This window comes from Protopterus annectens, chromosome 3.part0 (genome assembly GCF_019279795.1).
Source record: "Protopterus annectens isolate FY-2018-M chromosome 3.part0, PAN1.0, whole genome shotgun sequence".
NCBI classification, from domain to species: domain Eukaryota; kingdom Metazoa; phylum Chordata; order Ceratodontiformes; family Protopteridae; genus Protopterus; species Protopterus annectens.
The window spans coordinates 330,841,134-330,913,222 of record NC_056731.1 but is presented as its reverse complement, the minus strand read 5'-3'; positions in this window follow the sequence as shown (position 1 = coordinate 330,913,222).

The window sequence follows — 72,089 nt, the reverse complement described above, 5'->3', positions numbered from 1 at the left end:
CACTAGTTCTGTACATTTCATTAGGACGGGTTACCTTCATACCTCTCACCTGTACACATTATGGGTATACGCCCTGTGGTTTGACCTATGATTCTGTTACATTTGTCATGATAATGTGCCTTTCTGGTAGATTGCTGGCAAGCCATGACGGACTGTGCAGTTAGGTAATCATGACAGACATTTTTATTTCATGATTACTAACTCTCATAACATTCGTATTCCTGACTACACAATTATTCTATCAACGGTCTGACTTTGTCTGAGGTATATTTAATATAGTCCCTATTTGTCTGTCATGTACTATGCCTTAGTCCAGCTGTCTTATTCTGACATTCTGGCAGGTATGGTTACCATCTTGGTCGTACGCGTGTCCATCCATGATAATCACCTACATGACACTGATATAGGTCCCTATGTCTTCCCCCAATGGTTTACACAATATTCAATAGATGGGTTGCACCTTTTTGGAGAATGTAGGCGTGTGCTATACCCACATAGGTATATTGATCACTCCCATGGGGCGTACCTAATAGATCTGTGCCAACCAACACCTTGGCCCAATTCTGCATACCCATGATTTCCATACCTGACACACCTCCACAGTACCCATTAGAAATGTTTAATGTGAGCGATAATAAAGTGTGAGGACACTTCCGAGCACTCCCCACTCTGCGGATATCAGCTCGTACGTCATACATTCAATCGACCCATGTGTTATTACCCTTGCACCTGCTACTGTTGCAAGTACACCTATATCGTAGTTGCAGGTGTGAATTCTTTTGCATCAATGACGGTTCGCACTTCATACAGGATCAATTTTTGGGGTCCTGCAAAGGACACCTATATTCATGTTTAACGTGTAGAACTTGCAGGCCCTGTCACACTGGCACTTTCCGGGCAATGGTTTGGAAACCATCGGTGTATTCTCCTTTCATGCATGTCTGTCTGTCTATCCATATTAGCTATACCGTGACCTATTTATGTACATGTGTTATATGTACAGGGACATATGTTTATTGTGTATATATCTATTCATGTATCGTGTGTGTATAGATATATATATGTACATATATACATATGTCTGTACATTCCTCATCTCGTAATTTGCTTTGGATTATGTCTGTGGATATATGTGTATATATATCTCCATATCATACCTTTCAACTGTACAGATTTCCACTGCATGTACAGCTGTTTGCCTCTTATCTTTGGTCCATTTTTCATAACCTTGTGTCTATCTGGCAAGTTAGTGGCATATCATTAAACACTGACGTTGGTAAATAATGACAAACATTTCAGGTTACGACTTCATACCCTTCAGAGAATCCATGCTAGTGACACACCTGTTATTCTATCCACTTTCTATGTTTGTTAGGGCAATATCTGGGGATTGTCCCTATTTGTACCAGTTGTTGTCATGGCTTTGTCCGGTTTTGTACTTTACGGGTTTAACAGGTATGAGCCATGTACATAGAACGTGGGGAAAACACCATTCATTTTCTATTCTGTGAGCGGATTACACACGCGCAGGTGCACTTGCATATCCTTATTGTGGGTTACATATGTTTCATAGATAATTATGCTTCCGTGAACTTTCATAATTCTGACCGTAACAGTTACATATCTGTATTCCAGTTTACAGACTACTGCGATACACACATTCACCTTTACATATTTAAATGCGTGTACTGCACAAACACTTTCATTACACTTTCAAGTTATATGTGCAGTGGTCGTAGGTCAACCGGGACTGGATTCACATTGGCCGGATACCGGAACCAATATTCTATTGGTGTTCTCCCTCATTGATATGCATACCCATAGTACTTAGCTACATCAACATATGCCTCACCGCTTCACCTACGACACAGGCATCCATTCTCCTGCTGGGAAAAAGGTGGTACTACATATTACACATTTCCTATTGCCTACTGCTGTGGACTCCGGCTGCAATCTTAATCACTCCGAGGATATGCAGAACACCAAGGCATATAGTCCAGCCACATACAGGTCTTTGTTTGTCAGGGTGTTCATGTAGTGATGTGGGTTTAGGCTTGTCCACCTGGTGAACGGAACTTCCCTGGCCGAGGTCAAATGTCAGATGAAGCATATGGACAGGGATTATCTCCCTATTTTGAAGTTTTACCTGTTTATAGACACAGGTGTTTGAGCACCTGTTAGCAGCTTATTCTGTTGGCATTACATATTATCGGTGGGGTTGTTACAGTCCATACTCCACGGTGAAGGGTGTTCCCATTCACATTTGACTATTACTTGTATACAGTCATATGCGGATTATTATTTTTTGGCCATGAAGTGACTACAGGTATGCAGTTGTACATTACACAAGTGTGAAGGGCTGTTCCTGTAAATATGTATGAACCATACCTCTCAACCTCTTAGAGCACCGGACCTGCGCAAAACCTACACAATGGGGGGACAATTATTATTTTTTGGCCATGAAGTGACTACAGGTATGCAGTTGTACATTACACAAGTGTGAAGGGCTGTTCCTGTAAATATGTATGGACTATACCTCTCAACCTCTTAGAGCACCGGACCTGCGCAAAACCTACACGATGGGGGGACAATTAGGGACACATTTTAATGGTTGCTCTTACAAGCTTAGAACATTGATAGAATGCTAGGTTTTGCATTAACATGACTTTTCTGCAGGTTGTGGAGTCTTATACTCAGGATATTTCTCATTATTTAGTGATGTCAATCCTCAGCAATTTACCACACTGGTGCAGATTGTCAGAGGCACACACCAACACTATGGGACCTCCACTGCACGTTATGACTTGTGTCCAGATATCTACTGGATTGGACATCATGTCGTCATACCCATTCTACTATTTACACAAGTTGGTCATCCTGAGATTTTAGGACAAACATATTTCTTATATTTTATGTGATAGTTGCATTAAACAGTTAATTCTGTATCTGAAATACCTGACTGTTATGAGAAACAGAATAAGCAACTAAAATGCTACAGGAATATGCTTTCTGTAGGCAAAACAGTTATCTTCTGTCCTTTGTACTGGCCGTGGGTATATGTCAGCCTGTACAGTCTGATGTCTGTACCAAACATGTCCCACTTTGGCCATTTGTAAGGGTGACAAACCTACTGTGACAGTTGCGGTGAACACAGCATATTTTACAGGCTGACACATAGCCACGGTCAGTTCGGCAGATAGACCTTAAAATTCTTGTCTATATCTAAGCTTATTCTTGTAGCATTTCGGTATCTTATTCTGTTTGTTATGACATTTATGTATTATACGTCCAGTGAAATATGTTTAATGCAACTATTGCATGATGTCTACGGAGGAATTATGTCCTATATTCTCTGGACATTTGCCAGTTTTACATATTTGTGTCAGGACACATCTGCCCACAGAGGGACTGTCGCTCGCAATTGGGACAGGTGGTAATATTGGTCGATGGTACGGATCATACTGTTCCTTTCGGCCTACATGTGTCCGTGTTGTTATGGCTCATTTATATGCTCCTTCTGTTTCGTTTACATGTGTATGCTATTTCCTATCACATTTGGTATGTGAAATACGGACATACCTTTTGTATGTGATTATTACATGGCTTGTGGGATATGACTCAGACATACGGTCACTACCTATATATACATTTCTCCTCGTGTATTTTGTTATGGACACAGCTGCACAGCTATGTTCCCTCCCTCAAATTATGGGTCAGCTGGTGACCCTCTCTGTTGGACTGGACGTACCTACTGGCGGCGTGCTAACATCTGATACGTTTCACTTCCACATGGTATAGCTATCAACACTACGTTGGACTACAGGCACACGGTTTTCCTGTCATTTGTTCATGGGTAGGGACCCATTATTCCCTACCGTGCATTTGTGTTTGAGTCTTCATTTTCTGTTCGCAGGGACTCTGCTTTGCATACATTTCAGTCTCCATGGACACTGATAGGTATGATTACTATTGCTGGCGGAATATAATATTCAGCAGTTTAGGTTGCTCCTCGAAAGCCGACATTGACACGCCTCCCTGCGCAACTTCGATACGCCCCTTCCACTCGCGCATGTTTCCTATGCACGTGGCTGTGGCGGCTGCGCACCTTCATTAATATGCATATGGTGCGACTACTCCACATCTACGCCTCACGGCCGGTGCAAGCCTTATGCCGGCCTTGCGCCGAGCTTCATGAATTTGGGGGAAACTGTACTTTTTAGCAGAGGTGTAGCTAGCAATTTTTGTGCCCGTTGCCATTCCCTGATCTGGTGTCCCAACCCAGCTTTAAGTGGAGGCGGCTGATGCTTGACAAGTTTGTGGCAAACATCTGCTACAGTTAATGCCACACATGGAGAAGTAAAGTGATCCACTTTTAAGCCCAGCTGCAATACCATCATTTATTTCTAAGTGCCAGTATGAACTGAAGACCAATCTGCCAATCACAGCCCCCTAACATTTTGCACCGAAGGTGGTTACCTCCTACTCTCTACCCTAGATTCACCTCTGTCTTTAATCAAACTGCTTTATCTCCTTTTTTTTTCAAAACTGTTGCAATTAAAATGTTAAACTAAATATAGGCTGATAACATCAGTAATTGTCAGTAATTTTGCTCAATGCGTGTAACATAAGAATAATAAGATTTCACGAAGACCACTTCTGCATTTTCCGGCTGATCTCAGCTGATTGCTCAAGCTTCTGACTCAGCTAAGTCATCGTATCCATATCCCTGAGATAAGATGACCTCGAGGTGATTATATTTACATTATGGATGCAGAGCTCTCACCTCACATCAGGGATGTAACAGGAAGCTGCCACATAAAAAAGCCTAAAATATGACTGCACAAGTCCACAGGACTAGGTTTCCATATAATCCGACTCACACCACTGCACTTTGACGAGATGGTCTACCCAAAGCCAACCAATATTTATTAATTTATTTATTATTTACCAATTGATTGATTTATTTATATGTGTATTTCTTTATGTTTGTTTGCTTACTGGGGTAGTATACTGATCAATGAAAGCTGACTATTTTCACTCATTGATTGGGTGAGTATAAGGTTGATGACAAGAGAGAATAAAGCCAACCATTTTGAAAATCAGAGTGAGTTTGCTTGTGGTTATATATAGATTATTTACAATGAAGACCATATGCAAAAAAGCAGGTGTGCTTCAGTATCCTAGTAGAGGGCATCATAATCAATACCTGGTAGACAGTAATAAAGATAAGAATTTTATAAGTAAGAGGTAGGTGGGTTAACGTAAAAGAAAGAAGGCATAAAGACTGTGTAATAAATAAAAAATAACTGTAAGGCAGAGAATACTGTAAAATGACATATTTATTGCTCAGAAAACACCAGTAAGCATGTTCACCTCACAGAAACGTCATCAGACTGGTGAAACAGTGAGACTCATTCCTTAAAAAGTTAAAGACATGACAAAAATAACTAATTACATTAGTGTTTAACTTCCTTTTTCTTTAACTTTAAAATTAATATGATCACTGACTCCTGGGAAAACTGTAGCATTTTATAAAACCTGCCACTAGTACTCCTGGGAATTAATCTCAGCTTCCAAACTGAATGATTCATTATCAGAGTGAACATCTTCTAAAACATAAACATTTACTTTAAAAAAATTTGCAACTAACTGAGTGTTTAAGACATGAATTTTTCTTATTCAAAACAGAGATGGCATAATAGTGTTCATAAACATGTTTAAAGAGAGTCCTCTTCGTACACCCAATACAAAAAGCTTCACATGAATGCCAGGATCCACAGGGACAACATGAGTAATAACCTGATTTACAAACCAGCAATGGTCCTCAAAGATTTTGTCTTATGCCATGTTTTTAAAACTTTATAGTTGCGTATTGCATGGTTCAATATTTACCTATTGAATGGTACTACAGCGTGTTTTTTGGGATGACAGCACTTCTAGACAGAATGAAGTTTTCAATATAACAACCGACTTTCACCAAAACCAGCAAAATCCTAAAAGGATTCTCTTTTTGTCATAATGTGCAGTAGCACTGAGGTTTTTTTATAAAAGAAAAATCTAAGAGTGGTGGGGAAAAAAGCCGTCATGTAGGAAATGTGAGGCTTTGTTTGCCATACCAGAAGGTCCTTTAGGCTTTTGTAGATGTTAGAAAAAGCAAATCACAATGTTCTTCACCTCATTTTATTTAAACGGATATATTTATTAAAAGTAAACTCTGTGTTACACTTAAAGAATGGAGATTCAATACAACATATTTACATCTCATTTTACAAGAATCTGCTTTTTTCTTGAAAGTACTCTGATTTTATGTCAGCAGTAAAAACAATGACTGACAAGGACCGAGTAGTGAGATGCAGTGATTATATACCCTGCCTGTGAAACTGGCTTGGATAGCCAATATGCTGTTTTCTTTCATAAAGGTAATTATATATACAAATGACTATTCAGCTGCCAGCATTTAATGTTGTCAGGCTGCCTTGAATACCACTATTGCGATAAAGACTTTTGCTAGGCCTTCTTGCACATCATGAACTTTTAACCCTTGTTTCAAGACTGCTGAGACTTGCTTATACAATGAATCAAATTAATTAGTTTGTAGCAAAACAACTTGCTCTGGAGTCAAAAAGACTAAATCCCCTGCTTCCTGACTGATTAAAGTAACCATTATTCTTTCTAGTACCTTTCACAAAATAAATGTTAAACTTACAAGTCTGAAGGCTGGTAGGTCTAATTCAGGTCCATTATAAAGGACATGAGCTATTAACAATTATTTACAAAGATTATGCTTCACTACTGAACGATAATGGGGTATCTAACTTTGTTTAACAATTATTATATACTTTAATAGGGCCCCTATAGCATTCTTACTGCCCTGAACATTGCATTATGAGTCATTCGTGTGATAATGGTCTATCTAACTTTGTTTACAGGTATTATGTACTTAAGTATTATGTACTTAAGCTGGAGATTCTCTGTTCTCTAACTCCGTAGGCAAACACTGGAACAAACTTCCCTCTGAACTCCTAGCTCTAACCTCCACAAGACTCTTTAAACTAAGAATAAAACAATTTCTCAGTTCTCACTGGCTTTGCCCTTGTACTAACCCTGACTAAATATCTTCTCTGCTCCTAGCAAGAATATATTCCACCACTCTACATACTCTTGCTGCCTCTTAGATACCTTTATCTCACTATATCATATGATACATTTCTATAATTTACTATCAGTATATACTTTCTGTTATCCTGTTTTCAAATGAAAACTACTAATTTGTTCCTATTCCTATTGCAATGTATATCACCTCAGCATAACCTTGGTATCCTTGTAATGTCAACTGTACCTAATCAGTATGTCTGTATTCTGATTAATTATTATTATAGTTCTTTTAATTTTAAACAATTGATTACAGTCATATATTGCGTATGTAAATGGCTGTAACTGTTTAGAGCTATTTTACTACTGTTATTCTGCTTTGAACTTATTATTTTTTACTGTAAAAGTTTGCTGTGCTGGAGCTTTTCTCCCCGGGCCTCTACTGAAAATGGATCTTATTCCAGTTAGACTAGCCCGGTTAAGAAATGTAAAATAAAAAAATAAAATAAAAAAAATAAAAGTAGGGCCCCTATAGCATTCTTACTACCCTGAACATTTCATTATAAGTCATGCATGTGATAATGGTGTACCTAACTTTGTTTACAGGTATTATGTACTTTAGTAGGGCCCCTATAGCATTCTTACTGCCCTGAACATTTCATTATGAGTCATTCATGAAATGCAAGCGGAAATTATGTGAAAATCTCAAGTACATAATCTAACTTGTTTGGATAAATACTGCATCCATTTTTACTACAATAGCTATAAAACAATGGCTTATGGTTATCACAGCCACCTTAGTCACAAAGTTTAAATGTAGAATCATTTGTTTTTGCATACTGTTTATTAATGTCATTTTTCTTGTAAGTATTTTAATTTTTGAGATTACTTGTGTAGTTTTATAAGTTAAATAGCATCCTTTTTTGTTTTAGATAGTGATCCCAGAACACTTGGGTAAATCTGAAGTAATGCTGTTTATTACCCATTTCAGAGTGGTTAGTTTTTTCACATGATGACTGTCTTTATTATGAAACCAATCAAATCACACTACTCCCTTCATTCACATATTTAAGCATGTCACTGGTACCTTCAATCTCTGTGACCACTCATCTTCATCAAGTGAAGTACAAAATTAAACCATCACTTTGGATGCTGGAAATTAGCTGGATCACTCACCCTAGAAGCCAAGTTATCTGTCAGGAATCTCATTTCCACAGCAGCTTCCTACTAATTACCTAGGTTTCTTTTAAAACTGACATTCCCTTCAGATTCTTCCTAACAGGACTGCCAGCTTCGTTCTTCTTATTCACAAAGGGGAGAAGCGTTGTGTCATTATGCAAAGGTCCAACGGGATTCCAATCAAAAAGAACTTTGGCCTTCTATTTCCAACCCTTTTATTTAAAGTACTGAGACTTACTCATTCTCCTGACCTCACCTGTATATCGAGAAGCAAGTACATCCCCAAATGTCTCAGATCCCACTCAAATGGAGCACTAGTTCTTCACAAACAGCTCACCATGTTAAATGCTACTGACTACACCTTCTCTGTGCTTGATTCAAAAATGGTGGAGCTTTTCACATCCATCCAGAAGTTATGAACTACTCCAAAGCAAAACACTTCATATCTAAATGGCTCTCCAACTCACACAAAGTACAGTAGAACAATACTTTCTCAGTTTCCCATTACCTTAACTTTTGTAACTGAACAAATGTGATGATTATCACCAGTTGCTGTACGAAGAATCCTAATATTGTTTGACTGGTATAGTTACCAACTGCTGTAATAAATGTACATATTTTGTATTGGTTTATACAATTCCCATTATTATTATTATTATTCTCCCTTCCATCTTGTTTTGCTGTACTCCTCTAGGCAGTAACTGAATTGAGTTTGTGTGGATCAATCCATTGCCATAACTAACAAACAAGCAAACAATAAATAATTATATGACAGTTCATTGCCATTCAAAAATGTTCACACTGATTGGAGAGCCCAACCAACATGTCCACTGCAAATTTAGCATCTACCAAAAGAAAACAGTCTGGCCACTAAAGTACCATTGAGTGGCCAATTTTTTAAATTGGTATATGCTGTGGGGAGCAGAGCAAAATACAAGAAAAATTAAGTAAATTCTGCAAAAGTAAAGAAAGTATACTGTTCCTCCTCAAATCTCGGCAGAGTCTTGTATGTCTCAACTGTCTGGATCTTCACAGAATGTCCAATTTTTTGCATCATAGATTTGGTGTTTTCCTGCCAAAAAAGATTTTAGACAAGCCACTGAGGATGGAAGTCATTAAATAATGGCAGACAATTGTGATTTAAACTTCATATCCTTCAGAAAATGCACTCTAACAAACTCTCGATCCAATAATTTTCTAAGTTACTAAGAGCAATGTAATCTGCCCCTACTCTGGGACTTTTGTCTTCCATCCCCCAAATTATGTTTGCTTTGTCCAAAATTATTGCATTAAAAAACAGCAATGGAGATTCTCTCTTCTCCACTGTTTTTCTTGAACAGCACTGATGTACTGTGCAAGTGTGGGAAGATAAGTCCAATTAAATATGCATGTACAGTACATCAGAAAAATGCAGAAGAACACAGAGGAACACTGCATTGACCTTATACAAACACATTATTTAAGAAAGGTAAGCAATTTCTTCCTTAAATCGTGTCACTGTATATTAGCAATAACCCACTTGGGATTTACCCATCGTTGGCTTTGTTTAATTATGATGGCTTCACCCTTCTGATCAAACCTCACCAACCTTGGATAAATCCTGATATACCCACACCCACTCGTGGGTAATTTCTTAAATAAAGTAGCTTTGTTTTCCTCTTGTTCCACCACCCTTGTTTATATTTTTGCCATTTCATATTTATAAAAAAATCATGGACTGAAACAAAATGTCAAAAATACATTGTTGTATCCTTTGGGAAGTCATCTACCCTAGGGAACTACCACATTGACAATACGCACTAAGAGTTGACCCACTTGTTCTGGATTTGGGAACTTATGTGGACAGTGACCTAACTTTTGACCAACATGTGTCTATTGTTGTGAGATATTTCTTCTATATTGCACAGCTTGTAAGCAAAAGGGCTGTGTCTAGGATGTCATTGCCCACCTTTACTCAGCCCACATTAGGCCAGTCATTGAATATAATGCCTCATTTGGCATGTATCTTTCCAGACACATGCAACAATTGGAATGCATACAGAGATACCTTTCTAAAAGGATACAAGGCCTAAGCAACATGTCCTATATGGACCGACTCAAAGCCCTGTCACTATACTCAGTATCCCACAGACTAAGAGGTGATCTGTGTCTGGCATACAAGGCATCCTCTGACCTATTATTGATGGATTTACTGCACATCAGCAGGATCTAAACCTCTTCTACCACATCAACAGAACAATTTGGAGGGACAGGTACATCTCGCAGAAGATACTGCTGCTGTGGAAAAGACTCCCCATCCAAAGTAAACAAAGCTCATCCTTATCCATATTCAAGCACAACTTAGAAACATGGAAGAGAAACTGAAAATTTACTGCATGACTACGCCCTGTACAGCTAATGGGCACAGGCAGCTCCTAAATGCTTTATCCTATGCATGGGTTCCCTCAAATTATCTGAGGTACAATCCCTGTTATTCTCATTAGGGATAATTTATAATTATTGAAAATGGACAGGTAAGACTAGTCTATAACCAAATGTGACAAGTTATTTTGAATACAAAAAGGGAAATTGGCTTAGCTTAAAGTGGCCCACAAGAGCAGCTAGTTTAGTACTTACCTATGAACCTAAGAACCTATGATGATATACCATATACTTCACTTCAGGATTTGTACTATGATTAAATTTATTTCAGAATCTTGACTCTGGTTGATCCAATGTTTGCCAATATTCCGAACATGGTAAGCTGGACCTGGAAGAATGTGTAATGCTGTCATCATGAATTACTATGTACATCTGTACAGATATGGCAGGGGTGGAAAAAAGTCACAAAAATATTCCCATCACTACATACATAGGATTCTGGATGACAATACGCCTGCCAGTGTTGCAAGCTCGGCTCAAGGAGTTAACACCCAAAAGTGGGGAGTAATATATCTGGCTGCAGGTGAACCCAATGAAATCAGTGAACTATTTCTTCCATAACCTACAATCAAAACTATTCAAAGTCTGTTTTCTTTACTTCAGGTGTTGATTATTGGTGTATTGGGCACCTGTCTGTGTCATGAATTTAAAAGTAAGTCGCGTTCATGGGATTATAGTGCATGCTGCAACATTTTTTTCACATATGTTTTTGATTACCTCCTCCCCACCCCCCACCATCTGCTATGACCAGGTGTCCTTCTCAGTGTTCACAAAAGGGTAGGAATGACACTAGAGCCCCCTACTGTAGCCATACCCTGATAGTACAGAAGGCTTTTCTCTCTTTGACCTAACCATAATCCATTCCCTCCTTGCATAGCATACAATGACATCAAGGCAAATCACATGCACATGGTACCATGTGCACAGTTCTGATACAGATGGTCTCCTTGCAGTTTGTACTTTTTTAAAACTTATATATAGCCTTTAGCCTCTGCAGGAAACAAGTCTGAATCATCCCTCTCAGGAGAAGAAATGTTGGTTGAGTGGCCGAATCCTTTTCCTTCTCAATAACCATCTGGTACTTGGCTAGCTAATCAAACGCAGGTCACCTCTGTCACGACAGAAACTCTATATCTGCTTCTACTGCTAGGGGTATGTTTCAATGAAAGGACTGTTTGTTTACCACCTTTATTAAATCACACTTTCAACAACGAAACAGGTGTATGTACATTAAAAGAAAAGAAAACAAACCACAGCAACATGTTGTTATTATTTTCTTGCAGTATACAAATGTTTTCTTTTTAACAATTATAATTCATTCCATTACATGAACTGTTCAATTCCTACCTTTCCTTAAATCTTACTCCTCCTCCTTCTGAATATTATTCTGCATGTATTCTTCCCACGAAATCCATTTAATTCTACATACTTTATTCCTTTCCTTTTCTAAAGATCCTACCTCCAGTTCTTTTATCACTTCTAAATATTCAGTACTTCAATTAAAGTTGATTTAGATTTAGATTGCCATTTTCCACTAATTGCTTTTTTGGTAGTCAATACCTTTAAACTTAATAAAACTGCGGTGGTGGTGCTGCGGTAGCGTTGTCGCCTCACAGTAAGATGCTGTCCTGTTTGATTCTCAGCTAAAGCACCTTCTGTGTGGCGTACCTTTGTTGAAGGTTGTGCATCAGGGCTGGCAACTCGGCACATAAAAATCTACTGCCAATCATTAGCGGACCGGAATTCCGCTGTGGCGACCCCTAACCAGGAAAAGCCGAAAGACACAACAACAACAACCTTTAAACTTAGTAAGTCCTTATTATCTCTAGGCAATTCAGATCTTATGTTCCAACACAAAGGAATAATTTCCTTAATTAAGATCTCTCCCCCAATATTTCTGGCAAAATATTTTGCATGGCTTTTTAAAATCTGTGAGCTCATTACATTCCAAAAACATATTCTCATCTGTATATAAATCAAAAGGGACTAAAACACTTTCACTGCTTGCATCTTATTATGTATAGCTTCACGTTTCTCAACTTTTGTATTGTCGTTTGTTTATTTTTAAGATTAAATGCCATACCTACAAAATTAATGGCTATTAGAAATGCTTTGAACAAGCAAAAAAAAAAAAATAAAATATAAGTGTATGCTTACATTTTGGTCTTTAAATGTACCTCTCAATTACTTTGTTCAAGAAATCTGGACAAAGCCAAGAATAATGTGGGGTACAAAAGCTAGAAATTAGAAGCAATTTTTAAATAGTATTTAATTCACTTGGAATGTTATTGTAACAGAAGGTGTTGTATCAACATGCATTTTCAGAACAATGTTGTTGTTATTTGTCTTTCGGCTTTTTCCCGGTAAGGGGTCGCCACAGCGGAATTCCGGTCTGCTAATGATTGGCAGTAGATTTTTTACGAAACACCGAGGTGCCAGCTCGATGCCCAACCTTCAACGAAGGCATGCCCATAAGAGGTATTAAACTCTATTACTTGGCATCATTGTCTGTTTGCAAGCCTAAATCAAAAATCTTGTAAAGGACAGGGCAAAATATGATGCAAAAGTAGGGACTTTGTGTATAATATGAGACAGGTGAGAGATATGGTAGCTAGGAATCAGTCAGAAAAAAATTAATTTAATGACCATTGAATTTCCTTCCATAACAGTACTCATTCAGAAATCAGATTTTGTTCCATGAAATTTGAAAGTTAGTCATCAACATATGCATGGCTTATTGCATGATATAAACCCATTTATAAAAAGCTGAGTATAAAGGATAAGTCCAGATAAAATCACTTTAACTAGCAGATCTAGGAGACTCTTTTTCTGATATCCTCCCTATGGGAGGAATAAAGATACCGTGTTGAATTTTCCAGTAGTTTATTCAGTTAAGTAGGTAAATGGCCGACACTATGAGGCAATACCCAGAAACATTTCTAATAAAATCACTACAAATTTGTAAACATTTGATTCAAACATTGCAATATAATGAAATCTATGGGTTTACTCCAAAAATGGAAAAAAAGACTAGCTTGTTAAGCACCTTTCTGACCACAGAAAGGTACTTTACAAGCGTTTTTAAAGCAGCCCTATGTTCTGTTATGATTAAGCCTCATGTTAAGGATTATCAGGAGACAGTGTCACCAAAAAGAACAGCAGCAGAATGTGAAACCGCCTTTAAAATCTGTTAAAACTTCACTCTAACACACAAGTGTGATGGAACTAAATGTATAAAAGCTTTTTTAAGATATTGATTCTATAAAGGGGCACTTTGTCTCTGCCTGTTGTCTTTCTGACAGTGGTAAGTGATTTACTGCTTTTAACGGCTTAAAAGCTGGTAAAATACGTTGTGCTTCTACACTTTTTTTTCTGTAAATGGTAGTACATGAGGCAGATAATATACCATGAATCACAAACAGTTATTACTGATTCACCTGTCATACACCTTTATTACGTTTTCAACGTGGATGACAAGATTCACCTTTGAGTTTTGCTCCTAAGGTTAGTTTATTGGCATTCAAGTCTTGAACATATAAATGTCTGGCTATGATTTCAGAACCGATCATAATCGTCTATATTATATATTAATAACCCTTGCAAAGTAGGTACTCATAATAAAGATTTATCATTGGACAAAGCTGTGATGCCCATGCCCTGGCCCAGCAATCAAGGAGCCTCAATCCTCACCACTAACACCAGTGATGGGGCGTCTCATATATGAGGAAAGGATAACAAATACACACAGGAAACTGCAATTTCCCTTAAGAGCACACAGAGGTCACAGTCAGTCCAGGGCTGGTTGCTCCCTTGCTCTCCAGGTCCCCAGTAAGACTCCCCACTGGCACAGCTATAGGGTCCCAATTTCAGCCTAGTGGGCAAGCTAAAACCTACAGCACCCTCTCTGTCCAACCAGTGCCTCATGTCCCTGCCCAAGTAGCTGACACACACACACACACACACACACACACACACACACACACACACACACACACACACACACACACGCACTTTGAGAAGAGTTTATATAACCACACAGACACTCCTGGGGAAGGCTGGCACAGATTCTCCAGCTGTGCCCCTTTTCCCAGACTATACGGTAGTACCAGCTGCCACTACTAACTAATATTTATCAGCTACTGAAAGGCTCTTAAAAGGGTGTCTAATTATTATTGTGCAATATTATTATCCAATTGGTAGTATAGCCCAGGGCTAAAGCTATTGAATTGCTTTGTACAATTTTACCAAAGGCATGCAAGTACTCTAAAGAGCTTAAATTATCTCTACAAAAACAGTCACAGTTGGAAGGGTTTAAAAATATTTAATAACAAATAGTCAAAACACAAGACAATACTTTTTACTACACAGTGCTAGTCAAGAGTTTAGAGATCACAGAGAAATACTTAAAATAATTCAGTAGTACAGTTCTGACATCACAGAAAAACACTTAGTCTAATCGTTCTAGTTTCTAGCTATTTCTAAGAGAAGAACACAAGTCTACGATAAACTTACATATAGAGCAAGGCAGTGCCGATGAGTTGGATGGTCAAGACAAAAATGCTTAATGCTCTCTGATTCTCTCTGTTTTTAAAATCACATTACTGGTTCACATTACATCATTCTTCACACTTTACTGGGGTTCCCAGGGTAATAGGCTACATTCTTTAGTAAGCTCACACCAGGTCAGGAAGCAAAGTCATTAAGGACATTTATCATGCAAATTCTGGCCATTAACTCTGGCCTTAAAACAATAGCAAGAATTCCTTCATCTAGACCGTCCGGAGCCTTGTTTACATCAAAGGGTCACAACATGCTTCACTTGGTCAGCAGAGTGCACTGTTGTTACATTTTTTCCAGTTCCACGTGTAACACTATTTTTACCATTTAAGACAATAAGCCTGTGGTTTACATTAATATGTACAGATGACAGAATTATCTCCAAAATTCTATCTGGCTAGTCTGGCAGCTTTCATCTATCTTCACCCAGTCTTCACAAAAGCATATAACGTGTCTTTGCTATAAGCCATAATACAGGTTTAGGCACTTTGGTCACAGGTAACTTCACAAAATAAGCAGCCACATTTATAGTCCATAATTTTATTTGTATTATTATGTTAGACATCATAATAACAAATCTAGGTTCTTTGTCCTCTTCACCCATCCTTACGCACTTGTAATTAATACAGATCATGATACTGCTATCTATAGCCTAACAGTAAAATGTATTTATTGATTTATTGATTTATTTGACATTTGTTAACTGGGAAAAGTCCAACTGGGCAGAAGCCCATTTTCAGTGGAGGCCCGGGGAGAAAAGCTCCAAAAATCAGACTTACTCATAAATAAATCATCCTTCTGAGATTTTATCAATGAAAAGTATGGTGCAATAAAAACATACTTATGAAAACAAACTGGATACTGTGCTCAGTGACCCAAATAAATCTGCTCAGGATGCTGAGTTCTATGATATTGTTAACTTCTGCATTAAAAAACACATACCAAGATGGCACAAATACGCAGGTAAATTAAATAAAAAAAAACTTCTGGTGGAATCACAATATTAATAAGATATCTAAAAGAAAAATAGGTACAACTTGGCATTTAAAATTTACCTCTGTCATAAGAAAAGTTCAAAAAATACATTTCTTTCTAAAAACTCAGTGTCACCTCAAAGACTGAAAGCACTAATAAGATATTATTTAATTATATGTGAAAACTGAAAGGGAAACATTGATAACATAACATGTTATCAATAGACAATCAAATGATCACTCAGCCACATGACATATTAAATGTGCTTACAGAAAAAAAATGTTTTCCAATCACAACAAAATACAGAGTATTATAGAAACAAGGGGAAACATCCATTGTATTTGCAGGCATTATAAATGGTGCCACAAAAGAAAAAACTAAGAAACTAAGTTTCCATGAGACTATGCAACTTATCTGTTGGTTACCTACGTAGAATCAAGGAAAACCTGACTTAACCCCTATCAGTCATGTTAGCATGTGGACATGCACCTAACTAATAGTGACAGGCTACAATGATTCTAATTCAAAAAGAAATGGGGTTGCATCAGATGCTAATAATTCTAGATGCATCAGCCTGACCAGTGTTCTCTGTCAAGGACAAAATGATCTTCTTCTTCTTTTGGCTTTTCCCGGTTAAGGGTCACCACAGCTAATGATTGGCAGTACATTTTTACGGTGCCGCGGTGACAGCCCGCCGCCCAACCTTCAACAAAGGCATGCCCATTCACACATGTATTTTGAATGCCACTCGACCACGGGGAGGACATGCAGACTCCACACAGAAGGCACTCCAGCCAAGAATCGAACGGGAGAACCTCTTGCTGTGAGGCGACAATGCTACCACTGCACCACCGCAGCTGATAATGGAACTTATTCCAAATGACACTTGATTTTGCCAGCTACAGCTAAAGGGAGATCTTGCCTTTGGAATTGTAGCACTATTTTAAGGGGTACTAACAGCACATGATGAAGGGCTGACAATGCGTGCTGCTTATCATTAACATGTTGAGGCATTCAACACCATCCTACATAAGGGAATAATTCACTCATTAATAGCATTAAATGTCAATTCATACATAATGCTATGAGTAAAACACAACAAATCAAGATGGGGGTTTGTCTGTCTGTCCTAATACTTGGTACCAGTGGTTTCCACAGAGATCTGCATAATGCTATGAGTAAAACAAAACAAATCAAGGTGGAGGTTTGTCTGTCTGTCTCAATACTTGGTACTAGTGGTGTCCACAGAGATCTACACAGGAGCTGCTTTTTTGTGGACTATCCAACTCAAACATAAATGTGGAAAACTAGGCTATGGGACAATCAAAAATACTAATGATTTCAAACTGGAAAGCATAACTGCTTCAGTTAAATATGCTGAAGTTCTCCAAGGCAATCTACAAAGATACATATCTGATGCAGTAGGAATTACTGCCTATTCTGTTAATAAATGGGATACCATGAGACATCAATAAAAGAACACAAATTAATAAATGGGTCAAACCATAAAAACCTTACCATCACAGTGGTAAACAGCAATTTAAAATGTCACCACTGTGTATCTACCAGTGTTAGGAAGGCGTGCTAGATCCTGTCTAATTCTAAGGAGTATATCAATCACTCCTGGGATATCAATATACCGTTTTAGGTCTCATTATTCTGATCAACTATTGAAAAGAATAACACAGAATATAGCCTTCAATCAAGCCACCTGAAGGAACCTGAAAAGGTACAACATTTCTTTGCAAAAAAAAATGATTTGGGCAACTTGAACTATTTGGAAAAGGTTTAAGAAATGTCAAAATGTCATTATATTTTCTTACAGGTTACACAGAAGTTAATGCTTCCTAGTTGATAAGGCAATGTCTGATCCAGCTATATTTGAACCTCTGCACCTGGAGCACACTGGAGAGTTAGTGCCAGATCTGGGAAACTAATATCAAAAATTAATATCAATAATACAAAAAATGAGGCACTTACTTTCACTTAATATCAGGAGAAGTTATAAACACAAGTATTTTATTGCAGTAAGCAGAAAACTGGCATGCCTTCACTAACAAGAATTGCAATAAAGTGACAAATGGAACACAGAACATTTTTGATAGTTTAAAGGTTGGTTAAATCTTATTGATTTAAAGCAAACTGCATTCTTCAGTACTACTATAAAACAAGCAGCTGTTGTACCAGTACTTAGTACAGAAGAGCTGCTAAACTCGGTTATCATTTGTCCTCAAACTTTAGTAGAACCAGCAATTGACTACTGTATCTTACTGTATCTGTCATATACTCACAGGTATAATAATAATATGGTAAACTATGTTACATTTAGGGCTATAACAAGTTTCCAACACAAAGAAATAAACTGCCTTAAACAGTCAAACCAAGTGCTGCTGAATACTGACCTATGCAGCCCAAAACCTTTGTGAACAACCACGTAACATGCCTGGATCGGCACTCCTTCACAGAACATGGGACTCAGAACTTGGATAAATGAAATGAGATTTCTGGTCCACCATTCCATCAAGGAAAATATGGCTCAACACTCAAAATTACCAGGGCTTCCACTGGCAGTGACCACCTACTCCAAGATGTTAAAACCTCAGATTAAGTATGTTAGGTGTTGGTGAGTGACCCTGCTATTTACTAAAAGTGATTAATTGGTTTGGGTGTTTCTTTGCCTGTAGCAGCTAGTGCTTTTTATTATGACAATCATTATTATGACAAGTCAATCATTTCACTTTGGTACTCTATAGTGAATCCCTTTATAATGTCTAGGTGCAAAAGCAAAATTGAGCTAAAGAAATACATTTTAAAAAGTCATTTTTTTTTGTAATTTGTACTTGTTAAGAATTTACATTCAGACATCTGTATTTTCTATTATTTTAGAGCATTATTGCCAGGATTTTTTGGAATGGTATACCAACTTCCATGGTATAGCTTCTTTAGTCCCTTAGCAATACAAGTCTATCCACCTTAGATAGTACATATTTCTGGACAATGCACATTTTCTGTACTGGAAAAAAGTACTGAAATCACAGACTTTAGAAAATAAAATTAGCCAGCTTGCTATTCTGTAAAAAAGCCACTTAATAATACTTTAACATGTATCATGACTTACTGCATAAAATAAATAAATCATTCCAAAGAAGTGCATCATTCTGTTTATAGAATGGGTGTGACTGCACCCTTGTGTATTTATGCCTTCTTAGGTGCTTTTTATGACAGCAAGAAAGTACTTACAATCTCTTAATAAAATATAAAAAACAGAGTTTGTAGCTCTTAATAAATAGACCATGTTATCAGTGCAATAAACAGCTCTGTGCTTATTAGTACTTAATCACTGCACTGCGTGTTGTGGGGTCTTCCTTAATTTGTCAACTGGAGAAGCAGTCGACAGGCACAGTGTCAAATAGGAAGCATCGAAACTCTAGAATATTGACAAACAGAAAAAGTATGTGTAAAACACGTTTACAGGGGGGGGGTTGCCCTTTCCCCACTGTAGTGGGATCTCAGAGTTTAAATGTATATAATTAGCAGTAGATGGTGGGTGCAGGGGGGATTGCTCACCTGAAAAAATGTTTTATACTGACTTTTTATGTTTGTCGATATTACGGAGCTTCAATGTTTCCAGTTCAATGTTGTACATGTGGAGTAGTTCTCTAGTCAACAATTTAATATAAATCTGAGTATTGTGATGGCGATCTTCATTACGTTGTATCTTGTAATGCACCCACAGGGTTATTAATCCTCAGAAAGTGCATGCTCTGTCTTGGGGGTTATTTTATACATCAGAATTTGAGATTTAAAATGCAGATGTCATTCAACTGATACATTTTTTATGATCTTCTTGCACTAACTTGCAATTTTATATTAAAGGATGTGAGACAGGAGAAGCCCTAGAATATGACCAAGTTAGCTCTACAGTTCTCACGTTTCAAATAGTACTACTAAATGTTATATAACCTGCTAATATACCAAATTATCTTCTACTCAGCCCTACTCAATCAGCAAGGCCCTCCTTAGCTAAGCACTGCCTGTAGCATTTACAAGAATTGATTTTAAGTATCATAAAAATCAGTTTAGCAAGCCTACCTACCATGACTTTCTCTGTAGTTCCATATTATACAATGCGAGGGTGTATGATTCAGCAAAGAACCCAGAAGTGAGAAAGGTTAAGAGGCTAAAACAGTTGTTGAAAACATAATCTGCCCCAAATGTTAAGATTTGTATCATAGTTGCTTGATCTAGTGCTGATTAAATTACTGCTACCCCATACGTCTCAACCTCTTAGTGCAATTAATCTGGATAAAGCCTAAAATAATGGGGAGACAAAGACCCAGAAATAGGGACAGATTTAAATATTGATCTTATAAACTGAGAAAGTTGATCAAATAACAGGATTTGTGTTAATATGCATTTTATGAAGTATATGAAGTCTGAAACTCAAATGTATATCATTATTTGGTGGCTTCAATTCTAAGTAATGTGCCAGAAAAATGCAAATTTTAAGAGGAGGAGACAGAAAATGTCAGGCAAAAATCTGGACATTCTGCAAACATCTGGACAGTTGAGAGGTATTGCTACCCAGCCCCCTGCTTTTGAGCTAAGCAGGCAGAGTTGTCAAGTAGAAAGATAAATAAATGATTAAGATAGGCAGATAAATACTATTGTTTTGGAACGGATACTTCTTACATCAAAACAGATTTGAGTTGAGTGACATTTGAAAGAGCAAACATGCTTTCAGGCTGTCACTCACATGTTATTGTGTATTCACAATGTTAAATCAAACAAAGTGGACTGTGTACAAACCATCAGAATAAAGGAAAAGCTGGACTCAAAGCAAACAGTGCTGGACCTTCTATGCACCTCATCAAGTCAACAACATTCTGATTCATAATGGATGCTTACCCTAGAATCTCTGCTTTTCTCTTTTTCTAGTCAGACTCTACATTTACCTATACTAGCATACTACAGCTCCTGCAAAACGGTGTCTATGGGATTGCAATTGGCCACCACAGTCTCTAACAACAAAAATGTTTTCTCTCCCAACAATTAAACAGAGTAGGTTACAAATATAAAAAAAAATGTTTGTTAAGCTCTCTTTTACCACACTGTGTAACAAAGAGAGTCACCATTTTGGTCAGCCATAGGGCTCTTTCTGCTTCATGTTTTGCCTCCTTCCCCTGTAATTAAAGTAAACAGACCCATACATTTGACTCTCTGACCCTAATTTTTACAGCTATACCTTGTACCTTTGTGGCTTTCTAACACTCAGACATAGATTCCTGTTTGAAAGTTTTACTTATTTGTCTGACATTTGAACAAGCAGCCCTGATAAAAACCTCAAAATTGTATACTGTTGGTCTGTCTTTCCTGCTAAAAGTAAGTAAAATTAAAGTTCTGAGTGCAGGTTTTAGGCCCTTACATTAAACTTACCTCTGGTGTGGTGTAGTTTTGCCTGCTCTGCTTAGGTTCGCTTAGCTCTCCTCCCACCCCCGAATGCCACCCACCCAAGTACCCTAAAATGTATTCTTTCACCTCTTTGTCTGGTCACTCTCACAGCCCCCTCCCACCACTATAACTTGTGCTCTCACCATTTCACTCTTCCCACCTTGTCACCAATCCCCCCCAACCTTGGGCTGCATCCTCTGTGGTTTCCTCTCAAACACTTAACTCTTTCACTCCCTAGCACACCTTCTATCTCCTAACATGCTCACTATTTCCACCCCTCAATACTGTTCCTTCCCTCACACTGCTTATCTCTAGCCACCACCCTTCCCTAATATATTTCTTTATATTTTTCCCTATAACTCTTCCCCTCCTTTTTCCATCACACAGTGCTATTCTTACTGCTATTTCTCCCACTTCTAATCTCACTAGCCCTAAGCACTTCCTACTACACTGAGCTCCATATCTTCCCCTCTTCCCCCACCTTTCCCTTTCCTAGATCTCTTCCAACATATAGCCAAGCTCCACTGACTAGTGCCCCCTCTCCTTTCTGTCTCTCCTCCTTTCAATGTCTTAAATGTAAACTCATAGCCTACCCACTCTTATTCCTAAGCCCAAACCCAAGTACCTCATTCCCCTTACTGACTGCCCTCACATTTTCCATCTTGTCTTTGTTTTTCTGGGTTCTGGTGACATCCATCCCAGTCCTGGTCCCTCCCCTTACTCCACTCTCCACTTTCATCTGCTGTCCCCCCAAAAACATCCTCAAATATCCCCAGCCTCAAACATCTCTATAGCTCTGCAATGAACATCCAAAGCCTAAACAACAAAATGTCTGAACTTCATGCATGGTTGGCCCAACACAAACCTCACATCCTGGCCCTATCGGAAACCTGGCTAAAACCTCATAGCAATTCCTCTGAATTTCTCCCACCTCAATACAATATCTATAGGTCTGATGACACCCAAAAAAGGAGGTGGGGTGGGTATCTTGTACTCTGTTTCACTTATGCTAACACCTATAGGCATTACCCTGCCTAGTTTCTCCCCTGCTGAACAACTGCTCCTAGACTGCTACATCAATAACTATAGGAAGTTTGCTACTGCCTCTATCTATATCCCCCCAGGTAAAAACATTCCTATCCTTGAACATATAGTTTCCTAGATAAGCACCTCCATCTCCTATGAAACCATCATTATTGGAGATGTTAATATAGATTGGAATTCCTTTATTGGTGACTCACCCCAGCATTTCATAAACCTGTATGGATTCTCACAACTGATCACTAACCCGTACCCCCTACAGTATAAACACTACTCATTTCAAAATTGACTGGATCTTGACCAACTCTCCAAACAACTATTGTAACCCTTCTACCTTCCCTGACTCTATTAGTGATCATTCTCCCATCCCTATCTTAAGGCACTCTCCTCATCTCTCTAAGCCCCATCTCTACAGAGATTGTAGGAAACTGAATAACTTTTCCCCTAAATCCTTTTAACTATAGACTGTCTGCCATCAACTGGTCTGTCCTAAAAACTCTCCTGCTCAATGATGCTGTTACTAAATTCAGCCACATTTTCCTTGATGTTCTAAACTGTCTTGCCCCAACTCGCAAAATCAGAATCAAATCTAATTTCACACCCTGGCTCTCCAAAGCTACTCATGCTTTGATGCATGAAAGAGATGCTCTTTGGAAAGAATGGCAAACCACTGAAACTCCCTCCTTTCTCCAAGGTTAAAAGCAACTCAGAAATTGTGTAAAAAAGCTTATTAGTTTGGATAAACACCAATATTTCTCAAAATTTCAAAGCTCTCACCCAAATTAAAAAATTCTGGATTACTATCAACTCCCTGCTCCACACTGGTTCTCCTACCATCTCTGACACTTTCCCCTATCACTCTCCCTCTGAAACTGCAGACTTACTCAACAAACACTTCATAGACAGCATCTCTAAACTCCTAACCTCTGGTAACTCTGCTCATCCCAACTCTTCTGTGTCACCCTCACCTCCCTCTAAACCTCTATGCTCCACTGTCTCTCAGCCTTTTACCTTGCAACCTGTTTCTACTAAATATATCAAATCCCTGTTTTTTAAACTAAAACCATGCTCTCCGTCCACTGATAAACTCCCTCCCTAAATTTCTGAAAACTGCTGCTGACTCTATTGCATATCCTGTATCTATCTCAATCAACTGCTCTATTCAGGAATCTACCATACTGGAAATATGGAAATCCTTCTATACCACTCCTCTGCACAAATGTGGCAACTGGGGAACCCTCTAAATATAGACTAATCACTATTCTCTCACCACTCTCGAAGAGTCTTGAAAAATGTATACATACTCAACTACTGTCCTATCTCATTCATGAAAATTTCCTCACCCCCTCGCAACATAGTTTCCACCCTAAACACAGTACCTCAACTGTCTTACTATCCTTTACTCAAAAGTTGCAGAAGCTAGGGACAACAACCTCCTCATCTCCTGTCTATTCCTTGATCTCTCTAAAGCCTTCGACACTGTGTCTCATCCCATCCTTCTTAACAGACTCTCAGACCTAAACTTCTCTCCATCTACTCTTGGCTGGTTCCAATCCTACCTTACTGGCAGAAAACAAGTTGTTAGATGGCAGCAGTCTTTCTCACCCTTCCTTGCTGTTCAAACAGGAGTTCCCCAAGGCTCCATACTTGGACTGCTCCTTTTCAACATTTTTACCAACAACCTACATGCATCCTGCAGTCTCTCATCTGTAATACAATATGCAGATGACTCTACCCTTTTATCTATCTCCAGTACTCCAAGTTTGTATACCACTATAAAGCATAGAGATGGTTTGGAAGCTATTGCATATTTTTTGGGAGACAGCCCCTTCTCAAATTTTGTGGTTGGTATGGTAGGCTTATGTCTTAAGAATAATTATTTCTACTTTGATAATGTGCTTTATAGACAAAAACAAGGCACTGTCATGGGGACAGTTTTTGCCCCCATGTATGCAAATCTTTTTATGTCTTTTTTCGAGATTACGTTTATTTAATTTGAATTTTATGAAAAAATATGTTAATTTTTATTTTCGTTTTACTGACGATTTGATATTTGTTTGTGAGGGTGGTAGGGATGGATGAAGTTGATGAGTTTGTGTTGGAAATGCATAAGAATCCTTTTGGCCTGTCATTTGATGGGTTTCAGTAAGGTAACAAAGTTCTATATTTGGACCTCATTTTGGAGGGAAAAGAAAATGGAGGTATTTCATCAAATATACATAGAAAATTTGTTGATGGTAATCAATATTTACATGCAGCTAGTTGTCATCCACCCCATGTTTTGAAGGCTTTACCCTTTGGGGAATTATTACGAATTTCGAGAATATGTAGCGAAAACGATTTACTACTAAGTGAGATAGGACAGACTAAAAACATGTTTTTGAGAAGGGGGTATGACCCGGTTATTATGCAGGAAGTCCAAAATAGAATGTGGGATGAAATGAGTATAGGTAGTAATGTGAGGGGTAGCAACAAGAAGTATAATTACAATGATACATATTTTACATATGAAAATGGAACGAAGAATAAGAATTTAGTGTCAATTTATAATATTAAATGTGAAGAAGTGAGGACGCTAATGGAGTACTACTGGAAATATTTGATGGAGGATAGGTTTTTGGTGAATATTTTGCCAAGGAAACATTTTTTCTCCTATAAGAGGGGAAAAAATTGGGAGATATGGTAGCACATGGTAAATTTTGTATGCCAGTTGTGGATATACCAGACACACCATCAGTTAGAGGAACTTTATGTTGTAATAAATGCAGTATATGTACACATATTGTAAATGTGTTTCATAGTATGAATGGAGTTAAGTTTGAACCTAGGGGCACCTATTCTTGCAGAAGCAAGGGAGTTATATATGCCCTAATGTGCCCATGTCAGTTATATTATATAGGGGAGACAAAACATGAATTTCGCATCAGATTCATGGAGCATTTGAGGGATATAAAGAATATAAGGGAAGATAAAATGATTGCTTTACATTTTAAAATGTTGCATAATAGTGGTATTAATTTATTACAAGGTACAATTTTAGAGAGAGTGGGATGTTTACATAATAATGAAGATGTATTGAAACAAAAGTTACTGTATAAGGAAAGTATTTACATTTTAAAATATAAAACATTAGTGCCTAAAGGCCTAAACAATGAGTTGAATTGGAAGTGTTTACTTTAAGGGGGTAATTTATTGTTTAATTATTAATTGAATTTAATTAATTTTGTGGTATATAAATGTGTGTGCTTTTTTGAGTATTTATTATTCTTTGAAGGTGGAAACACTGAAGCGCTAGAATAAAAGAATAGAACATCTTGCTTTGCTGTTTGGCCTCTTTACTTACCGCAGTCGGTGATTCTTTTGGGTCAGAGTTGTTGGTGTTAGATGGCAACAGTCTTTCTCACCCTTCCTTGCTGTTCAAACAGGAGCACCCCAAGGCTCCATACTTGGACTGCTCCTTTTCAACATTTTTACCAACAACCTACATGCATCCTACAGTCTCTCATCTGTAATACAATATGCAGATGACTCTACTCTCTTATATATCTCCAATACTATCTCTGAACTTACCACACTAACACAAAATTCCTTTATCGCTGTTGAAAAATGGCTCAGAAATAATCAACTAATCCTTAACCCGAAGAAAACTCAACTCCTTCTCTTTCTACCTCAGACACTCTCTCACCTTAAATCCAACTTTTCTCTTTCCTCCCTAGATGGCAACACTATATCCCCTGCCTCACACACCAAACTCCTTGAGGTAGTAATTGATGACTGATTAAAATCTGACTTGCACATACCACAAGCCATCAAAAAAAACCCACCAAAAACTTGGACTACTTTATAGGGACAAAACATTCCTCAATACTGCCACTAAACACACTCTTGCATAGGCATTTCTCTTACCTACTCTTCCATATGCTTCCGCCATCCTTACCAATATCCAAACTACCTCAATGCAGAAACTGGAACAAACATACAACAAAATTGTCAGATTTATTCTAAACCAACCACTCTCGTCGCATCACTGCCTCTCACTAAACAAACTTCAGTGGCTGGAATTTACATACCTTCTCCTACAATCGCAACTCCACACTACCTTTTCCATACTCAACAACCCCACTGCCTGCCCTGCTCTTGCCTACCATGTTATGTTCTACCCCCCCCCCATGGCCTCTCATTCTGATCAGCATCTTCTCTCAGTTTACAAACCCAAAAGGAATATTAACAAACTACTTTACAAACACTCTGTCTCACTAAACTGGAATAAAGTCCCTCTCCATATTAGATCCAACCTTTCCTTTCCCTGTTTTAAAAAGGAGCTTAAATCCCACCTACTAAACTTGAATTATGCCATTGCCTTGACCACACAGTCTTAGTCTGTCCTACTATATAACCTCTTGCATTTTCTCTCTTTCTCTGTTAGTAACCTTTGCTTAAACTAACCTCCTAAACCCTCAGCTCTACTAATATAGCCATACTATAGCCCCCTCCTTTCTCAACCTCCTCCCATTCTCCACACTATTTGTCTTTTTTTTCCAGTCCAGTTAAATCTGACCATGAGTTCTTTCCTGCAAGCCAATAGCTTAAGTAACTTTCCAAGAATCCATACTTCCTCACCTTAAAAAAGAGTAAACATTGTACGGATTGATGAAATTAAGCAATGTATCTAAGCTTCTCTATCCTGTTATATTACATAATTTTCTGTGTGGAATATCAGTAGAAACAAACACATGTAATCAATTCAGAATACATTAAAATCTTCACGTACCTGACTATTGAAGTGCACCAACCACTAACTTCCTTCTTGCACTTAGAGAAAATATTACAGTCTGGGTCACTATATTTTTAAATGTTAGTTTGAGTATAAGCTTGTTGTAAGTCATCTTTAACCACAAGGACATTGTTAAGATTTCAGTAGACACTGATAGCCATTACAGGTGATAAAGTACATTAACTAGACAAATAGATTGTTACTGTAGTGCGGTCAATGAAAAAAAGATCTAAATATTTACAAGAAAAAGTTACTAGCATGTACAAGCATTGAACTACAACAAAAATATTCCCAGATGTGCAACTCCACATATGTTCCACAGTTGTGCATATAAGCAAATAAAAGGAGAAAAGATGTTTTCTCATCCTTTTGGCAAGAGCCATTGTACAAAATGTCCTTGTCCATCAGACAGCACACAATATAGCTAAATTTTAAGTCATATAAAAAAATGCAACAGAACGTGCACTAAAAGTCAGAAATGCTAATATATGTTTGCTATTCAGGAGGCAGAACATGAAACGCATGTCAGACAATGAAATGTGAAACAATGGTATGGTGTTGTGTACGACTGTTATTCTTTGCTGTGAACTTGATCTGTTAAATTTGAATTACAGCATTTAAATAATTATTTATGTTATTCATTTTCTTCTCCTTCCATTTCTTCTTCCTCTGTGGCAAACTTTTCTTCTGAGAACTAAAGAAGAGCTGTTTCCTAGTATTTAAGAATTTACCAGGAATGAAAGGGGAATAGGGGTTACCTACTCACAGAGGTTAACCCAAAGTCTCCAGAGACACCATTAGAAATAAACTCAGAGCTGAGCAGGCTTGCTCATTTATCCAGGGCATCAGATATAAAATCCCAGCTTATTCCCTGCACTGTTTCTGTTTTCCTCCCCCATACCAGTGATGTTAAATCTTAAAGAAATTTCAGTTCTCAGTACAGTAGCTAAGCCTACACCTCACAGTAACAACCTGTAATGTCCAACTTAGAAGAAAGTTTCACACACTTTAACCTGCTAAAAAATGATGTACACGCAGCTACAGGCAACAAACTGATAAAACATCCATAGACTAAATAGAATTTTTACTTTCCTCTAGTGCTACAAATGTTAGTGAAATGTCATTCTAGTGCTAATGAGTAAAATGTCAGATAAAGTGATGATGTAGTAGACTTTTAATATCCGCCACCACAGAAATGAACTACCATCTTTGCTGCTGTTTGCTATTTCTCATATTGAGACTGCTGTCATTTTGATATTTTTTATCCAGTGCCATTTATCAGTCGAGTCCTCTTCAGAAGCCTTCTAGTCGTGACTGCCCATCTGAAGGGGACAGTGAGACACAGAGATCTGTAAAGGAATAGGAATAGGAATTTTCAGTCTCAAAACCTTGGCATTGCATAACAGTTTTTGTCAAGGCTTAAGGGTATGTGGTTTGGTTTCACAGCATATTTATTTGAGTGCCAGTCGCTGTACCTAGATCAAACAGAATAAGAGTATCCATTAAACAGAGGTATAGCATGACAAGTTCCAGAACAATCCGTCAATCGAAAAACACTGCACTGTTTTGAACCAACTGTATTCTGTGGATTTACAGTTCTAGATATCACAATAACCCAGATCAAAAATTATAAATTTGAAAGGTAGAACATAATGATTTCATGTAGAATTATCAATACGTAGTAAAATATACTAATAAATTATTTCTAGGTGTTGGCCACACCAAACTGTTTAATGGAGTTATTTTAATCAAATCTACAAAGCAAATCCCCCTACAAGAACAAGGACTCTGCAGGACTATATTTATGTAGTGCGTGAAACATGGCAATTATGTTCTGCAATCATGGAAAATACAGGCAAAGGTGCATAGCGAGCTTTTCTTAAGCCCAGTTCAACACTCATAAGTTGTAGTCTCACTAGAGCATTAAAAATGGTCAGCAGTCCCCACAAGAAGCTGTTAAGCATGTTGTGTGCACTTAGAAAAAAAGTCCAGTGATTTAACAGCTTCCTGGCACTCTTCTGTCATTGCCACTCTCTGTGTGTTACATTTTTGAAAGATGTAGAACACTCGGCACTGGTACCCTTTTCTTGTCCCAGTGTTTGTAGTACGTGTATGTTTGTCTGTAATACCCAGGTTATGGATAGCAAGTTAGTTAATTAGCTTACTCAGGCTCAAATCCTATACCATAGCTCTACACCAACTACCAAATTGCACGGTCATCACATATGACAGAAGTGTTCTGAAATGGGTAATTTTGCTTTTTCTCACTCATTTGTTTACATTCCTTTATGGAAAAAAAATCTCAAAAACTACAGGGATAGTTACGAACTGCAGTGGTGGTGCTGCGGTAGCGTTGTCGACTCACAGCAAGACGTTGTCCGTTCGATTCTCAGCTAAAGCGTCTTCTGTGTGGAGACATGCATGAAGGGGCATACCTTCGTTGAAGGTTGTGCATCAGAGCTGGTAACTCGGCATGTAAAAATCTTCTACCAATCATTAGCGGACCGGAGTTATGCTGTGGCGACCCCTAACTGAGGAAAAAGCTGAAAGACAAAAACAAACAGGGATAGTTGCATTTTTAAGAAATGTGAGTTTCAAGGAAAGTGAAGTTTACTGTTGCCCATGCTAAGTCTGTTTTCAGCATGCAACTGTTTGTTTATCAAATGTCTGTCAGTGTTAGTGGCATAGCCTTTGAAAACAGTGCTAGCTGTACAACAGGTGGTGCAGAAAGCTGTGGATTCGATTTCCACACCATGTAGATAAATTGCTGAGATTGCAGTACACTTTAAGAAGGAGAGAGGATGCACTCCTGAGTGTGTTGTCCTTTGGATGACATGTTAAACTGAGACCCCATCTATCTGCGTTAATGGTAAGTGCTGTAAGATCTTTTACCTCCACCTGCACTATTGAAAAGACTAGGGAAGTTCCCCAAAGTAGCGGCCAAATTTTCCCTACTAGTATAAGTGCAGCCAAGTGTCTCCCTGAAAAGATACTACTAGCTTTGTGGGACTAACATGGTCAACAAAGGATATTTAAATTAAAATGTCTAAATTAAATCCATATCTCTGCCTTCATTTCAAAAGTAAATAATAAAATAGTATGCACACAGTTTTGAGCAGTGTTTATGGTAACTGGGTGAGATAGATAAGTAATAAGATACCAGAATGACTGCAAGGGGGGAAGGACTGGTCCATTCCCCTACCTAGGGCCCCATTTGACCATGATCAAGCTCTGAGTGAATAGCAGTTATAATAGGAGACATAAGCTAGCAAGGTATGCAGTTATGAGCAACTATATTAAGAGAAAAGTAATGTGAAGGAGGTAGATTGTTACAAGAAAGGGCAGATGTTAAGGACAATCAAAGGGAGAAATTAAGGAGTAAAGATATGGGTATATTACTGCTGTTTGCAAACATTGAGAGACCAAACTCACACACAATCATACATGAGGAAATCAAACATAAACCATACCCTAATATGATTTATCACTGTTATACAATGTTAAAAACAATCTTTCAACTTGTTTGTATATATATATATATATATATATATATATATATATATATATATATATATATATGGGATCAATACTTAATCTCGAAATGTTGGAATATCGAATTCCAAAATCTTGAAACTATATAGCTGAAACCCCTAAATACCGAAAGACCAGAAGCACGAAATTCAAAATCCCGATGTTTGGAGATACTGAAGTAGCGCTTCTGGCATTGCGGTTTGTTGATGGATAGGCGGAGGTTCAGGTAAGTATCCATGTATAAGTGTGTTGGTTAGGGGCTTTAGTGTGTGTCAGTGTGTGTTGTGACTGCAATGTCTGTGTGTGTGTGTGTGTGTGTGTGTGTGTGTGTGTGTGTGTGTGTGTGTGTGTGTGTGTGTGTGTGTGTGTGTGTGTGTGTGTGTGTGTGTGTGTGTGTGTGTGTGAGGGACTGCAAAATGTGTGGGTGTGAGTTTCCCTTGTGTGTCTGTGCAATCTCGGAATTAGTATATTTAAGTTGGGAGGGTGCAGGGGGGCTTGCCCCCTGCTTATCTGTAGTGTAGGATGATATGTCTGATTGTGGGGGGAAGTTGTTTGTATGTGTATGCGTGTGATGTATGTGTGTTGTACATTCGTGATTTTGAATTTCGAGCTTCTGGTCTTTCGGCATTTAGGGGTTTCGGCTAAATAGTCTCATGATTTTGAAATTCTGTAGTGAACCTATATATATATATATATATATATATATATATATATATATATATATATATATATATATATATATATAGGTCTACTTCATATCACCTAAATCTCATTTGACTGAATTTCATTTGACTGAGACCAAATCACCTAATTTTCAAAATACTGAAAACTCATTTGACTGAATCTCATTTCACTGAATTGTAAGCCATAGGCATGCTGTGGCTTTCCCTTCCCCTGTGACTTGTTTGTGATAAAAAAAAATTCTGCAACTTACAGTGCTGACTGTCAGAATACCAATAGTCATGTAGAAAGGAGTGTTTCTAAATGTGGGTATGTCTCTTTACATTTTGATGGGAAGTATCTAAAGTAATATGGAGGATGTGTTATGCATTCCCAGCAGTAGTGGCAGCGTGTAAAGTACTGTAAGGCAAGTAAAAGGTATGTGCCCTTTTCCCCACTGTAGTGCGATCCTGGAGTTAGTATATATAGTTAGGGAGTATGTAGGGGGCACAGCCAGCCACCTAGTTTGGTTTTATATTGTCTGGTTTCAGTTATGAAAGAAAGTAAGTAGTTTTTAAATTTTGGAAAGAGGTAGTCATTAGTGTTGTAAGTGTGTATGTCCTTTGGTTTAAAATTTAGTCTTTTGAAATTTAGCATTGTAAGCTTTCAGTGAAATGAGATTTAGTCAAATGAGTATTCAGTATTTTGAAAATTAGGTGATTTGGTCTCATTGACATGAAAGTCCGGCAAATGAGATTTAGGTGATGTGAAGTAGACCCATATATATAGGGTTCCTATTATATGATTGAAGACGCATTCCTTCGAATGCGTCTTGATCGAACTTGAAAGCATGAAATGGCAAAATAGCGAAACAGCATATAAGCGATTTCTTTCCCTGGGAAAAAAATTGTTTGGTCACCTCCGTTACTTTGCCGTTTTCTTCACTATAGTGCAATCTCGGAGTTGGTATATTTAAGTGGGGGGGTATAATGTTTTAAAGTTTTTTGTTTTTTTTTTGGAACAGTGATTTATTTCCCTTGGGAAAAAAATCACTGTTCTAAGTGTTCAGGATTGTAAGCTTTTACTTACATGGGGTCAATAAATCAGCATTCACTTTTTTAAGCATTCCCTGCTTTAATATAGACCATATATATATATATATATATATATATATATATATATATATATATATATATATATGTATACACATACATACAGTAATTATTCTTCAGAGAAATGTTCTGCTTTATGATAAAACAGTGTTAATATTTTGTTCCACATAAGTAGCAATAAACCAGAATAAAAACTAACCCCCATGTCAATATTTTCCACTTTAAAAGATAAACTATTACACAATTGCCACATTTTCTAAATAACACATTCAGTAAGTCTCCACTATTTTCTCCACTGCTGCTTTGTTGTAATTATTTTTTTAATTAAATTGTCGTATGGTGTATAGAGCTTATGAATATTTATGATGTACAACATACATACTTGAAAGGTTTCATCTCATTTTCTACTAATGATAATAAAACTTCTATGTAGAAGAAACATGTCAAATGACTATGCCTTTTAAAATGTTGCTGATTTATCTGACATCTTGACTGTTTTTCTTGATTGTCTGTGCATTTCAAGTTTGAAATTAAGCTGTAGAAATATGCTGATCACAAAATGAATCATTCTACATATAACAACATGTCCTGAGGTTTTTACAGTATCGAGACGTGTTATATTTTACACTGAGTATGCCCAACATTAGAGCTCAGTGGTACTGTTTCCAAAGCCTCTGCATAAGGGAGAGAACTTGGCGGTGGTTTTGATTAGTTTCCCTTGCTAATAGCAATGATTTTTATGACTATACAGTTTACCATCCTTATTACCATAAGTATGTCTGTGATTTGCTCACTATACAGCCAATCATGTTTTCAGACATGCAATTTGCCCATGCCACTGCATAACACATATATGACAAGGATGATTCTAATGGATTTTAAGGTAAGCTTCCTTCTGCAAATAAAGTCCAGATTCTACATAGTTTTTGTACCATATATGCCACATCTGTCCTCTATATATCCCGGAAAAATGAGGTCTGTACAACTTTATACCATGTGCCAGGTGGGATCTTACTAGCTGTCTATATAGATGGATAACCTCTTGATTTATGCTACTTCTTTCTGTGCATGTCAGTACACCGCCCTTATTTGATGCACTGTTTACCTTTAAGTAATTTGAGAAAACACCCCAGCTCCCCTTCTGTTTTTGTCATTATTACTGCTTCCCATTTAAGGGTGTGCTCCTATCATAGGTTATTGCTTCTGATACACAGTGTTGTTTATTTTTACTAAATTAAGTTTCCATGACTTAGAACATTTCCCTTGTGATGTCCTTTTATAGGTTCATAGGTTCATAGGTAGGTACTAGGCTATCGGACCGAGGGCCTACGTAAGCCTAGCCAACAAAGTTCCCTGGCTTACGCCACCCAAGAAAGTTATTTTCCTGTACCACTGTCGAGCAGAGACACAGAAGTGATTCCCGGGGTGTATTTCCTATTTCCCTTCCACTCAAGATTTTTCTTGAAGAGTGCTAATGAAGAACTTTGCTTGTCATTGATGGGTAGCTTCTTCCATGGGAAGTCTCTGGGACAGGAATCTATCCCTCCAGCATGTCCTGTTTATTGTGGTGACAAGGTTTAGGTCCCTAGAGCATGTAGCTTGGAGGGATTGGGATTTCTTTAGGTGTAGCATGTCCAACAGCTCTGGGTTTGACATAGCTTTATATGTTAGGCAGAGATCACCTCAGAATAGGCGATATCCTATGGAGTAAAGCTGGAGTTTTTTGAGACAGTCAGTGTAGGGCTTCTGTTTAAGGCCAGTAATCCTCTTTGTGAGGTAATTTTGTGGCCTTTCCAGCTGCTGCAGATGTCTTATGATGTACATTCCAAAAGGGGCGTTGTACTCTATAATGAGTCTAATGAGTGTCGAGTAGAGGGGAACAATGACCTCTTTTTCCCTGGATGAGAACCCTTTTATGATGAGGTGTGCCACATAGAAGGACTTCCTGACTACTGTGGCGATGTGACTATCAAAGGACAGACTACTGTCCACCTGGGTCCCAAGGTCTCTTATCACACATTCATTGTTAAGTAGACTGCTGTCTATGTAGTAGTTCATGGATACAGAGTTTTTACCAAAGGGGATAACAATGCACTTTTTGGCATTGAGCTTGAGGCCATGGCTCTGACACCAGGCATCCGTCTCAGTGAGGCCCTTCTGTAAGATTTCCACATCATTTGAGGACTCGACTATGGCTCCTAGTTTGCAGTCATTTGAGAACTACATTAGCCAGAGAACTTCTGGGTTAGCCTGTACTTCAGAGAAGTAGATACCAAACAGGAGAGGTCCCAGGACTGAACCCTGTGGTACTCCACCTGTCACTGGTTTGAGATCAGAATTGGAGTGTGCAACTTTTACAGTGTGGGTTCTGTCAGTGAGCCAGTTGGCAACCCATCTTGTGATGCAGGGATTTATACCTAGTTTAGTGAGTTTAGCTATAATTCCAGAATGGAGGATGGTGTCAAAAGCCTTGGTGAGGTCAAGATAGGCTGTGTGAACCACCTTACCCTCATCTACGGCTTTGGTGACTGCCTCAAAGAAGTCGATCAGGTTCAGGGAGCATGATCTGCCTTTCACAAACCCAAACTGGGTGGGATCCAGAGTTTGGAGGTTACCAATGTCTTTGTTTATGAGTTCCATAATGATACGTTCCATGACCTTGCAGACCAGACTTGTCAGGCTAATAGGGTGATAGTTCCCGGGATCAGTGGTGGCTTCCCCTTTGTGGAGTGGGATAACTGTTGCTGTACACCATTCAGTGGGCACAAAGCCTGATATGAGGCTATGATTGAACATGGTGCTTAGGTGGGGAGCCAGTTTGTTCTGAAGTTCGTGTAAAATGCAGCCTGGGATGTTGTCCGGTCCCATGGATGCTGTGTCTTTGGCTTTAGAGAGTGCAGTCTTCACCTGCATAGTTGTGATTACAGGGACTCTGCATTCTTCCTGTATAGATATGGGCCCTTTAGAGGGGGGGGGGGGTAAAGTTAGCACTGAACCTATCTGCCAGGATGTTAGCAATATCAGTTGGTTCTGTAATTTTCGTGCCGTTGTGCTGTAACTCAGAGCAGATCTGGGTGTTGCCATTGAGATTCTTGACATAGCTATAGAATGCTTTGTGGTTGTCCTTAGAATCAGTGGTGATTTTGGATTTTGTTTTCATAGCTAGCTTTGGAGGATCTTATAAGAGATCTCAGCTTCTTAATGAGGCTAACTAGGGAGCTCCTCCACTCATGGGATTTTACTCTCTTTTGCAGCAATTTCTTCCTTCTGTTGTACAGTTTGTTTATGGCGGGAGACTACCAGATTGGCTGCCTTTTTTTGGAGGATAGCATCTTGGTTCTGTTTGGGATAGCATGATCCATGCACTCGTGTAAGTGCTTATAGAGTGCATTTGTGTACGATTCAGCAGTCGTAACTGTATTGTCCATCTGTATGGGTGTCATGAAGTTCACCACTTCTATCTTAAGAAGCATGAAGTTGGCTTTGGAGAAATGTTTTACCATGATTTCCTTAATGGGGGGTGGGGGCAGGATGTGGGTATCAAGGGTGATTAGCTTATGGTCAGAACGGACCAACGAGGAGTTGACTTCAGTTGTGGAACACCGGTCACTCATGTTGATAATTACTAGGTCTAGGATATTGCTGCCCCTGGTGGGGGTGTGGATAAGTTGATCCAGGGCATTGGAGTTTATGAATTCCAGAAAATGCTGTGTGAAGGAGTTGGTGCATGAGTAGTTTTCCCAGTTAATGGTGGGGTAGGTGAAATCGCCCATTATTAGGGTGTTTGGTTGAACCTTAATATTTTCCAGTACATCAAGAAAAGAGGAGTGGGAATCCTGGGGCATGGTGGGGGATCTGTAGCAAGCTACAATTTGGATTGCAGTTTTGCCCAGAGTTAGTTGCACTTGGATAACCTCAGATGCATTATGCTGAGCAACTAGCCTGGAGGTGTGGATATCCTTAATGAATATGGACACACCTCCACCTTTGGTGTTCCGGTCCAGGTTACATGGCCGAAAAGTGTGGTATGAGTTATAGCCTGGTAGTGCAGAGGTGCTCTCTGGAGCCTTGAACCAGGTTTCAGTCACTGCACAGATATCGATGTTCTCCATTTTAAGGAGTGCCTCAAGTGAGTTCATTTGAGATTTAGACTTCTAGCATTGAGTAGCATTACCCTCAGTTTTTGCTTGCCTGTTCCTGTTACGGTGGTGAATTTGTCATTTGTACCTTGCCTAAAAAAGGTACTATAGGGGCGGCAAGAGCCTTAGCCAGTATCCAGAATCCCAGGGGTGACAGGTGCAGGCCATCTCTGGCAAAGTATCATGGTCTGTCGACCATATCATCCCAGGCAGACAGATACTGGATCCCCTTAGAATTTAGACCCTTTCTTCACATTTTTGTCATCATTGTTGTACATATCTTTGTGATTTTGGCAAAACAGCCCATTCTTCCTTTCAGATCTTAAGCAGTGTCACTTACATAAAATTTTAAAAAGGACTGACTCCACTGGTGGATAATATGGCACCTACTGGTCAGCAGCCTTCAATATGAGCCAACTCCAGTTACCCAGATAATGTAGGTTTCCTATCCAAGCAGTGTTTTGTTATCTTACTAAACCCAATTCTGTGGTAATATTTTCTTCATGCTCTGCTTTAACTTTAATAGAGCACACATCTATAGATCTCTTCAGGGTTAGTATACAGGTTACTCAAAGAAAGAATTTCATTACATTTGATTGGTATAACCTTTTCGATGTGAAGTCATCTTCTTCTTGGTATAGTAACCAGCTGGCTTCTAGATATACCTAAATTACCCCATTCATCAACATTTGTGAAAATTGTGATTAACCTTATATTTTTTAGGGTCACAGATGATTTAGCTATAGTTCTGAAAAAAAATCATCAGTTTTACTGCTCCGTAAACACCTAAAGGTATTCATTTAATAGCTCTGCTTTTTCAACATAATTTACTGCCTATTCCTATGTATTGTCTTTTCACTTTTCCACCTTTTGTCTTTTTTGATTGAAGTAGCTGTTTTACTATGAAAGGGCCTTTGACGTTTCTGAGCATATTTCATGTTTTTTGCTGTGTTAATTGGTACTGTTGTATGTTTCCTTATGTTTCCTGAATGATTTGGATTTTACCCTTTCCTTTCATATCACTTCATTTGGAAGTCACTACAGCTGATTTACTTATTTGTTTGTTTGATTTCATTTGCATATGCTTTCACAAGACTCTTTGGCAGTTTTAACACCATAGATGTTCATCATTAAAGCACTCCTGCAGTAGCCTAAGCTAAATGGGACATCTTGCCAAGGAGAAGGCTAGCCAGTCATCTTCCATATCTTTAGAGTACCTTCCATGCATCCCAGTCACTGTACATTCCAAATCCTTAGGGTACCTTCTGTGCATCCCAGTCACTGTACAAGGAATGCAGTATGCAAATCAGTGGCTAGAGTGCCAAAAACTTAAAAACTTTTTTCCCACTGAAGTGTGCTCTTCCAAGCAGACATCGAGTAATTGAATCAGCGCCAGCACTTCACCTAGGCTGGACAGATAAGTACCCTTTTGGGGAATACCTTCCATTTCATCATTTTTTATGAAGAAAGGTAATTCTTTTCTGTCAGAAATATTTCTTAAAGGCTAGAACTGCTGTTTTTAGTGGTTGATACTAAAACTTTTACTTCAAATCTGGTATTCGTCAGTCATGATTCTCTGTGGGAAATGTCTTTCAAATAACTGATATCTTGTGAGAAAATGTTTTACTTTTTCGTCTTGGTTTTGAGGGTTCTCATTAAAATGTTTACCTCAAAGCATATTTTCCTATCAAGTCGTTTCCCTAACTACTTAAGCTCTACTATCTACATGACAACTTTTTCAGTAGGCAGATGGAACCCGTGGGACCCGTGGGACCTGTGGGGATTCTCTTATCATTTTTCTTTGTTTTGTTTTTTTTTTGTTTGTTTGTTTTTTGTTTTTTTGTGTGAGGAAAAGTGTTACTTTTCCATCAAAAAAGTGTTGCTAGGGACTAGTGATTTTACCTCTCAACTTAGTTTTTCTATTAGTAAGTAAGTCTAACTCTTTAAAGCTCTGCTAACCACTTGTCAACTCCTTTTGCTGAAAGGGCATAGACCTGTGCCATAGTGAATCAGTCATTCTTGCCCTAAGCCACATCAGGGAAGGAAACGGGTGATGTCCCTTCACTAAGCCTTTCTGAGGAGCTTCATACCCAGAGAAGGGACCATCCTTCAGGACCCTGTTTTTTGGGGATTGGGTTCATCCAGAAAAAAGAAGCACAAGGTTAGACATTTATGTTATCCTAAATCAGATAAGATGGATTTGCTGGACTTTGCTAAATGATTATTCAAAGCCTTTTATTCTTTACATGCTGAGTATTCATCTTATTTAAAAAAGAAAAAAAAATCCTCTCTCTCTCTCAGGTTCTGATTCCCAATTTGAGGGACAGAATTTACACTTGGACTGTGTTTCCCAAGTTCCCAATCCACAGAATGGGGAGTCTGACTCTGGAAAGATATGATTTAGATTCCTGTCCTGAAGATCTGAATTTTTCTAAACCCAGAATGAAAGATTTGTTTCAATGTGTACAAAAGAAATACCAGTATTCCAGCAAATATGTTACAATCTGTTACAGGTGAACTTTCCTTGACCTGCAGCTGTTCTTCCTGTGTTGCTAGCCTTACAGAATGCTTTATTTGCAGCCAGCATTTGCCTAACAGTTGACCACCTGCTCCCAGAAAATGGATAAAGTGCATAACATTCCACAATCCCACAAATTATTTTTTTCTAACCCCAGGTCAGATCCTGCAGTAATTTCTCTGAGAAATTCAACTTCTACCAAGCTTCTTACAGCAGCTAGCATTATTCCTCCGATTGTCCAACTACAACATCTCCCTCCATACTTTTATGCAACTTTATAACCACTAGTCTTATGGGTCCTTAGCAACACCACTGAGCATTTGCTTTACTTAATCTCTTATTTTGCTTCCCCTAAGTACTTTTTGTTTTCCCAACCCCCCCTCCTTCTCTTTTCATAACTATTCTCATCACTTCTAGTAAATACTTTTTTTCTTTTTACTCTCTACTTACTTAGCCTAATATTTATCCCTTTTGTTCCTTATACCCCACTTTGCAAATCCTCATTTTGGTTACCAAGCTATACTTCTATTAGTTCATATATATATTTTGTTTGTATTAGTTCATAGATGTACTTTTTTCTAAATGTATTCTCTATAAATTTCCACATAGGCATAAATGTTTTTGTTCCCATGTATTTTCATATGCATTTTACTTGTATGTAACTCTCTTATTGTTATCTTATCTGTTTTGAAGCTTTTCTCCTCGGGTCTCCACTGAAAATGGGCCACCAGTCCAGTGGGCTATCCCAGTTAACAAAAGACAAATAAAATAAATAATAATAAATATTCCTTCTGACAAGCTGGGAAAAACCTTGATGGGTTGGAAGGAAAGTCAATACTTCCTCCAGTTTAGCTTTTGGAATAGTGGCTTGTCAGGCTCATATTAAGTTTCTGCTGGCTGCCTTTGACAGTATGAGAAAGTTAATTGCTGATCTCCCTTCTTCGGCGACTAAGGCATATCTGAATTCATCTGTATCCTCTGTGTCTTAGATGAATTCAGATATGTGATATGTCTTAGTCTGAATTCATTGGTATCTGATTTCATTGAGATCCTTTGTGTCTTAGGCAAACAAACATTGTCTGAAATACAATCATGACACCACTGATGTTGTCTATAGTGCAACTATCACTGGGTCAATGATAACTTTTTTTGGCTAATTTATTAAAACTTACCAGATGATGTCAAAGCTGAGATCCTGAATGCTTCCCTGGATACAGAGGTGTTATTTGATCTTTCCTCTGATTAGATTGTCAAAAGGTGAGATGAAAGGGGAAAACTAATTCAGGTGAGTACCCATATTTTTTGACCATCCTTTCCACACAAAATGGAAACTTTTCTTACAGTTCAGTTTCCTTTTTCAGGAAACAGAATAAGCATTTCCAGAAAAACACAGGCAAACAAAATGTTAAAAATCAATGGCAATGATGTTTAAAGGAGAAATGAGGGCCCACTCAAAACCAAGAGCAACCTAAGAAATTTGACAGACTATATGTCCTTTCATTTACTCCCCTCACCCCTACCCCACCCTGATAATTCTAAAAAACATTCCCAAGTCTAGGTCTTCACTTTCCTCTGTGGCAATAGGTAATGTCAGACATGTGGGTTCTGAGAATAAATCAGACAGGATACAACTGTTGGTGAGACTGCCTTCTTCCTTTTTAAGGAATCCCCCTTCATCCAGCCAACCAAATTTCCCTGCTCCCTCGTATTATTGAGCAGATGCTGTTTTAGTAGAATACAGATCCTCTTCACTCAAACTAAGAAAGAAATGATTTTATTCAAGGATCTTTATGGTGTCAAAGAAACAAGGAACCTGAAAATCTGCCCTAGACCTTTCTTTCTAAATCGTTGCATCACATTCCAGTTCTCAAAGATTTCAGGTGCTTTTACATTTTTCTGTGTCTGGTTTACATTTTCACCTTTCTGCTTTACCGTTTGGTTTCACAAAAGCTTTAAGAGTGTTTACAAAGTTCCTGAATCCTGTAGCAGCCCACTGCAAGTTGCAGGACATTCACATTTTTCCATATTTAGATGACTGCCTTATTTTTGCAGATAGTTTCACAAGTTGTCAAGAATATCTAGCTTGGGAAAGAAAACCTTTTTCTCAGCCTGGGTCTTCAGGTGAACATGAAATCTTATCTCATTCCATCTCATAGGACAGTGTTTCTGGTATATTGACTGAGCACATCTCTCACGATGGCTTTTCTTCCTCAGGACAAAGTAGAATGTTAAAAGGGACAGTTTCTGATATTTTCTAACCAGATTTTGACATCTGCCTGGGTATATCTCAGAAAGTACATTTGTATAACTAACACTTACTGTAACAGTAAATTTTCGAATGATCACTGCTGCAGTAACCTAGGATATAACAGCTGGTGGCATAGCTCTCAACCTCTTAACACAAAACATCTGGACAAAGACAAAAGTAATGGGGGGGGAGACAAAGCCTCAAAAATAGGGACAAATTTTAAGTATTGCTCTTATAAATTTAAGTTGCTAGAATGAAACGTCTTGTGTTACCATACATTTTCTCAAGGATATGAAATCTGAAACTCAAATGTCTGTCACTAATTATTGAATTAAGTCCTCACTGATTTGCCACAAAAATCCAGAAAACCACATATTTTATGAGGAACGGACTAAAAATATGAGGCAAAAATATTGGACATTTCGCAAAAGTATGGACAGTTGAGAGGTATGGCTGGCTAGCTTCCAAAGCTTCAGGACACCTTCCATGCACCCAAACTGTCAGGCAGCTCGAGCTGAGCTGACTAAAAGAGAAGTTTGGGAGTGAACCCATTCAGAGCTTTCCTGCCATCAGAGGGAGGGAGGCTGATCCCTGAAATGACAATGGTAGGAAAAACAAAAAATATGGGAATGGGGAAGGGATTTGAATTTGTTAACATGCATACCAATCCACTGTGTTTTACAACAAAATAAATCACTTCCATTCCTGATAACAGGTATATAGTCAGCAAGTCTGGGCTGAAACTATCATTCTGTTTATTTTTTGTTTTGTTTGCATCTGTCTGTGTGCTTAATAAAGGATTTTTAGAGTCAATAATTCTGTATAATATCAAAATAAGTTATCTTTTTATTTAAGATATTTTAAGTTCGCTACTTCTACTACCATTTTCTGATTTTGTTCTGCTTTTTAATATATAATGATTAACCAGATATACGGGAATTGAAAAACTGCAACACAGAGAAGTTTCTTACACTGTTTTGAAAAACAAAAAATAAATGTGCACACCCTAGCTTAAAATACACACACCAAAAAGCAATGGGGATGAATGGTAGGAGAGAGCAGCTAGTGGAGCAGTGATCATCCAAACATCTACTGTTATGGTAAGTTCAACGTACACAGATCTACTATGTTCATCATATTGATCACTGCTGCAGTAGCCTTAGCTATATGGGTAGATTACCTTAGCTAACCACATTTGGGAGGTGGAAGGAGAAGACTCCAAGAGCTCCTTAAGAATAGTCCTGGTAAAGCTTGATCTAGACCTAGAGAAGGAATCAAGTTTACAGTGCTGTGTAAAAGTATATACAGAGGCCTAAGCAGCAGCTTCTAGAATACTTCTAGAATCCACCCCTTTCCAAAAAGACATAGATGAATCCAAGGCCCTTGTAGAGTTGGCCTTTGCCATGCATGGAATAGTTTTGTTATGTTGAGTATAACAAAAGGTAATAGCCTTCAATAACCATCTGGAAATAGTCTGTTTTAATACAGGTAGTCCTTTCTTCTCACTTTCACTAGAGATGAACAATCAATCCAAAGATCTGAAAGATTTAATTCTGTAAATATAGTCATTATTTGTCTGTGGACATTAAAGGTATGGAGTATCCTTTCTCCCTCCTTTTTAGGTTGAGGAAAGAAAATATGGAGACAGATAGTTTGGCTTAAAGTAAACCCAGATACCACTTTAGGAATAAAAGAAAAAGTAGTTCTCAAAGAAGTCCTGCCCCTATGGAAAATGAGTTGTCTTATCATAAGAGATCGCAACTCAGATGCCCTTTTTGCATAGGTTCGAGCAATCAGTAAAACTATTTTCCATGTTAAGAACCTCAAGTCAGCCAGATTAACTGGTTCTAATGAAGCAAGTGTTAGCTTCTCTAACACAAAATTAGGATCCCAAGGGGGACACTGATTTTCTTACAGGCCTCTTATGCAAAACCCTCTTACAAGAACATTTTGACATGGGACTGCATTAAAGGAAGAGGGTCCATGGGCAGAGATGCTGAAATGGCTGATAAACGAATCTTGAGCAATAAGAAAGGCCATAGGATAGTAACTGACACAAATATTATAGAACCAGAGAACAACTAACTCTGAATAGGTGCCAGTTATGTTTTTTGAACCAACTAGAACATATTTTCCATTTGCTAACATATGCTTTTCTAGTAGCAGGTTTTATTGCCTCCATTAGCACCTGCTGCACATCCTCAGAAAACAGGTGCCTTAAAGGAAATAATTCTCTATTATCCAGGCAGCCAACTGAAGTTGATTCATGTTGGAGTGTATCAAACACTCTGCTCTTGTGTGAGTAGATCCAGTCTTTGAGGAAGCTTGTGGCAATTGCTCCTAGCCATTTCCAAAAAAAGGAGAACCATGATTGCCTTGACCAGAAGGGAGTCACCACCTTAGGGGATTCCTTCACAATCTTTAGAAGTACACTGCATATTTGTGGAAAGGATGGAACAGCACACAGGAACATCCCTATCCAAGCAAAAGAAAAGGCATCTAAATTCCAGGCATTCTTGCATGGAGTCCTGGAACAGAATCTTGCCAGTTGATTGTTCAGACAGGAGGCAAACAGGTCTACTTGAGGAACTCCCCATAGATGTATCAAATCTTGGAACACACCCTGATCTAGTTACCATTTGTGAAGGTCTGCCCTCATCCAGCTCAGCCTGTCTACCACACAGTTTTGCTCTGACTGAATGTAGGATGCCCATATAATGACATTGTGCCGTGAAGCTATATCCCAAACTACCACGGCTAGTCTGCAAAGGGGATAAGACCTGCTTCCCTCTTCCTTGTTGGTGTACCATGTGACTGTGGTATTATCTGTAACCACTTGAAGAGGTGTTAGGGATCAAGGATTATTCAGAGAGTTGAGCGCCTTGATTAGAGCAAGCAGCTCCTTGATATTTATATGCTTTCATTTATCATTGGTGTCCCACAACCCCCCTCTGCACTTTTATTCCTCCTGAAACTGCTCCCAAGCAAAGTCCAAAGTTTCTGTGGTAACCAACTGCCTTGGATCAGGAAGGGAGCAGGAGAAAAATGGATTTAAGGATATCTGTTGTCTCCACCAACAGATTTCCCTTCTGACAACCCCCAGCAATGGAATTTGGAAAGATAAAGAGTATTGATGCTAGGACCAAAGAGATTTCAGATATCACTGTATCTTTCTCATGAGGAGTCTTGCCAGGATTATTATGAGAATCACAGATGCTGTGTGATCCAAAATCCTGAGGTATTCCCTCACAGTGACCAAAGTCTGACTGGAAACCTTAGAAATCCTGTGGGAGAAAAGATTTTTGAACTGAAGTGTCTAGTCGACATCCCAAAAACACAATCCTGTGTGAAGGAATCAAGAAAGATTTTTTGAATGTTCTCTTGGAATCCCATCTTGTATAAATGATCTCTCATCAAAGATAAGAAAATGTTCTAAATATAGAAAAAATGTGGATACTCTGTACCCTGCAATGAGCTATAACTGGAGCTAGACACTTTGTGAACACTCTTGGTACAGTATATAGTCCAAAGGGTAAGGCAGAAAATTGATAATGCGATCCTGACACACAAAACCTTAAGAAAAGTCTGAAGTCCGGATGATAGAGATTTCAAGATGAGCATCTTTTAAGTCTAGTGTTACCAGGAAACATGAAAGAGGAAGAGGTAACAGGTTGTGAAGTGACATAATTTTGAATTTGGGCACTATCAAAAAAAAGGCTTAAGAAAGAAAGATATAGAACTGGTCTCCAAGAAATTTCTTTCATTAGCACTAGGAACATACTAGAATAAGCACCCTCCCTGCCTAGGAAGGAGGAATTGTTTCTATTGCTCCTTGGGACAGCATGTATTGAAGAAGTGATGGAAACAAAGCAGTCTGATCTGGAGGATGAGGAATTAATCCCTGAAAAGGAGGAATTTCCTCCCACTGCTATTTGTTACATTGATTAATGATTTTCATAACCCATTTTTGTGAAACTATCTGTTGCCAAAGAGAAAAATGAAGATGCAGACTTTCTGGAAGAAAAAAGGGGCCAGGGTGGGAGAGGTTCACACAGACTCTTGAACAGTCATTCAGACTTATTGGACTGTCCTTCGTTTGGGGAGCTTCAGAACTTCTTTTTGGAACCCCCTTGCTATTTCTTCTTAAACATCTCTTTATTTGTGTTTTGTGGAGACTGTTTATTATGCTTTCTGCCAACATCAGCTGAGCCAATAGAAAATCCCCTGGAAAACTTAGAAAAGGAAAGCTAAACAATCTTAAGAGATTCCCTGGATCAGCTTGCCATTTGCCATTATTAATGTTTCTTATGATACAAACAATTTAACAGATGAAGAACTATCGGCCTTAAGATTACTGGTTACAAACAACAGCATCAGAATTATGAAGGCAGATAAAGGAGGGAAAGTAGTGATAATGAATGATAGGGACTATGTAACATCTATAGAGAAGTTGTTACAAGACAAGAAAACCTACAGGAAAGTTAATTATGAGTCAGTAACTAAGAAGTTTAAGACCTTGGACACAATTTTGTTTGACATGTACTGTCAAGGAGAAATAATTAGATTGGATTATGAATTTCTATACAAAGAACATCCTAGATTGGCTGTATTTTTTGGTATCCCAAAAATACAGAACAACGATGTTAGACCACCATTCAGACCCATTATTTCCGCTAAACAATCTAAAATGGAAAATATTTCCATTTGGTTGGACAATATATTGAACCCCATAGTTCAGAGGTCTGAATTTTTTATTAAAGATTCATGGAACCTTTTAGAAATATTAAGGGATACTGAAATAGGTGATGAAGATTTATTCTTTGGTAGTTTAGATGTGAAAAATCTTTATACAAGCATAGATCAGGAAGTGGGTATTGAGTTTATGAGAGAATATCTAAACACACACACCAACTTTTCAGGAACAAAAGTAAATTCACTTTGTACCTTAATGGAGTTAGTTTTGGATAATAACTTCTTTAAATTCAACAACAATATATATAAACAAGAGTTGGGAGTAGCCATGGGGTCAAGAGTAGCTCCTTCTTTTGCTAACATTGTAATGGCAAACTGGGAGACTAAATTTCTGAAGACACATACACTTTTCAACAAAGTTTCCATGTATCAGAAGTACATAGATGATTTACTATTTTTATGGAAGGGAGAACAGAATGAATTTATGGAATTGGTACAATATTTGAACCAGACAACCAACTTTTTGTTTTTTAAAGTAGGTGACTTTGGTAAAAACATCACTTTTTTGGATCTGACCCTCAGTATAGATAACAATGTAAAAACTTTTAGTAGCAAAATTTACAGAAAACCATATTTTGCTAACAGTTATCTACATAAAGACAGTTTACATCCGGTACACATGAAAAGAGGTGTCATCAAAGGTCAGATAATCAGACTTAGTAGATTGACATCTGATGAGAACACATTTCAGAGAGAATTGGCCCTTTTAAGATGTCTCTTCATGAAAAGGGGATACACAAAGAATTTTTTTGAAAAAATAGAAAGTGAAGTGGTACCTCTTAGGAAGGGAGTGGCTAAACCTATTTTGTACTCAGAAGAAATATTAGTAGGTGAACCAGTGACTTGTACAAATGTCATCACTAAAGATAAACAGGCCAACGACTTTTTGACAGCTTTTCCATTGCCAATAGTAAATGAAATGTGGAACATCAAATCGATCATTGAAAACAATTGGAAAGTTATTATGGGTAATAGGGATTTGGTTTCAGTTATAGGACACAAACCGAAATTTACATATAAAAAAGTAACAGATTTAAAACAGTTGTTAGAATTAGGCAAAAGTGACAACAGAAATTTAGAAAGGAGCTGCACTAACAAGAAGGGTACCTTTAGTTGTACCAACTGTAGACAATGTAGATATATGAGTAATACCTCCTTTGTAACAGTGGAACATTTAAACCACACATTTTGGGCAAAGGAATACTACAATTGTAACAGTGAGTTAGTGGTTTATTTGGCCACTTGTGTCACTTGTAAAAATTATTATATTGGGAAAACCAAGAGAGTTTTTAAGCGTAGAGTATACGAACACATTTTAGCCATGAAAAAGAAAGACAAAAACAATGCATTGGCCAGGCATGCAATCACATGTAAAGATTTTAAGAAGTTTGAATTTTTTATTTTAGACAGAGTTAAGAAAGAAATATTCTCGGGGGATCTGAACAACATCTTAGAATGTAGGGAATCCCTGTGGCAGTTGGTGTTTGGAGCTGACCAAACACCAGGGCTAAATGAGGTCATAAATTTAAAATGTTTTTTAATATATAGATAGTTGGTAACCAAAACATAACACACACACATAATAGACATTTTCAAGTGGCATTCATTATAAGATCAAATGAATACTTAGTTAAGTGATTCATTTATTTATTCACATACACTTGCATATAAATTAATTAATTTCAATTTATAAAACTGGATATACATATATACATATAACTTTTTCATAAAAAAGATGACACAAAACATAAACAAAAAAGGAATATATAGAGTCTTGTAAAAAAGAGATCAATTCATACAGAAAACAGTTAACATGTTATTGTTGACATAGGGACATTTACTCAATAGAAAATAAGTGACATTACATGTGTTTTTTTACAAAAAGAATAGTGAATGAGATTCATTCATTTTTTAATTAAATGACATCATTTCCTGTGGAAATTGTATTTAAACAACAGTTTTTTTACACTTATTGTTTCTGAGGAAGTTCACGTAAATAAAAGTGGATGAAAGCGCTTAAAAATCATTTCGGAGAGTGAGAGTCTTTTTTCGGAGCTGTTTTGGATTATTTGCCTGGTTTTTGGAGTTTTGAATTTATTGGAACGTTACTTTATTAAAAATATTCACTCGTGGAGCCCAAATAAGGGTATGAGTACAGCAGTAACAAAGTAGTAGTGGTGGATAATTATCCTTAGATGAAAGTAGTCAATAATCTCCACAGGAATCACAGAAACCACAAGAATAATTCCAAAGTTTAATAACGCTTTCCTCCAAGTACGTTTTCGAATATCTTCATCAGATAACACACAACTTGAGTAAAAGGATATCCTGTTTTTATACATATTTAATTAATTAGTTAATGGAATAATAATTTAATTGATTAATTTGGATAAAACCTTATTTAAAAACATTTTTAAAAACTTTGACAAATGTAAAATGTTAAAAATTCATACTCCTGTCTTGAATGGTGTAAAGACTATTAATTTAGTAAAAGTATGTCCTTAAATCTTTGTAAAACTCATATTAAATATAAAACATAGAAAAAATGTTAAAAATGTTGAAAAGGATGTATAAAAGACCAGAAAATAATACCATAGCACCATCTAGTGGACAACTAAAAATCACAACTTGGCTGCTCTTAATTTTAGAACTGGAACAATTGAAACCATATCATTAAGTCCTGGTTCCCTAGTGGCATCCAACACTATTTGCCAGTACAATTCCCTATATTCCAGTTTAGTCTCCCACATGCCACCCCTGATTTCTTTAGGTATAATCTCCAGAACAAAAAAATGAAAAATAGGATTTTTACATACATTTGAATGCCTGAATAAAGCATTATTGATATTTCCTTTTTTCATTTCGTAATAGTGTTCATAAATTCTGGACTTTAATTTCCTTTCTGTTTTCCCTATGTAAAAGGATGAACAGGAGTGGCATGTGGCAATGTAAACTACACCGTGGGTATTACAATTGGCAAATCCAGAACAAGTAATGGTTTTATTTCTATTTGCAATTGTAATGGTGGAACCTGTTTTTATATATTGACATTGAGAACAGTTACCACACTTAAATGTGGTTCCCAATATAGTTCTCACATGGTGGGAGACTCAATTCATCAATGAAAGTGAATTCAAAAACTGTTGGGTTCTTTATAAACGGTTCCTTGATGATATAGTTATTTTTTGGACCGATACCATTGAAAGATTTTTTGAGTTTTTGGAATATATAAAAAACACTACCACCTTCTTGGATTTCACCTATAGTATCAGTTATGAGGAATGTATTTATTTAGACGTCCTGTTAAGGAAGTGTGATGATCATTTTACCTCAAAAATACATAGGAAATCCACTTTCTCAAATTCCTATCTTCACTTTTCGAGTGGTCACCCCTTTGGACAAAAAAGAAATATTTTAAAGGGTCAACTGATCAGGTCCAGTAGGATGACCTCGGAGGACACAGACTTTTTAGAAGATGGTAAATATATTCTGGAGATGTTTATTCAGAGAGGTTATCCACCTCCCCTGTGTGACGAGATTTACCAAGTTGTTTTGCAGGGTAGGGATACGAAATTTGCTCCCATTTTAGGACAGGATGAACAATTCAACATTACTGCTCCTACTCAATCAGGTACCACTGATGTAGGGACCACCAACAATGAGCATAACAGCACTATTAAACATATTCAGTCAGGTCCAACAGATACAGCGACCATCAATAACAATTTCTCTAAAGCTTACATAATGGATTACACTGGAGATTCATCAAATCTCAAAAAAGTTATTCAAAAGGAATGGGATAGATTCAAGGAAATTACTGACTTAGAAATGTTTAAGAAGCAGCCATTACAATTCATATATAGGAGAGATACAAATTTAAAAAATTTGTTTGAGTTTGGTGGCCAATTCACAGGGAGAACTATTTCAAATAGAAAAGGTACATTTAAGTGTGGTAACTGTTCTCAGTGTCAATATATAAAAACAGGTTCCACCATTACAATTGCAAATAGAAATAAAACCATTACTTGTTCTGGATTTGCCAATTGTAATACCCACGGTGTAGTTTACATTGCCACATGCCACTCCTGTTCATCCTTTTACATAGGGAAAACAGAAAGGAAATTAAAGTCCAGAATTTATGAACACTATTACGAAATGAAAAAAGGAAATATCAATAATGCTTTATTCAGACATTCAAATGTATGTAAAAATCCTATTTTTCATTTTTTTGTTCTGGAGATTATACCTAAAGAAATCAGGGGTGGCATGTGGGAGACTAAACTGGAATATAGGGAATTGTACTGGCAAATAGTGTTGGATGCCACTAGGGAACCAGGACTTAATGATATGGTTTCAATTGTTCCAGTTCTAAAATTAAGAGCAGCCAAGTTGTGATTTTTTAGTTGTCCACTAGATGGTGCTATGGTATTATTTTCTGGTCTTTTATACATCCTTTTCAACATTTTTAACATTTTTTTCTATGTTTTATATTTAATATGAGTTTTACAAAGATTTAAGGACATACTTTTACTAAATTAATAGTCTTTACACCATTCTAGACAGGAGTATGAATTTTTTAACATTTTACATTTGTCAAAGTTTTTTAAAAAAATGTTTTTTTAAATAAGGTTTTATCCAAATTAATCAATTAAATTATTATTCCATTAACTAATTAATTAAATATGTATAAAAACAGGATATCCTTTTACTCAAGTTGTGTGTTATCTGATGAAGATATTCGAAAACGTACTTGGAGGAAAGCGTTATTAAACTTTGGAATTATTCTTGTGGTTTCTGTGATTCCTGTGGAGATTATTGACTACTTTCATCTAAGGATAATTATCCACCACTACTACTTTGTTACTGCTGTACTCATACCCTTATTTGGGCTCCACGAGTGAATATTTTTGGTTTGCAGTCTTGTTTTTCACTCATTCCATCATCTGACAAACGTTACTTTATTAGCTTGCCATTTTTATCACACTTTCTTTTTTATTTTTATCACCTCTGCACAGAGGAGTCAAACATTAAATCTCTAGCCAAGAGAGAATTTCAAATCTCATTTTTAACATCATCTGGGAGGTTCTGAGAAGGCAGCCATGCAAACCTCTTCAAAACAGTACCAGTAGTCATAGCCCTAGAAGTATCAACAGAGTCATACACACACTGCAAACAATGAGCAATGACTTATTTAAAGCAGAATTTTCCTTGCAAGTAGAAACTGCAGACAAAACACTCCTCATACTTTCACAAGTTGTCAAATCAGACTTTAACATATGAGCCAGACAATTCAAAATTCTGAAAATCAGACTTGCAGAAGTATACACTTTTTCCCATACATATCAATAAGTTTCCCATCCTTATCAGGGAAAGCAGGATTGGAATTAACTAAGCGCTTAGCAGCAGTGGGATCAAATTAAGGTATAGCTGTTCGGTCAGGTTTAGAAATAGTGTATAAAAAATTAAAAGAGTGAGGAACTTTATATATTAAAAATTTAAAAGCGTGAGGGACTTTATATATCTTATCTTCCTTTTATAGGAGCTGCTGGTTTACTATCAGAAAAATTGCAGGTAGTAAAACATACATCCTCTAAAGCAGACTGAACTGGAGGAATGGATGTAGGTTCTGGAAAATCATTCTGCAACAACTCATGGTCCCAGTAAACTACTATCAAAAGAAAATTGAGAAGGAGTAGATACATGCATGTTTTTCTGTTTCTTTTTTGACAGGAAAAATGGGGCCAACCATGTTACTAATGGCAGCAAACTTCCCAGGGATGCCACAGTATTCTGATACAACCCAGAAACCGTCCCTGTTCACTGTCCCAAGACCAACAAGAGTGTTTCTTCCTTGTCCACTGAGGGGACCCAATAGCCACATAGGATGTGGTTAATCCCCAGTCCATAGAGTTTGTAAATGTTACATCAGAAGGATATGGGGTAAAAGCTGAGTGATCTGAGCATTAACAAGTGGCCAGAGCAGAGTCAACTACCTTCAGCTCAGGTATAGTGCTAGGCTGCTATTTGGCAATGGCTGCTTGCTTAATATTTCTGTTTTTGTGACTTGAAGAAGGACTGACCATGGGACAGGTAGTCTGTGTTCCATGGTCAAGCCAAAAATGGTACCTCTTTCCTGTGGAAGACAAGCAACAGTCCAGAAAAGTTACTTGTTATGACAGAAAAATAGAGTAAAAAGCACTTTCAAACACTATATCAGACCCACAAAAGTAAAATAAACACAAATTCTCCACATAAGAATGTCTTCAGTTACTTTACACTGCTTTTAATTTGACAGAAAAAAATATCACTCTGTTTAAAAGTATGTTACAGTCTAGTGACAGTCCATTAGAACACAGCACTCCTACCTTTAAAATAACTTTCCTAAAGAGGAAAGTAATAAAATATCAATAAAATTAAGAAAATGGTATTCTCCCCCCAAAGTCAACTAATTTGTCTAGCAAAGTACAAGCCTACCTTTGATCCTCAAAAGCATCAGAGAAGCATACTCTTTGCTGGCACAAGATTGTTGGGAGACATACGCATTTCAGCACAGTTTATCTGGAGTGAGTGGGTAGAATCAGACAGGCAGGCACTACATGGCTCATGGTATCGGACTCTACATGGAATTCAGAGTAGCGCTCATGCGTGCTCGAGTTCCGCTTTAAAAAAAATCTTTTTTGTCTCTGGACTGTTTTAAAAACAGTCTGGATTGGGAAGACTGCAGGCATCAATGAAGATGCACAGAAGACATTGTGGTTTTAATTGCATCAAACAGGAAGTTGACTTGATGGAACTGTGATGTCAGCAGCCTGTGACATATGTGATGTGGCTGCTGATTAGTCCTGTTACTCTCGCATTCTCTTTCAGCACTTTAGTTGCGAGGGAAAAAGCGAGACAGTTGAGAGACAGCAATCGGGTTAGTGTGTAAGGTAAGTTCTCATTTTTTTTTCCAGGCAGGGCCAACCAGATGCTAGTAGTGGTCTGTGTGTTTTAGGGGCTGTTAAAGACTTTCTTTTTTTTTAATATTATATCCCGGCAGGGTTAACCAGATACTAGAGAGGCAATGTGTTTTGGGAACTGTTGGTGATTTTCTTTTTTTAACATAATACACTGGCAGGGTCAACCAGATTCTAGTGGTCTGTTTTGGCAATTGTTGATAACTTTTTTTTAATATAATATTCTGGCAGGGTTATCCAGATATAGGGAGACAATGTGTTTTGGGGACTGTTGATGATTTTCTTTTTTTAACATAATACATGGTCAGAGTCAGCCATACCAATGCAGTTCAATGGTTTACCTCCTACCTTAGTTACAGGCAACAGGCTGTTCTCTGGGATAACACACTTTCATCTCTTCTGCCAGTCACTCTTGGAGTACCACAAGGTTCCATCCTATGTCCCCTCCTTTTCTCTTTATTCATAAATGACTTACATGTAGCAATACCTCAAGCCACATGCATTCAATATGCAGATGACTCAACTCTCATCTGCTCTGCCAATACCTCCTCTGACCTACAAACCCTAACACAGAACATATTTACCACAGTTGAGGCATGGTTCTTGAAACGCTGCCTACTTTTAAATGCCAATAAAACCAAACTCCTGCTTTTCAGACCCAATAGGAAGTCCCCCCTCTCTGACTTCTCTATTACCTCTAATAATGGCACACACATAGTCCCTGACTCTACCACTAAACTGTTAGGTATTACAATTGACAATAACCTCACTTTTGAAAACCACATTAATAACACTATCAAAACCGTAAATAGAAAACTTGGCTCCTTATTTAGAATTAAAAACTTTCTATCTCCACAGGCTAAAGTTACACTTGCTCAATCTCATCTTATTTCCACTCTTCTTTATGCCTCTCCCATAAATACTAACTTAAAGAAAAAAAACCTTACTAAACTATCACATGCTTTCAATAGCATTGCTAGATTTGCTACAGGAAATCCATTTAGAACTCACCACTGTCTTAATCTATTACAACTAAACTGGCTAGAATTGAACAATACCCTACTAGTCTCCCAACTTACCTTTATACACAGGTTATTTTACCAACCAGAAAATACCCCCATACTTTCTGATCTTATTTCTCCCTATTCTAAACTAAATTCACTGCGCTCCTCTAATAAACCTCTTGTGAAGCTAACTAAGTCCAATAACATTGCAGGCGATTCACTTTTTTCTAACACCATAGGTAAACACTGGAACTCACTACCTACCACTCTAAGTAGTATGTCATCACCTTTCCTCTTTAAACAAAAACTCAAACAACACCTAAAGACTCTCTGGCTATGCCCATGCATCAACCCTGATTAATCTTATGACTCTACTTATGAGCTTTACCTTCTCCTCCCCCTCCTACTCTCTCCCATCTGAAGAACTAGCTCCAAATACCTTGGTTAATTAGTCTCTGTTTCAATTTAATTAACAATTCCAGATGGTTGCATTTTTTCATTGCTTATATATATTTACTCTCTTTGAATATCCTACTAAGTTTAACTCCCCTGCTCCTATACTGTAAATAGAAGTAATATGTCCTCACTAGCATAAACTTTCAATTATATTTTTTGTTTGCACCTTAATTCTGTATGTACTTTTTTACTAACCATTGTTTTTTGCTTTCTTTTATTGAATGACTTGTTGTACTAACCTAAATGTGGAGCTTTTCTCCCCGGGCCTCTGCTGAAAATGGAAATATATCCAGTTGGACTAGCCTGGTAAACAAATGTAAAATAAAATAAAAAAAAAAATAAAATAAATAAAATATTCTAGTGGTCTGTGTGTTTTGGGGGCTGTTGATGACTTTCTTTTTTCTTTAAATACAATATCCTGGCAGGAGTCAAAGATATACTAGGTATGCAGTGGGGAAGGTGGGGTTTACCATTTGTGGACGACATTTTTTTAACCTAATATCTTTCTGCAGGGTTAGTCAGGATACATTATGGTCGTTTGTCAATGTTTTGTTGTTGTACCAAACTCTATTCTTGTATGCATAAAGTGTGAAGTGTGTATGGGTGAAGTGAAGTAAGATCATATGCAAGTTCCTGCCTATTTGATGTGAAAGAAATACAGTAATGTAACTGTGGCTTTTTATTTTCAATATTTTAAACCTTGTAGGCTCAAAGCAAATTCTCTGGGTAGGCAGTTGGGATGGGGATAATGCCTATGTGCAAATGGAATGAGTGCAGTTCTGGCTTGATTTGCAAGAGTAAAACTAAGATTGACCACAAGCTCTGAACTCTGATTATTGTTTATGTGAAAAAAAATACTTACTTTAACAACAGTGTCATTTTTTTTTGTTATTGTTTTTGTTTTTAATCTCGCAAGATCAAATCTGATACTGTGGGTGGGGTAGGCAGTGGAGATTGGGGCTACGTGTGAAAGAAACAACTGGCCCTAATGTTTACCATTGTAATTCCAGCTTTACAAAACTGTAATACTTTTCTGTCTGTACTTTAAGATGAATGTAAAATAACTAGCAAGTTTATGAGTAATTCTTAATGTATGTTATTTCATATATGTTCATGTATATACTGAATGTTTGTTTAAAAATGTTTCTATTATGTTGAACCTTTTCTCCCTGGACATATACTGAAAATTTTTTTTTTCAATTAAAGCCAGTTGCAGAAACCCATTTAAACAAAAGTAAAATAAATAAAGTGAAATGTGTATTTGGCTGGCACACACAAGCTGGAACTAATGTTTCTGACAACAAAATGAAAGTAATGTAAGTATGCAACCCAACTGTTACTATTATTTCAACTTTAACCCTGACAGGGCAAAAGGTAGCTACTTTAGTTACGTAATGGGGGCTGTTTGTGAATGACATGAGTTGACTGGCCTTGGTGTTTACTGTTGTAATTGTGGCTTTGCAAAGTTAATGTGCATTTTGGTAAAGTCAGCTGTCATACAAGCCTGTAACTACTGTTTCTGTGCAACAGAGTAAATTAATGCAATCACTGATATTTTTATTTTTATTCTGGCAGGGTCAAAGCGGATACTTTAAGTCAGCAATTGATATAATGCTGTTTGTGGATGACGTTTGGCACTGTAGCTTTGGTGTAATAATTCTGGCTTTGCAGAACTAAGGTGTATTTGGTTGAAACAAGACAGAATGCAAACTCTGACTATTTGCATGCATCAATTCAATGCAGTAATGAACACATTATTACTGATGCTGGCAAGGCCAATCCACCTACTTTAGGTAGGTATTGAGTATGGGGGGGGGGTTGTTTGTAAGTGAAATGAGTGGCCCTACTATTTACTGTTATAATTCTGCCTTTGCAAGGCTGCTCTGCATTTGAGTATGCTTACTGGCGCTTGGGACTACTTGATAATGTCTTGGTATTTCTATTTACCTGATATACATGTGTGTGTGTGTGTGTGTGTGTGTGTGTGTGTGTGTGTGTGTGTGTGTGTGTGTGTGTGTGTGTGTGTGTGTGTGTGTGTGTGATTGGGGTAAATGAGAAGGCATTTTGTTTTTTGACCCAAGAAGATGCACTTTTGGAATGAAATGCTCATGCTTCTTCATCATGCAAGTAATTACCATCCTGGCATATGGCTGTCAATGATCCATTCAGTGGGCAGCACTGTGAAAGGAGAATGGCTTGGTCAGTTATTTAAGGAAATGCACGGCCAGCAATGTGTTGATATGGGTGTGGCTTTTAGGGGGCAATAGTCTGGGAGCTTTGAGTACAAATCTGAAAATCCTGCATACACCCCTGGCTGGCAGTAAACATCCCAAGGGCTTCGCAAAAAAACTTGTCTTTTAGTCAGCTCATCTCAAGCTGCCTATCATTTTGGGTGTGTGGAAGGTACCCTGAGGTTTGGAAAAGCTGGCCAGCATTCTGTCCTTGGCAGGATATAACATATGGCTAAGGCTACTGCAGCAGTGATCAATATGATGAACAGTTCTAGGTTTTACAGCCTCTACTAGTCTCAAGATTCATGTAGCGAAACTTAACATGACAAATATTCAATGGTTCAACAAATCAGTTTGGACCCAACACCAGCACCTCCTTTCATTTCAAGTTCCATTGAGAGGGGTTTGTGAATAAAGGTATTACTCTGTTGGGTTAATCAACTGTCGTTCATCACAGGTATCTAATTTCCCTTCTAGCTCCTACTCAGTCTGTAACTACAGGTACATCAGATGATTGTTTTGTGGAGCTATGTCCCTGCGGTGAAATTCTAGGGCTTGTGTTTAAACAAAACCATAAATATCAAAAAAATGTTGGCTCCAACTTCCTGCTAGTAATCAGAGTCAACACAGCAGTGATGTGATACATAGACAAACAAGGAAGAACTAGTTCCTATCCCCCCTTGTAGGCTAGCTATGATACCCTGGGAACTATTAATTCAGTTCAGTCTGTCTCTCCAGGCTGTGCACATTTCATCAGAGCAAAACATATTGTAGAAAAGCTAAACATGACTAGGACAGACTTTTTGAATTGGAAGTTCCACTTGAGGATCTACCAGGAATTGGTCCATCTGTGGGGACTCCTCAAGTAGATCAGTTTGCCCATAGCCACAGTTGATAAATTCTGCAACAGGACTCTTTACACACAAGCCTGGAAGACAGCTACCTTTCATACCCATGGTCAGGAATATTCCTGGATAACTTTCCACCCTTTCCTTGGATAACCAGGATTCTTCAAGGATAATTGTAGTGAGCCCACTTTGTCCAGGCATCATTAGTTCTCACTTCTTTTGAAAATGGCAAAGGGCAATTATCACAATCATCCACACAGAATGGATTTACCCACACAGGCCAAGGGTTGTTTGATACACTTCATTCTTCGACTTCTTCAACTGAATGCATGGATGATAGAATTGTGGTACTTTATAGATGTCTTTTTTCCTGACAATGTGCAGCGGGTATTAAAGGAGGTAAAAGAAACCTACTACTAGAAAAACATATATGCGTAAGTGGAAAACAATCTCTAGGTGGTTCCATAACAAGAACCCAGACCCTTTCAAGGATTAGACTCCTTGGTTCTGCAGTACTTGAGTATGTGATTTTCCTACGACTTTTTTTATTCTTCTATCAAGAGTCACCTTTAGGGCATCACTGCTCATCTGCCCTTATATCCCTCCTGTCTACCCTACCTCAAGTGAAGCAGGTTTTTGAAAGGAGATTTACATACCTGTCCACCTAGAAGGCAAGCGGCTCCTTTCGGGATCTTATTATTGTTCTGGAAAAATGAGTGTTTGTTTTTTAACTTGTTCATGAGGATATCTGATGTTCTTGTTTGGAAGACAGTGTTACACATAGCTCTGCCTTCTGCAAGATGAGTGTCTGAGTGTCATCCCTATATCATCTTTCACAGACAGGGTAACGCTGAGAACAAATCTTTCCTTTATATCTAAGGGTGTTTCAGAGTTTATACTGAGAAGGCAACTGACCTACCCCTTTTCTTCTCAAAGTCAAAAAATGAAGCAGAAAGAATTTTACACACTCTGGGTGTTCACAAGCAACATAGATGTTACATTGTCAGGACAAAAAACATTCAGGATTTCTGATCAATTGTTTATTTTCTATGAAGGTAAGAAAAGGGGGCAATCAGTGTCAAAAAGACAATTTCAAATTGTTTGTCTCATGCTATTTTGTTATTCCTCACCATAATAAGAGCTTTTCATGCAAAGTCAGGGCTCCCTCAACGGGGGTTCTGGCTACTTATGTATTTGGAAAGGGGTGACAATAGAAATATACTAGAGACAACTTGGTGATCTGTAAACGCATTTACCAAACTACATTCCTTCTCTAGGCCCAGAGGAGACTTTGCCAGGACTATTCTCCATGGGCTCCTGGACTCTGATTTGTCTTCCTCCTCCTCCCGTTCTTTCTAAACTCTGACAGTTGTCCCATACAGCTTAGGATACTGCCACAGTGATCCAATGAGGAACACAAGTGAGTTGTGTGAGTAAACTTACCAAATCAGTAAATGTTCATATAAATTACTGTTGCAGTAGCCGTACACCCCTCCATACCCCTCTTTTGCTAATTTTATGGCAGGGTGTGAGATTTTTATTATTACTGTCCCTATCTGGCAGGGGTCTAGCCTTCCATCATCTGTGGCAAGAAAGTGGAGCCCTAGCCACTGACCTTTCACTGCTCTCCTCAAGCTGTACAGTGGCTAAAGTGCCTGAAAGGTGCCCTATAGCTTGGGAAGTTGTTCGGCTGGTTTGATCCTTAGCAGAATGTTCCATATAGCTTAGGCTACTGCAACAGTGATTTATTTGAACATCTTTTATTATATTAAGTTTACTTACACAGCTAATCTTTCATCCTCACTGTTTTTATTATGCTTCTAGCCCTTTCCCATGGCACAGACTGTTCCATTTTGTCAAAGTCTGCTGTCCTGAAATACAGAACCCCCACTTGTGAGTCTATACTGACATGAATGGTGAACTTTACTGATTGGTGATTACTTGTATCCAAAATGGCTGCCCAGTTTTAAATGTAACATTGACTACTTCTGCTTTTGAAAACACATTCAATATTACTCTCTTCCTGTAGGTTCTAGAACTAGGAGCCGCATCCCACCCTCACCCCCCTTTCAGGGAATCAAAAATGTTCCTACTATTATATGTAGCTGAATTCAATCTTTTCCAATTAAACCTTTCTGTAGCAGTCTCCATTCAATAATGGCCCCAGAAAATGGACCAAAGCTCCAAAGGTCATGGCATCTCCATATTCATAAAGGATATGCACACCTCCAGACTAGTAGCCCAGCATAACGCATTGGAGATACTTCAGGTACAACTAACAGTGGGGAAGATGGCGATTCAGGTCGTAGCCTGCTATAGGTCCCCAACCATGTCCCAAGACTCTCATTCCATATTCCTAAGCACCCTGGAAACTATTAGGGTCCAACCCAACACTCTCATACTGGGTGACTTTAACTACCCCTCCATCAAGTGGGAAAACTACTCATGCACCAATACACTTGCTCACCGCTTCCTGGAATTCATTAATTGCAATGCGTTGGACCAGCTCATTCTTACTCCCACTAGAGGAAGCAAAATCCTTGACCTGGTTATTACTAACATGGGCAACCATTGCTCAACACCAATAGTCAATTCCTCCCTGGTTAGATCCAACCACAAACTAATTATCATGGAAATCTACATTTCAGCCACACCACCAGCAAAGGTAGCCACCATGAAAAACTTCTCCAAAGCTGACTTTGGGCTCCTAAAAACAGAGGTGGCTAATTTTATGGCATCCATGCAAATAGAAAATAGGTGCTTAAAAATGAAATCATACACCAATGCACTTTACAAACACATACATCAATGCATGGAACTAGCCATACCCAACACAACCAAGATGCTCTCCTCCAAAAAAGGAAGCCAATCTGGTGGTCCCCTGCCATTAACAAACTCTACAACAGAAGGAAGAAACTGTTGCAAAAAAAAGGTGAAGTTCCAAGACTGGAAAAACTCCCTTATTAGCCTCAACAAAAAGTTGAGATCCCTCATCAAAACCTCTAAAGATAGCTATGGAGGCATAATTGCTGCAGACACTAAAAACAACCACAAAGCCTTCTACAGTTATATCAAGAATCTCCACAGCAATACCCAGATTTGCTCTGAGTTACTGCGCAATAGTACCTCCTATACTGAGCCAACAGATATTGCCAACATACTGGCCAACAGATTCAGTGCCAACTTTACCCCCCCCCCAAAGGACCAATCACAATACCAGAAGAATGCCAGGCAGCCAGCATTACTGCAACACAGGTTAAAGCTGCATTGTCCAAGGCCAAGAATACAGCTTCCATGGGACCCGACAATATCCCTGGCTATGTTCTGCATAAACTACAAAGTGAACTGGCACCACACCTGCATGGCCTGTTCAATCACAGCCTCTCCTCAGGCTTTGTTCCTACAAAATGGTGCACTGCTACAGTCATTCCTCTCCATAAAGGGGGAGCGACTAAAGACCCTGGGAATTATCACCCCATTAGCCTGACAAGTTTGATATGTAAGGCTATGGAGTGCATCATCATGGACGTAATTAATAAGGATATAGGGAATCTCCAAACTCTGGATCCCACACAATTTAGTTTTGTGAAGGGTAGATCATGCCTGCTCAACCTGGTTCTTTGAGTCAGTCACCAGAGCCATGGATGAGGGCAAGGTAGTTCATACAGCCTACCTTGATCTGGCCAAGGCCTTTGATACCATTCCCCACTCAGGAATTATTGATAGACCAAACTAGGCATCAACCCCTATATCACTAGGTGGGTTGCAAATTGGCTCATAGATAGAACCCACAGTGTGAAAGTAGCAGACTCCAAGTCAGACTGCTGACCAGTCATGAGTGGAGTCACACAGGGATCGGTCCTGGGTCCTCTCTTGTTTGGCATCTACTTCTCAGAAGTCCAGGCCAACACGGAGGGATTCTGGCTGACCAGGTTCACCGACGATTGCAAGCTGGGAGCCATTATTAACTCCTCAAGTGATGTAAGACATCCTACAGAAAGGCCTTACTGAGACCAATGACTGGTGTCAAAACCATGGCCTTAATCTTAATGCCAAAAAATGCATCGTCATTCCCTTTGGGAAAAACTCAGTTCCCACTAATTACCACATTGATGGTAGCCCACTGAACATTGAAGGTGTTATAAGAGATCTGGGGACACAGGTTGACAGCAACCTCTCCTTCGACCACCACATTGCCACTGTGGTCAGAAAGTCCTTCTATGTGGCACATCTCATTACCAAGTGTTTTGCATCCAGGAAGAAAGAGGTCATCATCTCTCTCTACTCTTCCCTCATTAGACCAATCATCGAGTATAATGCCCCATTTGGCATGTATCTCAGTAAACACCTGGAACAGCTGGAAAGGCCACAAAGAGGATCCTAGGCCTTAAACACATGCCCTACATGGACAGACTCAAAAAACTCCAGCTTTTCACTGTCTCATATCGTCTATTAAGAGGCGATCTCTGCTTGACTTGCAAAACCATGTCTGACCCAGCCCTGTTAGAAATGTTACACCTAAAGAAATCCCATTCCTTCCGCACCACATGCTCCAAGGACCTCAACCTCAATCAATAGAATATATTGGAGGGACAGGTTCATAACCCAGAGACTGCCCATGCTCTGGAATACATTTCCCATACATGTCAAGCAGAGCACCTCACTGGCCCTTTTCAAGAGAAATCTTGATGAGTGGATGGGAAATAGAAAGTTCATCCCAGAGATCACTCCAAGTGGCTCTACTTGATAGAGGCACCAGGAACTAACAGCAGCATGATTCCAGGGCACCTCTATAGGCTAGGCTTGTAAAGGCTCCAGGGCCATTGGCCTAGTAGACACCTATGAACCTATGAACCTTAGCTGCCACCTTAAAGATATGGTCTTTCATTTTCTTACATTCTTATTCCTGCTTCATCCTAACAAGCAGTGATTCCATACATAACCCCTGGGTAGACTGCTCCATTGATTGCTGCAGTAAGTAAAGCATCATCTGTTTGATACTGTAACCCTTTTCAATGCCATTAAACAAGCAAATGTAGAACAAAGTCTCATTTTAACCATGTTGTATACTACGAATTAATTAAATTTTCTTTTATTTACTGTGATTAAAAACATAAACACATTACACTTTGCAAATATAATAAATAAATAAAGATATTGAAATGTAAATACAAATAACAACATCATCGCAGTATAAAGTGCAGTCAGAGATCTGCATGCTTTCTCAGGGCTGACCTTATCTCCAAAAATTGCTGATGTTCCTCTGAGTACTATTGCCCAAATTTCCAATATAACTCCTCAAATCTGCATGACCTAGCATACAAAATGGCTGCACACCCACAAAATAATGTAATTTTATACTTGTTAGCTTGGCATTTTGGCAAAGTAGGTCAGGTTGCATGAATGTCTATGAACCACTTTATTTTTGGCCCAGCACGTGTCTTAAAGCACACTTTGCTGTCGATGTTCCCTTCTGACATCTTATAGTCATATGATACTTACATGGGTGCTTTAATTGTGCTACCTCACAGCTACATGTTGAACTACCCATGATTCATAAGTGTGATTCACAGGCTGCCATTTTGTTTCTTACAAAAATAGTGAATTTTCAGAGGAGATTCTTAAGAAAAGCAATTTCTGCTAGTATCCACCAGAATGTTCCTGCATGGTGTATAAAGGAGAACAAGATTGTATTCCATCCCTCGGACATTTTAGAGAGCTCCTAATGGGCCCCTTGAGCCCCTATGATGGCATCTTAAAAAAGATGATGCCAGGTATGACCTGACTGAAGAGTCGTTTTCAGCTACATGCGCCACCTGAATAGGAAGTAGGGCAGGTATCATTATGATGACCTGTGGAGCAGGTCTGATGGTGTGCGTGCATGGGAAGTGGATATTACACAACCTCAGCCTAACTGGGATTATACAAGAATAACACCATAACTTTTTTAATCCTTTTTTATGTTAAGGACAGTTGTTACTACTGGCAGTTAGTTTTCAAGAGCAGCTAAAAAAATGTGGCTGCTACTGCATGTTTTAAGAATACCAGATGGAGGTGATGATTGCTCTTAATATTATATGCCAACTACATTTCATGTTGGTTTCTATGGAGACACGTTATAGGGAGGGGTTACCCTGTACTATCTTATAGTACATGCCTGGCATGTCACCATGTATAACTGCAATTTTCCCTGTAAATATTTTAATAGCTGTGCAGCGGAGACACACTTGTCTGCTTCCTGTCATACAGCTAAAGGGACATGGTTAAAGGACTGTGAATTGTATCAATTGTTCTAGCATTTTACCTTACATTTACAGTTACCTGATGTTCCCTTTCTGTTCAGGATAAGACAAATGAGATAGTAAACTTTAGAATCCTGCAGCCAGACATCGTTAGTTCTACTCATTAATGCCAATTTAAGTTTTAAATATAATCTAATTTCAGGCTAGATTCACTTATGGCAAATTTTCTACTGAGTCTCCACACTGCAAGTCCAGGTGACAGACTTGCAAAACAAGTAACCTGCCTGCATCCCTCCTCAACTGAGTCTGTTGCTGTGCAATGATGAAGCAATGAGCCTGGGAATGACACAGCGGGGGGGGGGGAGGCTTCTGACCCCTCAGTGATATTGCCTGAGGTGGACCAGATGTAGCTAAAACAAAGGGTAACGGTGACAGTATGCAGTTGTATGGCCCAGATAGATAACATCCTAGAGTAGATAACAGATTTCTTCGCCCATCCAGCCCCTACTACTGGACCACCAGGGGAGGGAGAAGCACATAACACTGGACACCCTGATCCATCTCATTGTGGTGAATCACTCTAATGTCCTCCTTTTGATTACTTACTTTATTTATTTATTTATTTATTTATTTATTTATTTATTGATTGACGTACTTTCATAGCACTCAACTCCTTAGCACAAAAAATCTGGACAAAGACAAAAATAATGGGGGACAAAGTAGGGACAAATTTTAAATATTACTGTTCTAAACTTAGAAAGTTCCTAGAATAAAGGGTGTTGTGTTATCATGCATTTTCTGAAGGATATGTAGTCTGAAACTCAAATGCCTGCCATTATTTTTTTGAATTAATCATCACTGATTTGCCACAAAAATCCAGAAAACCACAAAATTTAAGAGGTGCAGACCAAACACATGAGGCAGAAATCTGGACAGTTGTGAGGTATGCCTGCTTTATTTTATAGTTATTAACCAGATATGTGGGCTGGTATAAGGGCCCCTTATTGCTGTGATCTGAGCCAGACATGAATGAAACAATAGTTCACACAGAAGAAAAAAAAAGTTTTGACATTGTACATTGACGATGACACCAAAAATACAGATGAAGAGCCTCTCTGAGTAATCAAATAAGTACTCTTGAGCAGTACAGCAATTTAAATCCAGTCCTTACTAAAGCAGTAATTCATTACAGTCATATTAAAACAAAAGATCCTAAGTTTTGAGGTTACTATCTGTTTGTCTCCATCCATCCCATATCTCCATGATACATATCCTCCCTGTTTGCCTGTACTGTTCAATGCTTGTCTGTCTGACTTGCAAATTGGTTCAGACCAACTTTCCACACTTCTGTCTCTTCTGACTTCTGTCTATAAATAGCAAAACAAATGAGACCTACCCCAAAAAAATGTGTCCCTATCTCCCTTCCTCTTGAACATTTCTATAAGTTATCCTTCTGTGCTTACATTCTCCTTTTTTCTGCTTTCCTACCCTCCTCTTGCCTCTCCTCTTAAGCATCTAACAAATGTCAACATATCTGGATACCGAGCACCGCATTAGCAAATACACACACAAAGATGTAAAGCTTAGCTAATATATTCACTGCTTTATTTTTGAGATGTATTGGTCTGAAAGCTTACATTTTTGCTTCTCATAATATTGCACAATGTAAGACAGTGTCATGTGACCTCTCTCATAATATTGCACAATGAAAGACAGTGTCATGTGACCTCTCTCATAATATTACACAATGTAAGGCAGTGTCATGTGAGCTCTCTACATATTATTGTATTTCTGTGTATGAGTTTCACTAGATGGATGTGTCTACTGGCATAAAAACTGTGCTGTTCATTATGTACCCTGAAGCACAGCTAACTGCACATAAGCATTGTCTGCCTGCCTTTGGATATTTAATGACTTGGTATGTCACTGTGCAGTGTTTCTCAGCTGCACAACTGCTGTGCATTAGTACAATACAGCTCATCTGTATGAAACCCAGCCAGTGAGTGCTAAATATGCACCAAAGTGCAATAAGTCTAATTACAATAACCATTCAAGTAATCTGAATGCTAACTAAGCTGTTGTATGGCCCATCCCTCTATCTGTCACCTACTTCTCATGAGAGACATACATTTCTGACATCAGTTTTCTTAATGCCTTTGAGCTTCCCAGTTCTGCAGGCTGACCTTTAAATGCTAAACTTGTTTGTTGTTTATTTTCCTCTCTTAGTACCTTTTAGCCTACTGGAGCATGCTGACTCAAACTAAACAAAGTAAGCAAACTATGTTGTGTGTCTACAAGTTTAATTAACGTGCTCTATCTTAAATCATATGCTGCCTTAATTTAATATTTTAGCACCACTTTCTCATAGATTACATACAGATTGGCCTAAAATGCTATAAACATAATGTAATATTAGTTATTCATGCTTTCTGGACCTTGTCATACAAAGTATTAGTTCACAGGGTTGCCAAATATATTGAGCCCATGTCACAGGTTACCAGTCACAGTCAGTATCTGACACAATCTGTTTTCTATTTTACTTTTATTTATTTTTATATTCTTGTAGGTTGTTAGATACAAAACATGTACATTTAAAGTGGCTGAACTAACTTTTGTCTTCAGTACTGGTACAGCACAGACTTTGTGGTAAAGGTTGCTAACTACTTTCTTCAAACGTCAACATAATATGTTAACTTCATAGACTATGATACTGCTGCTACCATCAGCTGGGATATGGTTTCCTGATACTGTTGACCCCTCCCTTATTTCTTTAAATCTATTCTTCTATAAACCTGTTTCTTTTGAATGCTGTTCTTGGTCTTAATTCTTTTATTAGTTTTCCTAATGAATGCAATGACCTGTGGCTGCTTTCCTTCTTTTTCTCTTCTGTTGGCCTTTTTTGCAACATGCTTTGAGTTGTAATTTGGCTCATTTTGTCTGACTAATGTACGTCTTCCTTGTTTCTTCTTTCCTGCTTTTCAAATATACATGCAATATTTTATCTTATTCTCAATACATTTGTTTTGCCAGAGCTTCCCCATTTTCCTTAGCATTGTTTTAGTCTCTAGTCTGTTAACAAACCTCTGTGACCCTGCTATCGTGCATAGAAACAGACGCATTGATCTCCCTGCTGAAGTTTATTTTACATACAATGTAATTCCCTGCAAGTGGATAAAACAGTCATTAAGCCTTCAGTCACACCAGTCTTTTTAGGTGGATCCACCAGTCTCTCACCTTTGCTCCTGCGCCTTGTCCAAGACAAGCTTTTGTAAAATAATGCATTGTTGGTTTCTTGCCATTCGTTTTAATTTACTCTAGAGACACAGTAAAAGATATCTTACTCCTCCCAATGCTAATCAATATCCTGTCTTTCTCTAGCCCAGTTGTGCTCCATAAGGTCGAAAATAAGAACTGTAATTAACTTGGAGCTTGCATGGCTATGGTGGCTTTGAACATATTTCCTGTTTTCAAAACTTGGTTAAAAACTTCAGACTCTTCTTCTGACATCTTCTTAATAGTTATTAACAATTACCAAGTTGTAGGTGTGACAGACTTGCCATCTGTCATAGTTTCAGTAGGTGTGTTCTCAGTGTTGGGAATGAGCCAGAATTCATGGCAATATCATTTTTCTACATATTTGTGACCAATATGAATTTCTGGTGCTTAAAAACACACCACCATTCATACAAACTCAATTGCAACATAAATAAATGATAAGTATTTATTTGTACATAATTTTGGACAATATTCTAGATTATTTAAAAGCCACTACTTATGCTCACCTCCTGCTTGGCGCCAGCGCTTTCCACACACCACTGTATTTCTTTCTAGGATCCAGAAAAGTAACTGACAAAAATTTCTCTGAAGTGCAGTACCACAACTATGGACCACTGAAAAACATTGTTATCACTGAAAACTACTGTCAATGATTAGTTACTTTGCCTTTTTACCCACTCGTGTGCAACCAGGGAGCTATTCTGTGTATATGTATGTATGTGTACATATATATATATCTATATATTCTATATATATATATATATATATGTATATATATATATATATATATATATATATATATATATATATTTATCTATATATGTATGTATGTGTGCATGTGTGTCTGTCTGTCTATGGATGTCTTTCGTGTGTTTGAAGGTTTTTTTTTTTTTTTTTTTTTTGCTTGTTTGTAAAAGACCAGCAAAAATGATTGAGAAAAGTTGCAAACTGCTGGTCTTTTTATGTGCAAGATCAGGATATAGTGTACAGTGGGAATTAGCCATGGTGTGAGGAGACACAGCTCCCTTCATGGGGTTGTCCCCTGCAAAAAATATGTTTTTTTATATATTTTTTTTCTATTTTCAAACACTTGAGTATTGAACAATTGCTTTCTTCTTAATAATGTTTGTTTTGAGGACCTTTATTACACTTATATATATATATATATATATATATATATATAGGTTACCTTCATTTTGTTGAAAGCTCATTTGACTGGCCCTCATTTGACTGAGACCAAGTGTCTGTCCTTTTCCCCACTGAAGTGCGACCCTGGAGTTAGTATATATAGTTAGGGGTGTCTGGGGGGCATAGCCCCCAGTTACTTTCATGTTATATTCCCTGCTTTTGGTTTTTATATTGTTTATTAAAACCAAAGTAAGTGGGGGGCTGTGCCCCCTACACACCCCCTAACTATATATATTAACTCCAGGGTCGCACTTCAGTGGGGAAAAGGACATATTCCTTTTACTTGCCTTACAGTGCTTTACACACTGCCAGTACTAATTGTCAGTCAAATGAAGTGTCAATGAAATGAAGTTTCATTCATATGGTCTGACTAAAATGTTTGTCAATCAAATGAGCTTTCAATGAAATGAAGGTAACCCATATATATATATATTTATATATATATATATATATATATATATATATATATATATGTGTGTGTGTGTGTGTGTGTATGCATGTATGTGCGTGCGTGTGTGTGTGTGTGTGTGTGTGTGTGTGTGTGTGTGTGTGTGTGTGTGTGTGTGTGTGTATATGCATGTATGTGCGTGTGTGTGTGTGTGTGTGTGTGTGTTTAAGTCAGAGAATTGGGAATCTCATCCCACATGAAAGGGTGCAGGGGGCTTGCCCCCTACCACCCTCCCCAACTACAGAAGAAGCTTATTTTGTAATTCATTATATGTAAACACAGATTTGCCCACTGCAGAAACCATCATTGATGGTCCCGTCATGAATCTTTCTGTCTCCTTTTCTGCTCTTCTGCCTGTAGCACACTGTGCTATTTGCCAAAAGACTCATAGGACAATGTCCCCTCAGATCAGTTAGCTAATCCATAGCTACCAAGGCAAAAAATGCAGATGGGTATTTGTATATGTGAATGAGTTTGATACCTAATGCCCTATATAGTCTGACTGGTTGTTACTTAGTTCAAAACACTGATTTGACTTAAGCTTAACAAGACAGACCTGGCCTAACTCTTAACCCCACCTAGCTGATGATAAATAAAAGATGGAGATAAACTAGACTAAAGCAAGTTAGTCAATGCTGGCCAATGTGCAGTATTCATATATGTCCATTTTTATATACACTTGTGCCAATCTGAGTTTGAACAGAATTCAAAATAGTTGACACACTCAGTTCTTTATGGCAAGGAAACCATGTAACTAGAAAGGAAAATTTTAAGTTGTGTTTTAAAGTCATTTGCTTTCTTTTTCACAATGAAACCTGCTTTGAATATTAAAAGACCAGCAAAAGTGATTGGGAAAAGTTGCAAACTGCTGGTCTTCTGCTCATTCTCCTGCTAGTCTGGAATAATGCTACAAAAAAAAAAAAAAAAACTTCCAGCCATGTTCTACAGTTGTTCAACCATTGCCTAAGAAATTTTAAGAAAGATAGGCAATTAAATAGAATAATCAGGATACATATTTCAATGTTGCCTCAATAATGTCAGCATAAGAAAGCTAAAACAGATTAATAAAAAAAAATAGAATGAACATCTAGAGGCTGGAGTGGGCTGTTTTGAAAATATCTGAATGTGTCCCTGTTGCATAGTTTTGAAGCTCATCAATTTCCTACAGGTGTAAGACAGGCAGTAACAATATATAGTGCAAAATGTCTTTAGGATTAATACTTGACTAGAGCTTAGGCTACAGAGTACAAACAACAAGCAATATTCTTCATTCACGTCTTTATAATTATTACCAGAACTCGAATTACAGCATGACTGCAAAGTTTTAGTTTGAGATGTGGAACAGCTAAATACCTAAATTTTCCATTATCTGCATTACATTGTTATGCAGTCAGAAAAGAAAAGAAAAAGGTCATTTCTTTTTATTTTTTCAGTTTACCTTTTCAGATGTCATTTTTACACCATATGTTTATATATAGTTAATCACTTTGAGGCAGATAGCACTGGGCAATTGCAATATTGATTTAGATTATAGCTTTGCCTCTATCAAACCACAGCTGAATTTAAAGAACCTAGCAGGCTATTGCAAGTGCTGCTAAGGAGGACCACTGTTGGCTGCTGGTGCCACTGTTCTTATACAAGGAACAGTTTGTAAAGGACCAGTAATACGACTAACTGTTAACTAATACACAACTGCTGGAAGTTTAAGGCATTCATTCTGGATTGCATTAGCTTGAAAGTTTTCCTGGAAACCATATGTGATGAATCACCACTAGACCAGTAATCGAGGAGCCTCAATCCTTACCACCGACAACAGTGGGGATGTTCACTGAGAGGATAGCAGGTACACACACAGTATTTCCAGATGCAGCTCTCTGCATCAAGTGCAATTTCCCTTAAGAGTAAAAAGAGTACACAGTCAGTATGGGGATGGTTTCTCCCCCTTTCTCCAGATCCCCAATAAGACTCCCCAGTGGCACAGCTAGAGAGTTGAGTTCTTAGTCAGGGCTGCAAACCAAGTCCTCCAACACTCTCTCTGTCCAACCAGTGCTTTGTGTCCCTGCCCAAGTAGCTGACACACACACTCTTGGAGATTTGTTTTACCCACTCATACACACCTGGGAAAGGCTGGCATAGGTTTACTAGCTATGGCCCCTTCTGCCCAGACTATAAGGTAGTTTTCACTGCCACCAGAAGCCCTTATCAGCTACTTTAAGGTCCTTAACAAAGGTGCCCAATCTCACTCTGTAATATCAATAATAATACAAATGGTAGTTTGACCAGGAGCAAGGCTATTAGGAGTGGCCCACACAGTGTCACCAAATAAATATGCACTTACTCTCAAAACATAAATATCTCTACACAGATTAGCCACAATGAAAGGTTTAAATATATTTAATAATAAATAATAAAAGAACAAGACAATAGTAAATATATATTCACAGTGACATCAAAGTTCAAAACCACAGGGAATATTTAAAATAACATTTGCAGTATAGGCTCACACAAATAAAGAAAAACATATAAATTAAGCTTTACTTTATTTCTGACTGTATCTAAGAGATTTATACTGTTCCATAGAAACTTACTTCATTAGAGCAAGGCAGATGTCGTGGTGAATAGTCCTTGTCATGTCCAAGGCCTAATACAGAATGCTCTGTCTCATTAAGAGACTACTCAAATTGATATATAAAATATTACTGCTGGGATACCTTGCAGAATGACATAATTTCTGGTCATATGACATCTAGTTCCCAGGCCAAACCCCCCATTGCTAGAAGCTGGTAGCATATAGCATCTACCTACAAAAATATACAGACAAGGGCTTTTCCTCAGATCTTTGACAGATGCTGGAAGTATAAAACAATTGTATTCCTTCATGCTTCAAAAGTAGCAATTAGTTCACTCCAAAGACAATACAGAAAGCTTCCTAGCACAGATTCTGTGTCTCTAGCTGCACTGAAAACTTGAGAGGTAGCCTCTTTATTGCA